Source organism: Rosa rugosa, chromosome 5 (assembly GCF_958449725.1).
Source record: "Rosa rugosa chromosome 5, drRosRugo1.1, whole genome shotgun sequence".
NCBI classification, from domain to species: Eukaryota; Viridiplantae; Streptophyta; class Magnoliopsida; order Rosales; family Rosaceae; genus Rosa; species Rosa rugosa.
In genome coordinates, this window is record NC_084824.1 from 17,578,520 (window position 1) to 17,635,570 (window position 57,051).

General features: G+C 38.1%; 4 protein-coding genes, 4 non-coding genes and 1 pseudogene across 9 annotated transcripts; 6 read left to right on the plus strand and 3 right to left on the minus strand.

Annotated features, from left to right (window-relative positions):
- The first annotated feature begins 6,839 nt into the window (after positions 1–6,839).
- LOC133708176 (uncharacterized) lies at positions 6,840–7,705 on the plus strand. Its single transcript, XM_062133632.1, has one exon. The coding sequence runs from the start codon at positions 6,920–6,922 to the stop codon at positions 7,535–7,537; it is 618 nt and encodes a 205-aa protein (XP_061989616.1). The 5' UTR covers positions 6,840–6,919; the 3' UTR covers positions 7,538–7,705.
- A 5,568-nt stretch (positions 7,706–13,273) lies between these two features.
- Positions 13,274–13,382, plus strand: LOC133713232 (U5 spliceosomal RNA; annotated as a pseudogene).
- Positions 13,383–14,819: 1,437 nt separating this feature from the next.
- Positions 14,820–15,014, plus strand: LOC133713222 (U2 spliceosomal RNA). The gene has a single exon (XR_009847894.1). It is a non-coding gene; the product is annotated as a U2 spliceosomal RNA (small nuclear RNA).
- Positions 15,015–18,756: 3,742 nt separating this feature from the next.
- Positions 18,757–18,873, plus strand: LOC133713230 (U5 spliceosomal RNA). Its single transcript, XR_009847902.1, has one exon. It is a non-coding gene; the product is annotated as a U5 spliceosomal RNA (small nuclear RNA).
- Positions 18,874–22,038: 3,165 nt separating this feature from the next.
- Positions 22,039–22,233, plus strand: LOC133713221 (U2 spliceosomal RNA). Its single transcript, XR_009847893.1, has one exon. It is a non-coding gene; the product is annotated as a U2 spliceosomal RNA (small nuclear RNA).
- Positions 22,234–24,254: 2,021 nt separating this feature from the next.
- Positions 24,255–24,370, plus strand: LOC133713236 (U5 spliceosomal RNA). The gene has a single exon (XR_009847907.1). It is a non-coding gene; the product is annotated as a U5 spliceosomal RNA (small nuclear RNA).
- Positions 24,371–30,414: 6,044 nt separating this feature from the next.
- Positions 30,415–43,485, minus strand: LOC133710476 (isoleucine--tRNA ligase, chloroplastic/mitochondrial). Its single transcript, XM_062136546.1, has 22 exons — positions 43,329–43,485; positions 42,729–42,927; positions 42,477–42,631; positions 42,301–42,402; positions 41,492–41,561; positions 41,086–41,198; positions 40,791–40,859; positions 40,323–40,430; positions 39,789–39,936; positions 38,648–38,879; positions 37,811–38,097; positions 37,583–37,719; positions 37,064–37,211; positions 36,577–36,708; positions 36,084–36,212; positions 34,625–34,752; positions 34,366–34,524; positions 34,051–34,176; positions 33,307–33,380; positions 32,280–32,529; positions 31,488–31,667; positions 30,415–30,989 (listed from the first exon to the last, which is right to left on the minus strand). Exons 1-22 carry the CDS (start codon positions 43,404–43,406, stop codon positions 30,747–30,749), a joined length of 3,267 nt encoding a protein of 1,088 aa, XP_061992530.1. The 5' UTR covers positions 43,407–43,485; the 3' UTR covers positions 30,415–30,746.
- Positions 43,486–44,265: 780 nt separating this feature from the next.
- LOC133712966 (probable histone-arginine methyltransferase 1.3) lies at positions 44,266–49,506 on the minus strand. Of its 2 annotated transcripts, XM_062139082.1 has the most exons (15): positions 49,156–49,506; positions 48,694–48,756; positions 48,385–48,487; positions 48,067–48,210; positions 47,737–47,840; positions 47,518–47,616; positions 47,361–47,430; positions 47,102–47,198; positions 46,593–46,647; positions 46,372–46,455; positions 45,345–45,526; positions 45,088–45,260; positions 44,857–45,008; positions 44,711–44,755; positions 44,481–44,619 (listed from the first exon to the last, which is right to left on the minus strand). In XM_062139082.1, the coding sequence occupies exons 1-14, from the start codon at positions 49,333–49,335 to the stop codon at positions 44,747–44,749; spliced, it is 1,515 nt and encodes a 504-aa protein (XP_061995066.1). In that variant the 5' UTR covers positions 49,336–49,506; the 3' UTR covers positions 44,481–44,619; positions 44,711–44,746. The 2 variants fall into 2 exon arrangements, with proteins under 2 accessions (XP_061995065.1, XP_061995066.1); XM_062139081.1 differs by lacking the exon at positions 44,711–44,755 and having other exon boundaries at positions 44,266–44,619.
- Positions 49,507–51,986: 2,480 nt separating this feature from the next.
- On the minus strand, positions 51,987–53,897 carry LOC133712967 (xyloglucan 6-xylosyltransferase 2-like). Its single transcript, XM_062139083.1, has one exon. The coding sequence runs from the start codon at positions 53,623–53,625 to the stop codon at positions 52,252–52,254; it is 1,374 nt and encodes a 457-aa protein (XP_061995067.1). The 5' UTR covers positions 53,626–53,897; the 3' UTR covers positions 51,987–52,251.
- Between the last annotated feature and the right edge of the window lie 3,154 nt (positions 53,898–57,051).

Consider the following 57,051-nt stretch of genomic DNA (forward strand, 5'->3'; position numbering starts at 1 on the left):
GTCAGTGATGGAGAGACTACCCTTTTGAATGGTCTGAATCCGTCGCTTCAATTGGAGGACATGAGATCTGGTTAAGGCAGAAAGTCGCCGCTCAAGAGTGAGCCAGAGAGACCTTGCAGAGGTAGAGCCGACTGTGAAAGGGAGGACAGACTCAGAGAGAGAAGCAATTAGCCAAATTCGACAGGTACGATCTTTCTTGACCCATTTAGTGTAGGCTGGATTGATCTCAGTGTTGATGAACTGGGGTGGGCAGGGTTCAGATTCATCCACCATGCCGTACATCTCGTAGTTCTGAAGCACAATGGTAGTGATGTCTTTCCACAGAAGATAGTTTTCTTTTGTGAGCTTGAGTGGTATGAAGTTACTAACATGATTGGGTGTGGAGGAGGCAGAGGCAGAGAGAAGGTGCGAAGCAATTTCTGGTGAGAGAAGCAGTTGGGTGGGAAGAGGAGGATTTTGAGAGCTGGGTGCATCAGTGGGAGCCATTGAAATTGGATTGAAGCGAAAGAAAAGTTAGTTGGATTGAGAGTGATGGATCAGATGCCTTTCGGCTGAAGCTCTGATACCATGAAGAATAATGGAATTGCTTGATTTGCTTTGTACATTAGAAAACTATTTATACAACAATAATAGAGACAAGGAGACAAAGAATCAAATGTAAAGCACGTCTTGTCCCTTGGTGGTGTGGTCTTGAGCTTCTAACCCCTTGTCGTCTTCTGCATTCTCAATGTATGGGAGATGGTGACTTTGTACTTTTGAGGACAGAGAGCATGCTTTGTCTCTTGGTGGAGAGTTACTGTTATTAAGATTGGCATTAAAATTAACAATGAAAACAAAAACACTGCCAAAAAATTATAATTGATTGATCTAAGGTAATTCATATTTCCCACATAGAACAATGATAAATGATAGGGTTAAATACTGTTTACTCCCTGAACTTTTACCCAAAAAACACTTTAGTCCCTGTCTTTCTAATTTCACACGTTTACTCCCTGTACTCTCAATTTTGGACCAATAGGTCCATTCCATTACTCTCCGTCCAAAAATTCTGTTAAATTACTGACGTGGCAGTCTTTTGGCTGTAAAATGTCTATTCTACCCTCGCTTACTGGTTTTTGTTTTTTAATTTAGTTTTTTTCTCCTTTATTTTTTCCTCACTTTTTTCTCTTCTTCTTCTTCTTCTTCTTCTTCTTCTTCTTCTTCTTCTTCTTCCACCTCTTTATCTCTTCTTCTTCCAGCACTAGCACTAACAGCAAAAATGGTCGGCCTCAAGAAAGAGCTCCTTCTACATATTGTGAATGGGTCCTCTGGCTTTCCCTCACCCTTCAGTACTTCTTCAGCTCCTACCTCATTAGTAACCACCCAAATCAGAACAAGCCCACCACATCTCTCTCCAAAACCCATTTCTTCAACTTAGCCTCCTGCGCCCTTTTCGAATCCGCCATTGACAACACCACCGCCGATGTCGTCTTCGCTCAGCCGCCACCAAAGAACATCCCCAAGCCCATCGGAGCTCGTTCGTCGTCTTCTCCCTAGATCAGATCAGTTTCTCCCTGGATTGGATCATCTTCTTTCTCGGCCTCGATTTCGGGTTCGAATATGAGCTTCGAACAGCTACTCCACCTTAGAGCACTCCGTCGCCGACTCTGTTTCGGGTTTGGCGTTGTTGGGCTTGGGCTTCTTGCAAGACAAGGCTGTTCATGGGCTGGCTTCAAAACTCGGCCTTTTCACGAAGAATTCTGCAGTTGGGTCATCTTTTGTTTACATGTACTCGAAATGTGGTCGAATGGGGGATGCGTGTGTCGTGTTCGATGAAATTACTTAGAGAAATGTGGTGTGTTGGACTGCAGTTATAATTGGGTATGTGCAGAATGGTGAGAGTGAGAAGGGTCTGGAATGTCTTTGTGAGATGCATAGGATTGGTGGAGATGGTGCGAGGCCAAATTTTAGGACACTGGAAGTTGGGTTTCAAGCTTGTGTAGATATGGGAGCTATAGGAGAAGGTAGATGTTTACATGGTTTTGTTGTGAAAAGTGGAGAGAGATATAGGGGCTGAAGCCCTCGGCATGCAAGCACAGAATAGACCTCTCTCTCTCTCTCACTCGTTCTCTTCAGCAAACACGCGGTGACAAACCAATACTACTTGGCGCGACAGATTGAAGACACGGCTCTGCAGATCGATAGGTGGCAGAGGCAATAGAGTAAAATCTTGGTCAGGCAATGGGGGCAAAAGCGGAAGCACACTGTTACTAAGGGAGTTACTGTTCATAAGCTACAATAACTCCTGCTCTGTTTTAGTATACTAGCCTTCTTCATACATGCTCTGCATGTGTAATAATTTTTCTTTAAGAAAAAAAAAAAGAAATAAAACAGTTATTGCAGAGAGAAAATAGTGGGAGAAAAAGTAAGGGTTGTGGGATCATTTCTTTTTAATTTTCTAATAAAAATTTATTTTATAATTATCCAATTTACCCTTGTGATTTAATTTATTCTTAAAGTTTTTTAATATTTCAAGGTTAAATCTGTCAAAATTTTCAATTTTGGCTAACAAAGCCTCTTCTCTTAATAATAGTATCAGGGTTCTAAAAATCGGCCTAGGCGGCCGCCTAGGCGCTGGGCGCTGGGATGCCGTTCGGATTTTAGGGTACTCGGTCGAGCTGGGCGCCGGGCTGAAAGTCGGCCGCCTAGTCGGGCTAGGCGGAGCCTAGGTGGCCTGGGCGGGTCGTCCTGGGCGCTGTGCGACTAGGCGCTGCTTCCTCTTTTTTTTTTTCTCAAACTCAAATGGGGTAAAATATCATTCGAACTCAAAGTCTCAAACATCATTCTGGGTTGAAATCGTTGAATTGCAGAATTGGTAAGTTGAATTTCTGGGTTTATTTCTTTCTGGCTTGCTGCACAGCTGTAGGAACGGATCTGGACAAAAACAATAAGGAACTGCTCCTGTGGTAGAATCAAAATCGGAGAGCGGATCTTACCGGGACTCACGGGAGAAACAGAGACAGCAGCTCTTCAAACGCATTCACCAAATCACCATTCACCTTGGCCCTTGGGCGTGTTATATTTGTGGACTGTAGAAGAAGATGAGAGAAAATAGATGAGGAAGAAGAGAGATAAGGAAGAAGACAGATGAGGATAGGAAGATGAGTCCACGTGAATCTTTTTGATTAAAGAGTCCACGTGAGGAAGAATGGAAGATAAAGTGGTTTGGGTTTTTTTTTTTTTTTTTTGTTCTATTCTCTTTGAGAAAGAAGTGGTGTAGACGTGTAGTGATAGCTGCCTATCATTATCAATTAATCTTTTTTTTTTGTGAGAAAATCATTATCAATTAATAGGTTAGAATAAGTTATGCATTATTAATAAGCATGCACAATATTAGGTAATTAATAATTCATTATTTATTAATTTTATGTCATAAAATAATTTAAAAAAAATTAAAAATAAAAACCGCCTAGGCCCCTAGGCGCTAGTCCCCGGATCACCGCCCGACTAGCGCCTAGCGTTTTTTAGAACCTTGAATAGTATAGATAATAGAATTCCCTCCTGCCATACAATTTATGGTTTCTATCCTAACTTAGGGGTGGCATGCATAATGCAGGTAAGTTTGGGCTCCAACCCACTAATCGACTCAGAGGTAGTGGGTTGAGTTGGATACGGTAAACTAGTTGGAAGTGATATACCTATGGCTTGAAAAACTTGATCACATTATCATATCTTCCTTCAAATGGTGTACTCGTCTTTTCCATCATCATCTTCATTGTCTTGTAGTGCTTCACAGGCTTATATTCATCCTCTGTTCAGAATCTAAACAGAAATGAATTATGTGCTTACTTTTGTGTTTTTGTATCGAGTTTAGATGAGAGCAATTTTGTATGGACTCGGCTTCTCTGCTATAACAGGCAGTGCTAGGATCTGCTTGGATTTCACTGCCAAGCTGACACGTCATCTAACATCAATCCAAGGGCCAGAAGTGGAAGTCTCCAAAACACAAATCATATACCACACACAGCATATCACTCTCTCTCCCTCCCTCCACTCCTTCTGCAACTCCGTCTACGATACCAGCATATCACTCACTGCCAAGCCGGGTCTGTGACTGACAAAACCAGCTGCTGTCGATATGAACAGTAGGAGCAAAAGCCTAAACTCTCAATCAAGCAAAACAGCGATGAAAGAAGAAAAAAGAAAAAGTGATTTCAGATTGGTGGGTAATTTGGGGATAGGGGTGAAACTGAGGGTTGTGAAGGATGGATTAATTGGGGGATGGAAAATGTTTAAAGGGACTGATTTTGGACGAGAAGGCGGATTAGGTATAGTGGTGGTGGAGGATGGGCGAAATCAACAGTGGATAAAGATGAAGAGAAAAATTAAGGGATGGGAGATAGCGGTGGAGATCGGTATGCGTGAGTATGGGAAGGAACGAAGATGGTTGAAAGACTGGAGGAACAGAGTATGGGGATGGATTAATTGAGAGGAGGAGACGGTTGGGGGCGGTGGAGGAAAACTGAGACAAAGCTCAGGGTGCTACTATGAACAGTAGAGAGCTCTCACTAGGAGAGAGAAGCGTTTGGAGACTTCCACTTCTGGCCCTTGGATTGATGTTAGATGACGTGTCAGCTTGGCAGTGAAATCCAAACAGATCCTAGCACTGCCTGTTATAGCAGAGAAGCCGAGTCCGTAAAAAGTAGGGGAAAATGTAATTTTCAAAATGAGCAACAAAATCAAGTTGATCCTATATCCCCCCCACCCTCACCAAAATGTGACTTTAGCTTGGAACTAGAACCTGTTATTAACATTATCCCCAGACGTCAAAACATTACCGGTTATGGATACAACCGGAGATTCTGAAGGTAATTTATCTTAGATGCTAACTGAATCTTGTCTTGATTATGTTCATGGTACTTGGAATTTAGTTTTAATCAAAACCTGTGCTCGAATTTCTTGACTTCATCTAGATTCCTAGAATGGATGAATGGTACCTATGCTAACTTCATTTTAAGGGCAATTTCATCTTACTTACTGTTAATGTTTTCTGGTGAGAAGAACAAATAAATTTGTTTATTTTATCTTTATTTATAACCAAAAAGAATTTCTCGTAGGTCGTTCATGAACAATAAACAAGGAGAATCGTGCTCAATTCAAAAATCTCCATCCTTTCCCCCAGAAAGAGAACTATGATCACAAGATCTTGGTGTTCCTGGGTTTTGATCACAAGAAAGCTAGCGAGACTTTTTATAAGGACTGAGGGATAAGGTAGCTTTAGGCCAGGAAAATCTGTTTCCAACCTTTTGGAGCAATCCTAAGCTGGCAATATTGCAGCCCAAGCTCGGCTTTAAAGCAAGTGCATAAACAAGAGTGACATAAGTACCATTTCTTAGTACAAACTGCATACGTACCATCAGTCTCATTGAAAGATATTTTACATTCACCACTGCTTTTGCTCTATCATATCGAATTTACTCAAATTTCTTTAAAAAAAATTCGCGGGGGATTATATACTCTTTTAACATTCAGTTGTAAGATTAGTCTATGACTTGACCTTTCTATGCCTTACCCTCTTGGTGGTTAATATGTCAGTTTATAAACTTGGGCCTTCTGAAATTGATTTGATAGGATGAAGAGGTTGTATGATCACTTGTATATTTCATCTTCTGATTCTAACATAAGCAAGATCAGTGCATGTGGGATTCTCACTTCTTAACGTTGCAAATCTCCTTTCTTCCAGTTGTTTTTGCTGGGATGGAGAGATGGTTAGTGACCCAAAAACCTTTGAAGAAGCAGCAGATCGGCAGTACTAAGCTAGCCGTGGACATTGTTGCATTGAATAGTTCCAATTCCCTTTTGGTGTGCTATTCTGGTGATTTGATGTTTAAGCTAAACGTGACATAGGATAAAAAATTTACTATTCAAGCTATTCTGGTAGAAGATGTTACGATTTTGGTTCCAACTAAATCTTGAATTGGTAGAAGTTGTATTACATAATCGAAAAGAGTCCTAAGGTTAATGGTATTTCGTCATATGGGATTGAAGTTCAAGTTTTTGGTTCACACAGTTCTATTACTTTAGGTGACCAGCTTTGTGATGTCTGAGATATAACTTATCGCTACTAAGAGAGGCCAAAAGGGTTAGTAATTCACTAATTTGTGAGGTGTTGGGTTAGTAACTTATCGCAATACTATTGTAAATGCTTGTTTCAGAACTGTTTATCTGATTGGTACAAAAGGAGATGTTGAGCTCCTTCCTACAACTACAAGGTAGGCAGGCCAACATCCAATTGGTACATTTGGCTCTATTTTTGAACCCTCAGTTTTCCTCATCTATAATCTTGTTCCAGACTACAGATTCGAAGTCATTTAAATGACATTTCTTTTCATAAATAAATACAAGCTCTCTTCACAATTTCTGTTTTGCGGTTTGCCAATTTGCACATGGTCGTGTTTGATATTATGACCTGCTTCACACAGGTAAGAATTGTAGCATAAAATGACCCATTTTATACAAGGAAAAAGTGTTGAGAGTATATATATCCCACATGGGAAAAATGAGATCTTACTAGTGTGTTTATAAGGGTTTGGGCCACTTTCACTATTGCCAACTGGTAAGATGTGAACTCCATCTTATGTATGGCTTGAAAATTCGCCACATGTGCGGGGCATGTTGAGATTATAGATCCCACATGGGTTTATGGGACCTTTTCTATTTGTTTTGTGAAAACCTCAATACCCCACCCACAATCCCACATCATGTTTTTGGAAAAAGCACAAAAGTGAATGGCGCAATAAAAACAACAAGTGGTTCCCTGTTTCCACAATCGCACATACTCGATCTCTAGTCGTCGTAAATTTCGTCGCTGGCCAAGATTTGAAGCCAGCAATCCGTTTACCCAATTTGCCGGAATCTCCGACCATCACAAGTACCTGAAATGGTGTTTAGAGGGCGTGGATGTGGACAAGGTGGTTTCGGAGGCTATCGCGGTATTAAAGAAGAACCCTTTGTGGTGTTCCCTGATATTAACCTACCTGATGCCACAGATGTTTTGTCCACCTCCGATCAGAAGAAAAACAAGGAAGAGATGTTGTTTATCAAAGAAAGTTTGGAGTGGCTGAAAAAAACAGGGTATTATCTTGAACAGACTGACAAAGACAAGCAGCGAAAGGGTAACAGAGAAATCCATTCTTTCTCGCAGTACTTAGTGCCGAGTATGTTTCCTGGAGAACTGACTAGAGGTTCGAATGTGAGGGGGTTAAGCAGGGACAAAGTTGAGTGGGACAGAAAGAAGAAGGAAGAGATCGACTGGAATCGGATTGAGAAGATGGAACAGGACAGTGATGCCAAGCAAAAGAAAAAACGCGAAAAGGATGAGGAAGATGTGGATAAGGAAGATGATGATGATGATGATGATGATGATGATGATGATGATGAGGACGATGAGGATTATGAAGACCCTGACTTGAATGATTATATTGTTGATGTGAAGCCAGACGATGACGAAGATGTTTATAATGATGAGGAGGAGGGTGGTGATGAACCTGAGTTGTAGTGAGATCGATGGTGATTGTTACCTCGGTCTCATGCAATCTAGCTTCCTGTGAAAAGGTATGTTGCCATTGAAGTGGTACTAGAGCTTTGATAATTGTTAATTAGGTAATAAGAGACTTTGATTTGAGTAAATTGCTGTTCTATTTCCTTTCATTGTCGAGGACCCTCTCTTTGGTAACTGCTTTGTTTGCTGTATGCATGCTATATGCTATATGCTATTCTGGTAATTATTGACATGATTATGATGATGTCCAATTACAAGAAACTACTCTCATCTAGTATAGTATGAACTTAGGTGACAACTAAAAGAAACTGCTGAAACTTATTATTTTCAAGGTCATGAACTAATAGAATGGTTAGTGTTTCATTAATTACTTGAAAGAAACCACTTTCAGCAATGAATTGAGTGCAGTGATGCCAAATTCGGGTGGCTTACATGTTGTGCATACAATTCTCTTCTCAATTTTTCTATCTTAATTTGCATCCCTAAACCAACTTCCAGGTGGGTGTACAACTGAATCACATGCAGTGGATACCGGCCTGCACGTGAGGCAACGAGCTGCTGAGTACCTCCAGCAGCAACAGGAGGGCTAGGGCTACTAGGGTGGTTGCCATTAATGTCACTGCTTATGGAGCAGTGGCTGCATAGTGAGAAAGATACAACCTTGGTTTTATCATAATAAACCTGAGCATCTACGTACCCTAGTAAAATCAATGAACATTTGGCAAAGACTCCGGAAAATTTGTTGTATGTGTCCGTTATATATAACCTTCCTTTCACAACGTGTGACTGATCCATTGTTATATAACTCACACATCCAAAAATTACTTCAAATACTGATTGCATAATTAGAACAATTGTGGACTTCAAGTTATGCATAGGGTCAGTGCTAGAAACTGCATGATTGGTAATCGATCAATGAAATCTCTGAATGGCTGAATCCATGTCGAGCAATGCTTCTAATTTGGAATTTTGTGTCTGATGGTATTTTCATGGTCAATGCCTCAAACACGATATCAATGTTTCAAGGAATTTTGTGTTGGTCCCTAAAGAGATTTTGTTGTTTGTGCTTATTAGTCATCACCACCAAAGCTGATTGGCGTTCACATGAAGAACATCGATCGGTAACAATTTATGACATCAAGTCTGCTGTAGCATTGTTGTGCAGCTCTGCAGTTCCTTGTGAGACCAAACCACTTACTGAACCGCACAACAGAACTTGAATGTGCAGCTTCCAAAGTTTGATGGCTAACTTTTTTTAATATCCCGGAAACTTCCTTCTATGCCTTTATGGCTCTAGCTATCAACATCCAAATCAATATTCAGACCTAGTCCTATGTGTAAAATTAGTCCATTGATGAATGTTAGAAATGAATTAGACTGACAAGGTGAAGCTGATCATGATATGAGCAAAAATCTCTTCATGTAAATCTGATCCACAAATGAAAGAAAGAAGAGAGAACATTAAAGTGAGCCTATACATGAGACCTGTAATGAAACGTACAGTTTGAATCGTATGAGTTGTTATCTTACTTGTATTAATTTCCTTCTACTTATATATGCGTCTGAGTAATTTGAGTTCTGTACATCGAAGATTCATTCAAGTGTAAATGTCAACTTAACTGAAAGTAAAAGCTGAGTTGCTGGAGGCCCTTGACAGAACCTTCTTAAAGAAGGAACAGGTAGAAGATGTTTTATTTTGGTATCGAATAATCGCAAGTAGAATTGCAAGACCCAAGTCTGGAAGGCAAGCTACGGGCCCTTAGTGATTGAGGTTTTTCATGAGTTGAGATTGTAGTTGATGCACTCTAAGTGTTTGAGTAAAGACGTGAATTTGAGCGTAGATGGTAATTATATGGATGACTAACTTTGCTGTTTTTTAGCTTTCTTTTCTCTTATAATCTTAATCTGTCAACCAGATATGGAGTGAGGTATGGCTTAGTATTGGCTGATTCCTGCTCTCCAAAACGATGTAAGAATTGAAGTTAAATGAAATTGTGATAATGGCTTTTGAGACACCTTGAAAATTGTAGATCCTAGAAGGAGCCTAGAGGGGGGGGGGTGAATAGGCTCACAGCCAATTTTTTCGTTCAAAAACTTTCTCAGGGATTGCAACAGGGTGATCAATCCTGAGAACTGATAATGAACAGATTGTATTGTAAATTCAACAAACCAACTAAAGCAATAAAGAACACATGTTTTGTTGACGCAGTAAAACCCTATCAAGGGAAAACATCTGCGTGGCCTTTACTCTTGAAAGACCAAAACCAAGTCACTAATGAAACAGATTACAAGTTTACAACACTTGGATTGCACTGACGCGACAATCCTCCTAGACTAACTCACTAGACTGTTGTAATCACTCCTTGCTAATTGTTTACACAAGTGAACAACTCAGAAATCTCAACTATGACACAAGCTATGAACGCAGCAAGTTCGACTTGGAGATTTCACCTTTGAAGCTTACAATTCCCAACTGAACTCATGGGATGCAAGAGATGAATATGCATGAATGTTTTGTGTTTTTCAAATTGTTTTCAACATGGAACAAGACATTTTGAAAAACAGAAAACCAAAGAGATAAACTCTTGATAAACAAAGGGACTGAAACACAAAAGTATTTTCAATACCCGAATAGGAACAGAGAACCCATATATATAGAGTATGAAGAGGAAGGTAGGTTCACTCAAAAACCCCTTAATCTCAATTTGAGTAGGTAAACCCATACCCATAATTTCAGATTGCCCATGTAAACCCATGCTCCTAATTTCAATTGGGAATACCAATTCAAGAACCCAAAACACTCAAGCTCCTTAATCAAAACTGACACAAGAATGGAACCCATGAAAAACCCATGGTTTTGTGAAAGAGATGTCATGCAAGAGCTTACCGGAGCCATGATGAAGATGGGTCTTCTTTTGATCTTCAAGATTTAAGCTTGATCTTGGACAAGACAGCAATATGAGATGGGATGACAGCACGGTAGCAAAGCAGCAAACTGATAAGGTAGCAAGTTCTAATTGAACTAGTCTTCAAACTTTGCCTTTGGCTTTTGACAGCAAGGTAGCCATACACAAGAGAAGAGGAAGTAATTAAGTTGCAATTTCTCTATCAAGCTAAGGTGGGGAAGCTGCCAGCAAACTGATCTTCAAGTCTTCACGTGGGTCTTTGAAGAAGAAGCAAGTTGCAATCATGCTAAGATGGGAAGCTGACAGCAAGGCAACCACAACAATTGTAATTAAACAATTATGGGCTTGGGCTGCAACCTTGGGCTTCTTTAATGAGTAGAGTTTTGTGAAGAAGGAATGCCAACATTTATACTAACAAAAATTATTACTTGTTCTGTAACTGAGATGCCTATACCAAAAACTCCACTTCGTGTCTTCTATGTGTGTCATAAGTGGTTCTCTCATTATCACAAATCTCCTTCTATGAGTTTTTGTTTGCAGATGGCAGAGATGGCCAATAGCCTGGATTTTCTTTTGTTTGAGAGTCTAATACGGAGTAGACTACTAGTAAATTTAATGTTGGTATTGGTGTTAATTTTGGTGTTGGTGTTAATAGGACTCATTGGTAAAGAGCCTTCAACATTCATCCCTTGTAGGCCGTAGCAGCCCCTTTTACTATTTGTAATACGTGAATTATCCCACATGGCTGCTTAAGGAACGGTGGAAGTGAGTGGCTGAATAAAAGTGTAAGAACTTGACTAGCCAAAACAGTCTGGCTTGTCATCCTTGCTATGCACTCTTAAAAACTTCAATCCCCGGATACGGCGCCAAAAGTTGTAACACTGCAATTGCATGGTTGTTAAAGCTTTTGGCACCATTGTCCAGGACTGAGGTTTTTAGCTTTATTTTTGCTTGGATCGACCCTACCCCTACCGTGAACAGGGTGCTTAACCCCTGCCAAATTTGAGTTCAAACATGTTTTGCTCCTTTCAGGTTGAGCTGTATAAGTTACTGTCAAGCATCTTTCAATTTGTTGGGGTCCTGATTTTGACTCTCTAGCCCTCTTATATTTTGGAAAAAATGTGATTAAAGACAGCGTTCAATTTTGCAAGTACTACTATGCGCACTTTATATATAACTGATTAGATTATGTTTGATTCTAGTTCTTGAACTGTAGTTTTAGCTAGCTAGATATAATAGAAAATTGTTCTAATACCTGCTCATGTTTCTGTTATTGATCTTTTATGTGCTGGGGCAATTGTCTCGTTCTTGGGTCAGATGGTTATTCAAGGTTCCATTTACTGAGGCTGGAAACCAGTAAACTGGAGTCCCTCATCACAACTGCCTTGCAGAGGCTGAGTTGGAAGTAAATCTAACTTTCATCATTTCTTCTGCCTAACCTAACACAATCCTATCACATCTAAACGAGTGGTTTAGTGAGATATGAATTCTGATCAAGCTTGATATCTTCTTGCAACTTTGTTACTGTCTCAAGAAAGCCCCCAGTCTTAAGTATTTAGTAACAAATGAGTTCTTATCTCTTAAAGGAGAAGTTGAAATGTGTTTTGGTGCTTTCTAAGTATTTAGTAACAGTTTGTTCTTATCGTCCCAAGGAAAAGGTCAAATTTGTTTCAAGACTCCATTTACTGATTCAATCTCTGGTACGGTATCTTCTTAATAATGTTTGGCTTTAGTAAACAATGAGAGAGATATGGTTGAACTAAAGTTCTGGATGAGTTGCCTGTTCACCATCTTAATAATGTTCACCAGCTTTTGTGTGGCTTTATGATATTTTTGTTTATCTGTTTCAGGTTCGTCGAAGCCAAACTATAATTTGGTAGGGTAGTCTGGTGCGCCCTACAGAATTAAGTTCAAAATTCCGCTTCAACTTTGTACTGATCAAGCATTCAAAATTTGACTGAATTGAATGGGCACGGGAACCTCTTTTGTTATTCTGAAAGTCTGAGAAGTAAATTTTCTTATATTTACTCTGACAGAAGCCATAGGGTTAGTCATTGAAGAGGTAAGTTCCTGTGAGTGTTTTTGCAAGTTAAGTTACTGTTGTAAAACAGTTGTTTCAGACTAGTTTGTTGAGTTTCCGAATATTCTTCAAGCAAGCTATGCATCTATCTTGTAAGAGACTGCTATTAGGTGTTGAAACTGGTATATTCAGGTGACTGAACTTTTTCAAGAAGGAATGCTAGAAGATGTTTGATTACAGTACCAAAAGATGTTTGGCCTATTAGCCATCTCTAGTGAAGTTGAGGGACAATTACATGAAGAACACAGAATTAAAACTTTAGAACATCAAGTCTGCGGTAATATCGCTGTGCAGCTCTGCAGTTCCTTGCGAGAACTACGGCTTATTGAATTACTATCAACCACACAGAAGCAAAAAACTCAGATGTGCAGTTTCATTGTAATTGGGGGAAGGTGTCAATGGTTTGCAAATTCTAAATGGTGTCTTTTTCAGCTCAAAATGGGAGTTTAGCTTGGCTAGTAAGTTTGATATGGCTAACGACCATTAATAATACCCGTGATTGAGCTTGACTGACTAGAGGAAATTACTGATAAATTAGCAAGATGCTTAGTGTTTTTGCTGGATTCTTTTATCAAGTCCACTTGGATCTCATATGGATATTCTGAAATTCTGGTATGTTTTAATATAAGCTGACCTTAAACTATGAGTAACAAGTGATGGGCGCTGTGAGCCCACATCAAAAGTGAGCAAGAGATGTTCAGTCTGATGGCTATAACATGGAGCATCTCAGCATTGTATGACTTACGGAGCCATGTGCTGAGCACAGAGCGAACTATTCTTTCGCCTTTTACTAAAGAATACCGTGTCCGCGGCACTTTAAGTGGCATACGCCTATTTTTGGAAGGGTTGCACCTCTGTGGGGTGCCCCTCAAATGTTAGTTTCCAAATGTTTGTTTCACTATGAAATGTTGTGATGTTGGTTTTCAAACTCTCAAATCCAGTCTAACCTGCTGTAATTCTGATTTTTGTTTCAAACAAGGTTTGTTCAAAAAGGAAAGAAAGAGTGAAGAATGGGAATAATTCTAAGCAATGGAACTCGTGCATTACCACAATACAGATATGTCCATGCATAACACACTCCACTATGACTTCATAGTAGTTAGCTGCCTACAGCTATAGTTAATGACAGTGAGTTTCATACTGTCAAAAACACCCTGCCCCTGTAAAACTGATTCACACAAGGAAAGATTAGTCGCAAACCTATAAATGGGGTAAGTGAAGCAGATTTTGATTTGAAGATTGTGATGCAACCCAAAACTGATAGAAATTTGTTACGAATTGAGATCATATTTGATACAGTGATGATTATTGCTGCAGATTTTAGATTTTCCTTTCTCGTTGGTCCCTTGAATTAGATTTATGTGTCTACCAGAAATAGATATGGAAAATGATGTAAGAAATTCGACCTGGCAGACCTACCACTTAAAAGAGAGAGAGAGAGAGAGAATTGCTGCTTTTCTGCAAACAAGAGATGTAACATTCCTGTGTCATACCAAACTGCACTGCAAGTTAACTCCATGTCTTATGAAAGTTCATGCCTTCATAGATGTGGCTTCTGGTTGTCACAAATCTCTTTTGAGTTGCTTTTGCAAATAAGAAATTCGACCTGGCAGACCTACCACTTAAAAGAGAGAGAGAGAGAGAATTGCTGCTTTTCTGCAAACAAGAGATGTAACATTCCTGTGTCATACCAAACTGCACTGCAAGTTAACTCCATGTCTTATGAAAGTTCATGCCTTCATAGATGTGGCTTCTGGTTGTCACAAATCTCTTTTGAGTTGCTTTTGCAAATGAGAGAGATGGCCTTTAAAGCCAGGACTTTCTTTTCATTATGAGTCTGAAAAGTGGTAGACAATTAGTTGACTTTAATGTCTTGGATTAGTCTTGGTGTTAATGTCTTGGATTATGTCAATGTCCCCTTCTATCATACAATGCAGAACTCCATGTATTTAATTTTTTCTTTTGAGTACGTTGTTATAGATGTCCTTCATTGGCTTCTCATTCTCATTGTCACAGATGTCCTTTTGAGTTGTTCTTTGCAGATGGCAGAGATGGCTCATAAGCTCGGATTTTAAACTTTTAATTATAAGTATAAGACGGGGAAGACCACTAGTTGAGTTTAATGTAGTATTTTGGATTTGTGTTGGTGTTAATACGAGGCACGAGTTCATTGGTAAAGACCCTGGAAGCAGCCTTGCCGTTTGTGAATGTGTCTAGAGTCCCACATTCCTCGATGAAACAAGCACGGAAGTGAATGGACGTATAAAAGGCGAAGAGCTAATCTAAACAAAGCATACCTTTCTCTGCCTTTTGGCTAAGATCAAGTGTAGTATCTGTTCTTATCAGTTTAATATCTGATACGTGGACCAATGGTCCATACGATATTAAATTAATTTTTTTAAGAGGTGTGTTCACTACAGTAGCTTGCTACTGGAACTCACATGTGTCATCTTTGCGTTGCACTACTGCAAAGCTTGGCGCACCCTACCAAATCCAGTTCAAAATTCGTCTATTAAGATTGCTAGTTATGGTTCATGTTTCGTTAGCATGCGGTACCTGAGCTGTTCATGATTATGGTGTTCAATCTACAAGAGCCAGATGCACTATTGTTCTTGCCCCTAAACGCCAGCATTGTCTAGCTCGGTATTTTTGTTGTCACAAACTACTCTGGGTCGTGAGCTATTCCAAGCAGATGATCCTTTTTATCTCATTCTTAAATCAATTTATGTAAGCTGTTCTGATAATTACTACCAACTCCAAAACAAATGTCTTCCAAGTTCTTGTTACTGTTATAAATCAGCTATCTGGACCTGGTTTGTGAAAAGGGGATGAACAGAAATCTACGTCTGCCATTGGAATAGTATCACAGCTTTGGCAATGTGATAAGTATACATGTTTGAGTTGTCTGAGAAGTTTACAGTACGCTTTTAGGTCTGTAAGTGCTTTATATGCTACTTGCATCTTGATTCACGATGTTCTTCAAGCTATGCATCTAATTTTAGGGGATGAGAAGGATAAATGTGCAAATAGGTGACATGTAAAGCTTTCTGTTAAGAGGCATGTTATGTTCAAGTGACTGGATACCTCTTTTATGTTGATTCTGGTACCAAAAAAATCTTGAAACTGGTAGGTTTAGTTAGATACAGGAGGTTGATTATTATACTCATTTCAGAAGTACCTAAAACAGATCTCCGTCAATGATCTTCAGGCTGATGATCTAATGGAAAATGTTGGAAACTCGGATATTTTGGCCTGCAGATGCCAAATTACCAGATGCATTTTTCTGGACTGCTTTTTCCCTCAGGTATATGATGTTATACAAACCAAGAAAAATATATTTATTGTTTCTTCTGCTCCAGAAAGGAAGCAACTAGCAAAAAGACTGGTGGAATATGTTGATACTGCATGGAAATCTAAGAAAAAAGGCATTCAAGTGGATGACATCATCTGCGCGCTATTTTGCCTATTCTTTCACCCAAACTCATCAGCAGCAGACCAGCCTTTTGGCCTCTGTGTTCTGGTGTGAAGAAATCTGTGTATATGCTATTTTAGTTATTGATTCAGTTACCATGTATGACAATACATATATAGATATATATGCATGCGGTTCTAGATTTCCTGTCTTGGTAAAAATGGCTTTGCCCTCTTGTGGGTTGATATATCCATTTTATCAAGTTGGTGTTCAAAGATTGATTGTATGATGTTTGATGATTGTTTGGTTAAGTAGACATTCTTACCTCCAAATGAGACAAATTTTTAATCTCACAACAGGTTTCTCATTTCTCAGTGTCAAAACTCTCCTTTGGATTATGAAGCTAGATGAGGTAGACTACTATTTATTTTCACTGCTAGGACTTGGGTTAGTGTTGGTGTTTTTACATGCCACTAACCCATGGGTTGCACCGCTGCACAGGCAGTACGGCCTTGGTGCATCCTACCAAATCCAGTTCAAATTTTGGTTCACTAATGCAGTATCTGTTATGCATTTAGCAAGCAAATATATAATACAACTTCATATAGCAAACTTTAGGAAAATGAGAAGAATGGAATGCCTATTTGTGACTACATAGGTTCTTCTAAACTCCCATTCCCTTTCAATGGTCTTATATATACCTCCCGGAATCAGGTTTACAACAAAAAGAAAGGATGAAGACATAGTTCAATAAGTCTGCTCATCGATGAGCAGAAAGGGATACTCATTGGTAAGACCACTTTATGAGAACCTACAGATATAGCACCAACTAATTTCCTCCTGCACTGCTGCAGCAACTGTAAAGACTGAGGAGCACAGTTCCTGCACTGATGAGTCACCAGAAAATTCAGATTTATCATCTTGTTCCTGTTTATCAGCTAAATCAGATTTATCATCTTGTTCCTGTGTGTATACATCATAGCACATTTGAAAGAAACACTTAATTAAAGCATGCAACCAAAACAAGCACATAAATTTATACAAAATACCCAGGATCAGAAACCAACATAAATGATAACCTCTATTCATTAGGTGTAATTTTCATTTATACAGTATAACAAACCATATTAGCCAAAATGTAAACAACATTTGTTTTTCTTTTCAAGAACATGTTTACTCTACTTCTTTGCTGACACCAAAACATGCTTACTCTTTTAGCTTTTTGGTGCATTCAGGTTAATATCTAAATTACACTTGGTTGACATGTGGGAATCCTACAGCTCAAAAATAATGAGGCCATCTATTAACTGCTAATTCCTAACCTCTGGCATTTTCCTCATCATATTGAAAAAGTGAATAACCAGAGTGAGGTCATCTTCTTCCCATTAGTTCTGATTCATCTGTGTACTGAACCAACTGATATACAACCTGCAGCAGGTTGACTACTATTTGATGTCATTGACTATAGAGTAGTTGTTGATGGCAAGAAAGAATGAAATATAGTACCTTGGCTTGTTTTCTACTTTTTCCATATCAAACCTGAACTAAAATCAAATGATAGACTAACATTCAAGTCCCAGTACTAATGGCATTTATGTTGGTCTGTCCAGAAATTAACATTACTTGTTGGACAGTAGAGTTGCTGTCGATTGTTTTTCCATTGGACAAGACAGTAACAATACCTTGATTTCTGACATCAATAGTTTTCGGCCTTTTGGGTCTTGGGCTCAGGTAGCCATTTGGCTTCATGTATGAATGAGTACTTGTTCATAGATGTTTTACATACATAATGCATGTTCTTTTGCTTGATATTTGACATGTTATTTCCTAGGCTGAAATCAGGATTACACATGGTTCCACCTGATCATTATTTTGGTTCACACTTGAACAATATACATCCAAGCCAATCAGTCGAGAGAAACTAATTTCCTGTCACATACCTTCATATATATAGCTTGAAAGGCTTAACAAAGGCCATCTTGCAGGTCTTGTTAACTGAACTCTATTGCCTTAATTTCAGAGGGGGAACCTTGAAAGAACCCTAATGAGAAGCACATAATTAGGATCAGCGTTCAAAACTCTTTAATCAATTGGACTCATAATGGTATTAGAGTAATGGTCTGGATGTATTGTCGGAAATGCTTCTAATTTGGTAAATTTGGTGACTATGTGATAAACTAAAAATAATAGAATAAGATATCATTGTCCTTCTGTTACTTGCACTAGAACAAGGATACGTAGAATGTTAATGGTTGCAAGGAATTTTCCTTTGGTCCCCTAAATTGTCATAATGTTTCATTGTGCAGCCTCAAAGTCTGCAGCAACATTGTTGTGCAGCTCGTGTTCCTTACAAAACACACAGTTTCTTTACATTAGTCTGAACGGGCAGTGTGTGTGGTCCAATTTGTAAGCTCTAGTTTCTTTCTTTTGGATTAGCTGAATGGGATTTTGGCTAAACAAAGTTTGGTATTCAACATTAATGAGGAATCATACTCGCAAGTTTTACTAATGTCAGAAAGCTTTCTCCTGTACACTCTATGGCTCTCTATCAACCTCAAATTAATTTTCCAGACCCGCTTGTCATAGCTATCTATACATGTAGACAGGTTAGGTGAAGCTGTTGTCTTCAATGAGTGGGAACTTTTGGTGGGCAATAGCGATTTGTATCTAATATGGAGGTTCTGAAATGCATGGAAAGCTTGGTAACTGAAGCTATGAGTAACAAGAAGTAATAGAAATCCCACATCGCAGGCGAAGCAAGACATATATAGCGCGAGTAACTATAAAATAAAGCAGCTTCTATCATATCAGCTCACGGAGCCATGCGTTGAGCACAGAGCGAACTATTCTTTCGCCTTTTACTAAAGAATACCGTGTGCGCGGCGCTTTAAATGGCATACGCCTATTTTTGGAAGGGCGCACCTCTGTGGGTGCCCCTCAAACTCCAGTTCTTAAATATTTTTACTACTGATATTTTAATCTTTGTGTGCCATTTTGGTCGACTGGAACGTCAAATTGAAAGTTTACATAACAAATTACTCCTATTCATTGTGATAATCGTGAATCTGAATACCGAATATATAAATACCAAAACCCTACCTTTCTGGCTTTGGAAGTACAGAAGCTGGAAATCTATGGACTCGTCAAAGCCTTATGTTCGACTCTCTGCAGCACAAGACAACTCAGGAGCTTGGAACCCACAACAGAAGCTTGCAGTTTCTAGTTCATCTTCACTTTCAGGTTCTCTTCCTATCCGAGCTCGTCTTACTCTAGATTCTGATTCTGACTCTGAAATCAACGGTGGTCATGAATTGGGTTATATTACTAGTAGTAGTAACATTAGTGTTGGTTCCGAGAGTGGGTTTGTGAGTGGGGAAGAGTTTGAAACGGCGTCAGAGAGGCCCTTTGTGGCGGTGGAGTCGGGTGAGGAAGCCCTTGAAGAGAGTGGCTCTGTTGAAAAATATGAGGTTTTTTGGCCTTCTGTGTCTGACCCAGATGAATATGAAGAAGCTGTTGTGGGTAAAGTTATGGTGGGTGGTCCAATTTCGGAGGAGGTTAGGCCCATTGCAAATTTGTCATGGGAGAGTGATGGGAGTGATGTAGTGAGTGAGGAGACTGAAGAAGTGAGTGAAGATGAAGGTGGTGGATTGTTGGGTCATGTTAAGGCTCTGGTTTATGGGTTTGTGGAGCAGGTTGGTATTCCACCTAGAGTTAAGGTTTCTGAGGTTGATGAAGGAGAAGAAGATGAGTCCTTGGTTGTTAAAGAATCAAGTTTTGTTGAAGGTGGAAATGGAGATTCTGTTCAAGTGGAATGCGGTGAGGATTGTAGTTTTGATACTGCTGAGTCCAGTGAAACGAACTCTGTTGAGTTGAATTTGAATGTATTGGAAGGTGGAGAGAAAGATGAGTATGTTGAAGAAGAGTTCTTTGTGCATGAAAGTTCCGTGAAATTGGATGTTGAGGGTAACGAGAATCTGAGTATGGGAAATAGTCATATATCTGAAGCTGAGGAAGATAAAGTTGAATATAGTGATTCCTTTAACTCAATCACACCAAGGTCTGTCTTAGGTGAGAATGTGGCCACTGAACTCGAGATTGAGGATCCGATTGCTAATGGGAAGGACTTGGTTTTTACTGGAGATGCTGGTGTGAAATATGAAGCCAAAGTGGAAGTCCCTCTCAAGGAGAAGAAGGGTTACACTATGGAACAGCACCCAACCAGCTTGGGTCTGTTTGTGGATAGTGTTGCACATGGGTTTCAGGTTTATGAGGTTGAAAAAGAAGTAGAAGAAGAACACAAGTTAGTGATGGGGAAAGGCTCCTCCGATTCCTTCATGAAGCAGTCTGAGCTGGCCACAGAATTAAAGGGTGTTCAGATTTCAGACTTGAAAGCCATTGTTAAAGGTCAAACTGGGGAATCCATTCAAGCTGAATGGACTGAAGATAATGGTCTTGGTGGTGTGGAAACCAAGGAACCAGATATTTTGGAGAAAGCCAAGAGTATGGCAGAAGAGTCTATAATGCCTTCCCCAAAAAGCAAAACGAGTGATGTTGATATTAGCGAAAGTAATGGGGCATTGGATAGAGGAGTCCATTCAGAATGTGATTTTGATGTTGAGGGGAGTGGAAATCAGATAACGGACTCCAATTCATATTCACAGCCAAATCCAATTCTGAAGATCGTATATGTGAGTAAGCGCAATTTGTCTGAAGCTGCTGGGGGTGATGGATATGTACTGTGTTCTGATTTCCTTGAATCAATCACACCAAGTTCCAGTGTGACCCATGAACACATTTTTGGTGGTGAAACTAAGGTAAAAAATTGTAAAATAGGCAGAAGATTCACTGGAGTAACCGTAACTCACTTGGGTGAGGATGCCACCACCGGACTCAAGATTGAGGATCAGATTGCTATTGGGAAGGGCTTGGTGATGGCTGGAAGTGCTGGAGCTGTGCAATGCCAAGGTGATACAGCATGTGGAGCCAAACTGGAATTGTGCCTCAAGAAGAAGAATTTCCCTATAAAGCAGGACCAAACTAGCTTGGGTCTGTCTTTGATGAAGTGGGGTGGTGGTCTTCTTGTAACAACGGATATACTGTCTCGGTTCTCTGTTGGGAGTTCTAAAATAGCTGTTCATGTTGTATTGGACAACAAGCAGAGGGGAAAGATTGCTATAAGAACCAGAAACTCCGATAAAATCCCAAGTGCAGGGATTATTGGGATTCTCTCAATTGCAGTTTCAGTCTTCGGGTTCTTCCGTTCAAGATTCGGTGTTCAGAACTCAAGATAATAGTTGTTCTTTTACTGTTGTTGTTGGTTGTTAGTCCAGTTCTGATGATGCTGTAAAGATTAGTATAGGCCTGTCACTGTGGGTTGTTAATTTGTAGTACCTTGATGTTTATCACTGTAATATGTATGAAACCAAGTCTCTTATGAGTTTGTTCTTCAGGTCTTTGTTCAGTTGTCTCATAATGAGTATATCATGATGCATGATCTAATTTCATTCATGTGATGGAGAGACTAATTTCAGAAAAGAATGGCACTGTACTTTTGTATAACAAACATCCCAGTACAAGCTTGAGTTAAATTATTTGAGATTAATGTTCCAAGTAAATCTGGAGCCACATATGTTTGGTCATCCACCGCAATGTTTACTAGTGAGTCAACGGCTGCACCATATCATCTCTGAGAAAAAATCTTCAATTTACTACTAGTCACTCTATTGATTGTTTCTGTTCAATGAATATGCAGGACCAATACTTCAACAAACCATGAGGATTGCTTTGGTCTCTAAACCTGGTATGTTTCTAGCAGCGTATCATAGCATGCGTGGGGTCTCTCATTGCCCGAAATATCATGTTTCCAGTTGTTTTTTGAGATGAAAGAGGTGGCGAATGGTCATGGATTTTCTATCTACTATCAGGATAAGAGCTGGCGTTAGTGTTGGTGTTAGTACGAGTCGCAGACTCATGGGTAAGATACTAAAACCTAACAAAGAATGAAACAATACACTAAGCTCTCTTTATCCCATATCGAAGACAGAGGAAAGCACGGAAGTGAATGGGGGTATAAAAAGCGAAGCATGAGACTAGGATAAGCATACCTTTCTCGGCCTTTTGGCTAAGATCAAGTGTAGTATCTGTTCTTATCAGTTTAATATCTGATACGTGGACCAATGGTCCACACGATATTAAATTAATTTTTTTAAGGGGTGGGTTCACTGCAGTAGCTTGCTACTGGAACCTACACGTGTCATCTTTGCGTTGCACTACAGCAAAGCTTGGCGCACCCTACCAAATCTAGTTCAAAATTCCTTTGTTGAGATTGCAGACTAACATTGTTTCGTTAGCATGACCTTGGCTGTTCTGTTAGTTGATCATAATACGACTTGGTGTCCAATCTACCAGCGCCAGATGCACTACTGTTCTTGGCTCTGTGCCTAAGGTAACAAGAAAAATATCACATATTTATGTTGGTCTCCTCCTAAGGAAATCAGAGATGTCTGCCGAAGTTTGAATTAACTGAACAAAATTATTCATGATTGGTATTCTCAGAAGTTTGAATTTCTTTTGGCATACTCATAAAATTTTGCTGTTCTTGTCTGGTACGGAATGTTATCAACAACCGAGAAGCTATACAAATTGTTTCTTCCACCACGAATAGGAACAAAGCAGCATAAATACTGGTAGAATGTGCTGGTCTTGCATTGAAATTTTAAGGAGGCAGAGGCCGCAGAGCAATGCGTAACAGTGCTTCTGTTTGCCTCTCCTTTCTTCCTAATCACCATCAGAACATACCAGGTTTCTTCTGGTGTGGAGATCTGGGGATATGCAGATTTAGTTGTCACCATTGGTTACATACTTGCATATATGTAGAGAATTATGCCCTCCTAGTTTTCATATCTTGGTAGTAGTGAAGTCTTTGCCCTCATTTTTGTTTATTAGTATATTAAGTTAACTTGAAACATCGATTTGATAGGATGAAGGGGTGGTGTGATCACTTAGCCAGTATATTTTATCTTCTGATCAAACATGAGCAGCAAGATCTATTTGTGCATGTGGGATTCTCGCTTCTCAAAGTTATAAATCTCGTTTCTTCCGATTGTTCTTGCTGAGATAGAGAGATGGTTAATGACCCAGAAACCAATGAAGCAGCAGCAGATTGGCAGTACTTAGCTAGCAGTGGACATCGTTGCATCCAAAACAGTGCCCAAGTTGACAATGCTGCCAAACACTAGTTAAGCAAGCGTCAATATCAGGATCGGTATTGTGAACAGAAGCAGTTTTGAGTTACCTAGAAGTAGAAATGAGCAAGGTTGTAAGAATGGTTAATGATTAGTTACCAAACACTCAGCAATGATTTAAATGCAGTGATGGAACATTCAGGTTGACTTATAGGAGCTGTTTATATAGTTTTTTTTTTTTCCTTTTTGTTCTCTCAATTTCTGCGGAGGCAAAACTTAAGGAAATTTTTGTATGTGTTGGTTACAGATAACCTTGCTTCCACAAATGCATTTAAGACTCATTGTTATATTTAGCTTGGTTCCTATAAAAATTTCTTAAAATGCTGACTGTAGAGAAGAATTCTGGATTGAGTTATGCATGTGAAAGGGATCTGTGCTAGAAAATGCCGATTAATGGCACTTGTATGGTAGTCATCGATCAAGGACACGGGGTTTGGATCTATAGCAAACAATGATACTATAGGATTTGGTGTTTGACAACATTTTAATGGTCAATGTCTCAAACACCATACTAATGGATCAACATTATTGTCCATCTGGCCATTAATCTATTCGATCAAATTAATGGTTGCCAAAATTATGTTCTGGCCTAAATACTACTGATGCTTTGTTGTTTGTGTTCGTTAGCCATCTCTAGCGAAGCTACATGAAGAACATGACTACAAGAGTGACACTATATAGCATCAACTCTGCTCAGCAGTTCCCTGCAGAACTTGGATGTGCAGCTTCATTGTAATGGGCCGCCTCTATGCTTTTGACGTTCTAAATTCCCTGTTGAGCTGGAAATTAGAGTTTGATGGTAAACCATACTACCAAATTTTATCCAGGAAACTTCCTTCTGTGCCTTTAGCTCTCAACAACTCAATCAGAAACCTCCTATGTGTAAGATAAGTCATAGATCTGTTTCGTTAATGGACCAATGTACTTTTAGATAAGACTAATTAGGTGAAGCTGATCACTTCAATAGATGAAAATATTGAAACTATTCGTAATAATTACATGATAGGTGCTACGAGTCCAACGTCAGAGTGAGAGCAACGATATCTAAATGTGAGGGTGATAAACCTCACGGAGCCATGTGTTGGGCACAAAGAGAACTATTCTTTTGCTTTTTTACTAAAGAATACCGTGTGCACGGCACTTTTAGTGGCATACGCCTATTTTGAAAGGGTGTTCTCTATGGGTGCTCCTCAAATTTTAGTTGCCAAATGATTCCATGGTTATTAGATTGAGAAACCAACAATTAGCACCCATATTAGTGTGAATGAGAATCGTACACTAACCACCTACTAATTCATCATAAGTTTGTGTCATCCACACATTTGATAAACATCCATAAGTTTCTCAAATTCCGACTGTAACGGCCTGAGTTTGTTTGCCATGCATTACACATGAACCCTGGATTTGGTTGACGTCCAACTTAAATTGCTTAACATTTACTATGAATTTTAAATTTCCATTATATAATCATATATAACTAGCCTAACTTTCAATTTGAACTTAACCGGTGACATATAGTATGATTGTTGTGGATTTGATACTTACACACTTACACGTTGGTTGTTGGACTGTTTGGACACCATACCAGATTACCAGCAAACAATGAACTAAACGCTAAAATTAAGTAGAACAAGGTTAAAAAAAAAAACTGCTTAGGTCAGTTACTGGAACCCAATTGTGGTTGGTTTGAGTTATTAATATGCAGAAAACCTAGTGTCATGGTTCAGTGCGCGGTAATAGTAAAAGGAACCAAATTAGTGAGACCCTTACCTCGAAGTTGGAGGACCAAGGCAGAAGGAGTATGGTAGTTTCGGAGAAATGATCCTTGAGATGTGTGGAATACCTCTAATTTTTCAAAATATTTGGAGCTCTTTTGGTCAGACTGCTACTATTCTCTCCATACCAAGCTCAGCTTCTCCTAGCCTTGGTGGGAAATTGTGCATGATCATCCAAGTAGTGCATTTCCAAGGTTTCACTCACTTTCCTAACATAAATAGGAAACGTAATAAGTAAAGATAAATAAACACAAGAATTAAGCAAAAGTAGGTAATTATGGACCTAACACCTGCTATGTCATTTGTTGATATTTCACAACGTGCATCAAGATGAACCAAACTTTTCTCCCCATATATGACATTTAGCGGCTCGTCCAATGATTTCATCTGATAGGCAACAGATTTCAGTATCAAGTCAGTAAAAAAAAAAAAAATGTAATGCCACTATATGCCAAAAATGAAACATCATCATCTCTAATGACTGTAATTTGAAAACTAGTCATTATTGTTTTTTTTTTTTTTTAAATAAAGTCATTATTGTTTATCTAGTACTCTTTTTGCCAGCTCAGATATATATCTCTGATTATGGTTTTAATGAGGCTATTAATAAAACTAGTCTATTTGCTTGAATTAAAACAGGTATATTATAAAACTAAATTATTACAAATCTATTTTAAAAACTTTAAACATATCAAATATTTGGCTCATATTGAAGATCACAACAAGATCTTTACAATGGTATAATTTTAATATTTAGTAACATTATAAATAACACTCTTATATAAGAAAATTGTTCTTGCTTATAAGTATAAAGGTAATATATGAAGAAACAATAATAAAAAAAAGTGCCCACCGATTTGGCTTACCACAAGGGAGGCCAGATTTAGCCTTCAAAATTTTGCTAGGCTAAATTTTTTTTCTTGGACTTTGTGTAATGGCTTGTGGTGGGAGAGGGCTGTAAGCTAATACGAGTATTTGGTTTACGGTGGAAGATGCTCTAACAGTGCGTTTGGATGAGAAAATTATGAAATCCGTATGAATTTATAAATGATGGAATCTTTTTAACTCCATCAATCTAAAATTCCATTAATTGCAATTTCTATTGTTTGGTTGTATCTATTTAGGATTTGAAATGTGTAATAAATTAAGAAAGTTTAAAACAAATAAAAAAATAAAATAGAAAAAAGCCTTGTTTTAGAAATGAAACTTGAATATTGTAAAAGAATTCGTAAATGACGTCTATTTTGGTGGAAATTGAAGTGGGGAATTTAAATAATGAATTCCTTCGTTTTTTTTCATAGAGAAATTTAAAATTTCCAATCGGATAATGCCAAACGAGGGAATTAGCTTGTAGGAATTATGAAATCCTTAATTGAATTCCATCATTTTTTCCCTCATTCAAACACACTCTAAGAGAGTATTCATTCAAAACATTTATCAACTTAGTTTTCCTCACCCATCGTCCTCTTTTAGCCACCACTTTTTCAAAGATTTTGCAATTGTATTATGCAACCACGACTTCTCTGCCCCAGGCTTATCCTCAGCCGCCTTTGGCCCCTACTTCTCCACACTTTGGCCACCATTTTTTTCCAGAGATTTTATACTTTTGTTATGCAACCACGGCTTCTCCACAGTTGGCTTATCCTCAGTTGCCTTCAACACCTTTTGCAATTCGGTCCATGGCTTTCTCTAGAACATCTTGAGCTTGTAGTTCTGATTTGACAAAGCATCATTTACTATCTAATTTCCGTGAGTTGTTGAACTCATTGATATAGCTGAAACATATTCAAGTATTTGCTTCGGACATACTCCCTTACAGCCGGCTCATAGTTCTGATTTGACAAAGTATCATTTACTATCTCATTTCCGTGGGTTGCTAGACTCGTTGATAACTTAAGCATATTCAACTATTTACTTCGGACATAGTCTCTTATAGCCAGCTCACAACTTGTCTCCATAACTACCTGGAACAAGATATAATATAACATCACACAACTTGCAACCAAAAATTATGCTAAAACAATCAATACTATGACAAGACATGCTCATGCTAAACCCAACATCGTTATGAACTACACAACAATCAAGGCATATCATTCTCCTTGCCTCTTCGAGGGCATCAAGATTGAAAAGTCCTTCATTAGGAAATTTTTAGGCCATCCCCTCAAGTGTTTCATCAACATCCTCCCACGAACCCTACAATGTTTCATTTATTTAAAATGTCATTAATCAAGTGTGAATCACATCTGCATTAAGTATATAAAAGTGACGGTGGAAAAAAAAATCAACTTCCATTTTCTTCTAAAAATGGAAATTTAAATTGCTTGAAGCTACAACCAAACTGGTGTGCAAGCTCGCCAAGATCAGTGTTCACAAAATGGCAATTCAAATCAGATTCTTGCTGCTTCTGAAAAAGCAGTCATTCTTTGTACAAGTCCTGAATGACCCAAAATACGGAAGTAGAAAAACGAAAATAACAAAGTCCTTCATTAGGAAATTTTTAGGCCATCCCCTCAGGTGTTTCATCAACATCCTCCCACGAACCCTATAATGTATCATTTATTTAAAATTTCATTAATTAAGTGCGAATCACATTTGCATTAAGCATATAAAAGTGACGGTGGAAAAAAAAAATCAATTTACGTTTTCTTCTAAAAATGGAAATTTAAATTGCTTGAAGCTGCAACCAAACTAGTGTGCAAGCTCGCCAAGATCAGTGTTTACAAAATGGCAATTCAAATCAGATTCTTGTTGCTTCTGAAAAAGCAGTCATTCTTTTAGTGCATTAAACTGGAACTATAAGACCAGAACCACTAACCTCAATGCACAATATAGCGTCCCTTACACCGGGATTTGAATCACTTAACATATGCAGAATCTGCTATAAAAAAAATACATAATTAAATTAGTCCTGAATGACCCAAAATACTGAAGTAGGAAAAACAAAAATAACATCAATATTGAAAAGTCCTTCATTAGGGAATTTTTAGGCCATCCCCTTGGGTGTTTCATCAACATCCTCCCACGAACCCTACAATGTATCATTAATTTAAAATTTCATTAATAAAGTGTGAATCACATATGCATTAAGCATATAAAAGTGACGGTGGAAAAAAAATCAACTTACGTTTTCTTCTAAAAGTGGAAATTTAAATTGCTGGAAGCTGCAACCAAACTGCTGTACAAGCTCGCCAAGATTAGTGTTCACAAAATGGCAATTCAAATCAGATTCTTGTTGCTTCTGAAGAACCCGTCATTCTTTGTACAAGTCCTGAATAGCCCAAAATACGGAATTGGAAAAACGAAAATAACATATTAAAAGGGCATGTTCAGTAACGTTTTTAAAATGATTTTCAAAAAACAATTTTAAAAAACAAAAACGAGAAAGTGGGATTCTATTTTTCAAATTTGAGTATGTGTTTGATAGTTTTGTGCAAAAAGATATTCTCCATAGTTTCCAGACTGAGGGAAGGAAAAAGTGAAAATGTCAAATTATTGTTTTCAGTTTCTCTGAGTAAAAGTTAAAAATATTTTCATTTTTTATTTTTCACGTTTTGAGAAATAGGTCACTAAACGCATTTTCACCATATTTTCATTTTCTAAAATGAAAAGAAACCGTTATCGAACGCGGGCTGAAACATTTTCAACATTTAACTCTTCTTCTTTAATCTTAATGGCAACTTCACACAATTAAAGTACCTTGTGCCACATTACCCGACAGCCTTTGTTGTACATTGTAATAAACTACACACTGCTCTTTCTTATAAATAACATTGAACGGTATTTGAAACCAAAAAAATAGAATCAGACCAAAAGATGCAATACATAAGATCGATAAATTATACCAAAACATTTATAAGGCTACTTATTTCCAACTTCTCCATGTGATGCAACCATAAAAATCTTTTTATCACATCCGGCCCGCTCTGGTTTCGATTATGGGTGGTGTTGTTGTTGCCTGCCTCCGCACAACTGCTTCATGGGTCATTAGTGGTTCGGTTGCCTTGCTCGCCACTCTGCTTCTAATTGGGAGACACTCCGCGAGCGCCGTTAGACCGGGCGGAGCCGTCGTGGCCAGAGGAGTCTTCCTGCTGGCAAAGCTTTTTTGCCATATTCGCAAATCACATCAAATCACAGAGTAATATTTTATCTACATAAATACCTACAAAATAAAGCTAGAAGCATGTGCATGTAGAATGCTTATTGTATCAAGCAACCTATGTGAGTTGCACCGATAGGTTTAGGGTTTGTAAATGTATGAGGTGCACGATACATAATGATATATGTAAGTGAATGATGTTAGAGTGTGTTCAACCGATATGTGACGCATGGGTAAAAAAATGCACATAGTTGTGTGATATTATGAAGTGCACACAATGCATAAATTTGTGATGTGCATGATAATGCATATATATGTAGGAACCAAAAGTGTTTTTGCTCCACCAAGCCCTCGAAGTCTTTAGTTAGTAAAGAATGAGGTGTAGGTTGCATAAGTGCCGAGAAGGCAAGAGTTTTGTAACTCGTGGGACACGAGTATGCAAAGGTTTATGTTAGTTTGATGTTCAGTCGTTTTGATGGAATGTGAAAATGAATTTAATTGTTGGAATCAACATTGGTAGAAAAATTCAGTGTTCTATTAATGTAAGTTATGTCGAGAAGGCATGAGTGTAAAGATCGGGAATGCTAGGAAAGGATGGGCATAACACTTGGGATGTCGGGAAGGCGCGAGGTGATGGTGACTTTGAAAAAGCTCTACGAAGAGAGTTCCAAACCTAGGTTCTCAGGCTGCAGACTTGTAGGAACTAGGGCAAGGCTGTGTTTGGCCCGATTTCCCTCTTCCTTCTGACAACGCACACCAGTAATCTGGGAAGGAGCCCAAGTCCCTTCTATCGTAGGCGCCGCTACCATCTCCGACAAAGGCTGGATCTGCACACTTCGTTTCTTCAGCAAGTTCGATAGCCAAAAAGCAGGAAAGAAAGATGAAGAAAGAGTCGGCTAGACATTTGCCCTAAAGACTAGGGCAGGAATGACAAAACCACAGCCCGACCCGCCCTAAATTTGCTCCGCCTCCGTCTCTCTAAGAGAGGAACTAATTCATATAGTGAAACATCATTCGATATAGTGCCACAATATGGACTACGACAAATCCAAACGTGTAACAGAATACTGTGGCAACCCAGACGGAATGCCTTGCGCCCCCCACCCAAAAAAAAAAAAAAAAAAACAGAATCTAATCCTCCACATCATGAAATGAACTTTGCTCCTTAAAACAGATCTCATTTTGGTTTGGATTCCTCCATTTTTCTGAAAACATTAAGGGGGAAAAGATCAAAACTGAAAATATGAATTCGTAAAAAAAAACAGGTCAACAAAAATGGGCAGCGAAGCTTCAATTGGAATTTACAACATACCTTGGTTATTCTTAAACAAACAGATGATGTGTGTAGAGTAGGGGGGTAAAATGAAAAGAATGAATTCATAAGGAAGTACGTCAACAAAAATGAAATCGCAATGCAGAAAACATTTACATCTGCAATTGGAGATCTACGAGGTGCCTTGGCCGCTCTCCCTATGGAGAAGTTCGGAAGGTTCAATCACACTAGAGTAAACTATGGTACAAATTATACATTAAATCCTTCAATTGGTTGTAATTTTCATCAAAATTCAAACTGATCTGTACAAATTATGCTCTCTGCAAAAACTCTGCTTCTGCTTAAACCCAAGAATGAATGGATTTGGACTAATACCATACCAGAATACTAGAGGCAATGATGGCTCTGCCTGCCTGATCAAACGACAACAGCTTCAGCTGCAGCTTGTTGAATATCAACCACATCATAGCAGCGGCTGCAAAGAGTGCTGTGGTCCGGAAAGGAACCAACCTGAGGTGAATAGTTCCAGCATCTTTCACACTTCAGGCCCTCAGCACGAGACACACCAATCCAAACTTTAATGCTTTCGTCAACTTGACATTCTCCTTTATGTGGTATATTCGCAATCCAGTCATCTTCTAAGGATGGAAGAACCTCTGCCTGCACAATTGTAAACCAATAAAAATAGCATCAATATATACTACCTACACCCATACTTCTTTAAGAGGATGATTTGTATTCAAATTTTCCCAACAATTACATAAGCAAATATTTAAGAAGCCGTGTCAAACTTTGACTATTTAAATCCTGAGATGAATCAATGTCACACTGTGAGGAGGTAAAATGCCAGACTCTACCGATACAAAAGAAGTTCTCAAAATACAGAAACTCCAGATAACCCTATTCACCATTAGAAAAATCAACCCACTGATATCTCTTTTCCCACCAGTTAAAGAGTTATGACAAGGATGTAAACAGCATAAATGAAACCTGAAATTTACTAAATAGATTAATAAAAGCATTTAATCAGGGAAAAAATATGATTATTTTCTTGACCACAAGGAGATAAAGCAATCCACTTTAGGCCTTAAATCCAGATATACTCATATGGCTTACTTAAATATAGTCAGCATTAACTGATGTCGAATATGAACTTACCTGGGAAGTTATGAATATCCGATTCAATGTGTCTGCATCGTTGTTGGCTGCAGACATTTGAACCAATCTTGAGGCCAGACCAGAATCCGATGTATGGAGGTAGACCTTGGCATCTAAGCTAGAGCCAATTAACTTTGTTGTACGAGCAATCTCCAACACTTTATTCACCTCGGTTCTCAGCTGCTCAAAAGCAAGTATATATTAGAAACAAGTAAAATACCTAGAGTCATCGATCTGACGAATTGTTTTTCAATATCGTAAGTGCTTTCATTACCAAGATTAATTAAAAACAACTCCTAGCACAAGAATCAGATTTATCTGCATGGTTTCACAGGTATATATATGCTGATCAATAAGATTTTGCCACTAAAGGAAATAAACAAAATGATCCCGAAGTCAGACACCAAAGTTTCAATTAATTTCAGGCTACAGATTCTCTAGCCTATGAATGCCACACTTCAATTTCTTTTCCACTAAAGTACACCTCAAGCTAACAAAAACATGCATGAGGAGAAACATATTTACACAAGCTGTGTTAATTATCTGAAATTTCACACTATAGTTTTGGACTAGAATGAAAAAGAACGGCAGTGAGATTCAAGAGCATAAAGTTCATAATATCAATTATGCTTTTGGAAACAAACTGATATATTACAGGTCCAGATTTTGTAGTTTCAGATTTCCATGAAGATTTCCCCTCACAGTACCATTTGTAATATAACAAGAGCATGCATTTGAACTGCAGAAATCAGTTTCCACTAAAGGGAAACTATTAGATGGAATGGCTATTACCTCAAGAATTTTAGTCCAGAAATCAGTTTCCTCTTTAGAAAGAGAGAGCCATGTTTCGTTCGAAGCTGGCCATCTTGATTCAAAAACAAATTCCGCAACAGAGCCATTTTTGTCAGTGTACTGGAATGGAAGATTTTGCCATACATCCTCAGCCAAATGAGGCAATATTGGAGCAATCACTCTCACAATAGAAAGGAGCAGTTCTGCAAGAACCGTCTGACAACTTCTCCTAGTAAAACTTGTCGTGCCCCTGAAAAAGATAATTATGCTCAATCACTGCTTCTGAAACTAAATACAATATCACAAACCAACACTATATGTTAAGAAATGAAGCCTGATGAGCACTTAAAAATCCGCGGAAGGTATTTGTGAAGGAGTCATTTACAATGAAAGGTGTCAAATCATGTACACCGTGTATCTTGATGAGCCTCTATAGTCATTGTAAAACATGAATTCTTTTTTCCAATGTAAATCCATTTAATTTAAATCTTTCACCATATTGCAACAATAGATCCAGAAATTGCCAACACCAAATAGTCAACTCCTCACCTCCATTTTACACTATAAATGATTTGGCTTCTAAGTTCAGATGTAGGTTGTTAAAAAATGTGCATGGCATTTGACCAAGAAAAGAGAAGACATCTGGCATGAGAAGTCTATCTGCCCGGAACTCTTTATCACACTTCTCAAATTCAGAATATGCACACAAAGAATAAAAGGATGGACTGAGTGGCGGTTTAACAATGGGTTTGAGTTGGTGATTGGAAAACTTCCAAGAATGAAACATTCCAAATCTCACTGTATCTAAAAGAAAGCAATGATTCACAAGTAGCTATATTGTTCACAAATTGAGCACCCAATTAATGTCTTTTTGGAAATGTAATCTAGAATTGCATGACATGAGTAACCGTACACAAAATGTGAACTTGCATCATAAGAGCATATATGTGTCCTGGGAATAATAGAATAAGGGCACAAGAATCATGCACTTGATTAGAAACTTGTAGGTAGAGCAGAAAAGAATTACCCAACGTATAAACGATCTTTGGCAATATCAAAGTAGAAATTTGATAGGTCAACAATGACAAACCGCTGTATGATCTGAAAAAGAGAACAAAGCTAATCAGGTAGTTGCATAGAAAAATTGCCAGACAAATTAAGAGCTAAGTGAACACGAGAACAGGCTTTACTAGCAACAACCATTGAGAAATTACTCATCAGCAACTGCCACAATTTGTTCAATTGTTTTTCAATGCTTAGGTTGATATCTGAGCTAGGACTGATAAAACTTGTTTAATCTGCTGTGTTTCTTTCAAAGGGATCAACCCCCATTACAGTTATGGTCCTTTCTTGAACATATTTGGTCTATAGACCACATACATAAACTTCTATATGCTTTCTGTTGTAATGGCTCTATGACTTGGCATTGACACCACATTTATCATGAACTTAATAAAAAATAATGTAGCATAATCAAACCCAAATATGAATCAAAACAGATATTTATCCTTCTCCCTCCCAGTTCAAATGGCTAGGGAATCTAATTTTTTGTGAATTGTATGAATAAATAATCTCAATTTCACAAAAATTGAGATCTATCTTCTTTTCTATTCTTTTTTTAAAGAAAAATATTTAAAAAGTTCATACATCTCAAGAGCTCGGAGAAAAAAAAAAAGGTCTCTTTTACAATGTGATCACCAAATTGAGCATAAGTTAAGAGTTCAAACAGAATATATAAAAAGAAAATAAAAAATACCAGGACAACATTTACCTGAAATATCTTAAAGAACTGATAACTTTCATAGCACTCTCTGCTGTTGTTTACAAAATTTTCAAGTTGAAACAGTGCATGCTGATCAATCATGGGAAGATCGTGGTATGAAATAGCATTATCAGCCTGCCAACAGGATGTAGTAATATATAAGTAAAACAACAAAGTGAGACATAATGCAAGATGGTATGGTCATAATATTTGTATGAAATAGTTTTATCCTGGCAGTAAAGATGGGAAGCTTAAGAAGAGTAAACAACATCATTGATTGAAGAAGTTGAACTGAAAAGTACTAATTGGGAATGTCAAACATACATGCCAATCATGCAGATTTCCCAAAAGGTATCTCAATGTTCCTCGTAGCTTCCTATATATATCTGACATTTGACGGAGAACTTGAGCACCTATCATAACATCGCCTGTATAATCTATGCTGGAAACCCAGAGACGCAGAACATCAGCTCCATAGCCATCCTGCAAACAGAGAACTTTAAGTATCCAGATGTTATTGGAACTTGGTTCATGTAGTAATTGGTAGTTTAATTTCACTTTATAAGTTACAAGAATGATTGACCTTTTGGTTCTTCCCTCCTTCAATCACAGTTCTTGGGTCTACAACGTTACCCTGAGATTTGCTCATCTTTAAACCCTTCTCATCCAATACAAATCCATGTGTTATGACACTGGAATATGGAGCCTTTCCTGTATCAAAGAAAAGTGGCCGAGCATGTAGTCATTAAACAAATATTCAGTTTAAGAAAAGTACTCCTTGCTTAATAAACACCTGCTGGCATACAAGTATATGGTACTAGCATAGTAGAAGCTAAATGAAAGTCCATAACATGGCCATCTCATTTCACCTTCTGTATAGTAAGTGGCTAAAGACTGCAATGCAGCAGTCTTGACAGTTCTTAAATATCTAACCTAGCAACACAATTTATCCTACGAACTTGGTTTTATTCGCAAAGTACCATTATTTTCAGCTATAATGTCAAAACTCAAAGTGTATCGGGCATCCGAGATTAGGCCGAAAGAAACCCCAGAAGTATTTTGTTCTTGGGAGAAATGAGTAACATGCTAGCTAAGCATGTGTCAGATAAAAACGAACTTAACGCAAGAGTACGAATACCTCCCCTGTAGTTATTCCTTTACATGAATGACCTTGGGGTTTATTTTGCGACGATTAAACCTAGTGGGTTTGCTTAATGGTATTTTGATGAATAAACTGAACCCAAAAAAGTAAAATTACTAATCAACCCTTTTCTTTTACCATCTCTGCGACCCTATCTCAGCTACGCTAGCCCCTGTGGAAAGGCACTTCAGACATCAACTCATGGTGCACATGTCTGACTTGCGAGGGCAACAACTTCATTCAAGTGACGGTGAGTGGTGAAAAGTTCACTATAGCTCTAAATCGATGGTTTACTGGTATTGTATGTAGGTTTGAAGTGCGGATATTAAGGAGATTTAGATTTGGCTCTGTGTTTCTTAGTAACTGCTACTGGAGCTTCAGAGTTCAGATGAGATGACGTGCGGGTTTAGAGATGAAGATGAAGAAATGGAAGGATCAAAGTCTATTGACCACTTTTTTTTTTCTTAGATATATCATGTAGGGGAGAAAAAAGAATGCCACCAACATCTGTGATCCTTTTTCTGTCACTCGAACAGATCAGACAAAATAATAAATAAAAAAAACAGATAAAACCTTCAAGCTGACAGCTTCTTACACTCTATGGTAGAACAAACCACATTGGGCATATAGGTATAAGTATCATAACAGACCACAGGTTCTCCTGTGAATATGTGGTAATTAAAAGGGGTATTGTCATGCCATAAACCGCAGGTCCCCAATAAAACTGTGGTAGACATATGGGATATATGTACTTTTTCCTAAAGCTAATTACACGTACAAATGTCAATCTGTGAAAAGACCATTAACTTTTATATTGTGAACTACAAAACTGATTCAAAGAATATTGCATAGCATACTAGATAATAGATATGAACATGTTACATGTCCAAGTGCTCATTACCTTTTGTAGCAACACTTGTTAACAAAGAACTCTGGAACCACCCACGATGCTGATCCATACCTTCAAGGTACAAGTCTGCAGGGAGACTAAGGCCTTTTCTTTTTCCTAAAACTGCAGCCCAAGAAGAGCCTGAAATGGAATGTAACTATTTAGATCCATGTAAACCCATATGACATTGAACCATGAAATCAATTAGCAGTAACAGAACAGAAAAGCCAGATACATTTATAAACAAGGATCAATTGTGTATTGAGATCCAAGGCTATTACAATAGAACCATCAATCAACCATTATATGAAGCAGATATCAAAAAACAATCAATTATGTTTCATCAAACTGGTAAATTAATGTCAATAGAAATAAGGATTGAAGACTCCCTGCTGTGGGAAACTATAATCATCGATAATGAAATTACCATGTTACTATCAAGCTACAATGGATATGAGATGACTTCTTTTTTAGCAAGCTTAAACAATTTTGATAACTATAATACCTGAGTCGAACCATACATCCATTGTGTCAGTTCCCTTTTCATATTCGGATGCTTTATCACGATATTTACTAGGGAGAAGATCCTCTACCTTCATGTACCACCATGCATCGCTACCCTTTTCAGAAATTATAGCTGCAAAAATAGATTAGTGAAAGCATCAAAATTTAATACATACAATAAACCATTATCCATCCAACAGTCTAAGAATATGATCTCAGTTACGGACTCCTTGCATACAAGGATACCGAAGCATTGGCCTATCTACATAGCTTCTTATATGCACTACATGCAAATACAAGCGCGTGCATGCACATACAGACAAGACATGCGTGTGTACAACAAATGAATAGTAGCAGAACTGAAGAAAAGTAACTCTGCATATGCAGGGAGAAAACATTGAAGCATTGACTCAAGGGAATATTAGATACAGTGCCATTAGGAAATAACTGAACAGAGAGAGGACGACGTGTAATCTAAACGTTCTTACACTTGATATGATCAATAGTCTCCTCATTCATTAGAGGTTCCTTTGACTGGAGGTGATAAAAGACTGGAATTGGAACACCCCACGTCCTCTGCCGCGATATACACCAATCAGAGCGGCTAGAAGTCATTGCAGATATTCTGTTTTCTGCCTGAAAAGAAGAATGGCCATGCAAACTACTGTTAAATACAAATATTTAACTCATCAGAAATTCTAGAATCGCTAATTGAACTGTTTTCAAAAGCTACTAGGAGGACTTAATCTATATACTTAGAATAGCGCGTAGGGAAGGAACATTTTTCTTTTTTGTATATTCTAAGGTAATGCAGTCACTGAAAATTGAAAATAAAATTCTGCTATACTATGAAACCATTGTGGAATACCAAAAAATGGCTTTCAAAAGGATTCAACCAAAATCACACACACTTAAGCAAAATAATGGAGTGTGAGAAAACATGAACTGCAATTAGCAGGGCATATTAGTCAGCAAAACAAATCAATAATGCAGTCTAGAACCAATACCTTAGCTGGAATCCATTTTACATTGCCAATTGCATCCATAACAGCCTCACGAAAGCCTTCCACTGATGCAAACCATTGCTCAGTTGCCCTAAATATAGTGGGCTTTTTTGTTCGCCAATCATATGGATACTTATGTTCTGCATTAAGAGAATGTAGATTTTTGTCTATAACCCTGTAAAGAGGAAACATCCCTGAATATCCCTTCAAGGGCTGGGAAAAACAACTTACTGTAGGATTCTTCCATGATCAGTGACGAATGCTCATCCAAGTATTTCACAACAGCAATATTACCATCAGCAAGTACATCAAGCCCACAAAATTTTCCAGCTTCTTCTGTGAACTTTCCATCATCATCTACTGGAGAGAGAATAGGCAGTCCATACTTAAGGCCAGTGACATAATCTTCCTGACCATGTCCAGGAGCTGTATGGACCAGTCCAGTTCCCGACTCTGTTGTGATATAATCTCCTCCAATCACAACTGAACATTCCCTATTAAATACTGGATGGATATACCTGAAGCAAAAGTTAGAAACAATACTTAGTGGATAGCACTGATAGTCTTGACCTTCATCTTATATATTAAGCCAAAAGCCAGGTTTTGGTTAAATCTTCAGTATCCTCAAAACCCATTTGGTAATTAATATGCTGAGAGAGAAGTACTTCATCAAAAGAGGGTGACATGGTGAAATACTAATCTCATGAAATTAAAAAATAAATAAATGAATAACACAAGTTGACAAGAGACAAAACAAGAGACAAAACACCTCGAAGAACTGCCCAAACAATATCCATATCCTAAGGAAAAAGCCTGCCCAGTTCTTTCCTTTTCTGTGAGACAAGCCGCTCACTTCACTTTTCCAATTTAAATGTTATCTTTCAATTCCATTAAAAATAAATAATTTTAAATAAATTATTAAAAAAATTAAAAAAAGAAAGAAAGAAAAAGCCAATTGGCACACAGAGTGTGAGTCAAGAGGCTAGTTCTTTGTGAAAAGAAAAAGATGGTTATCTTGGATATAATTATAAGCATTCCTCATATGTAGGTTTCTTTTAAAATCTGTACCTGCAGTTCTCAAGATCTGAACCTGACACCCTTTTCCTAACAACAAGCTTCAGGCCCCATTTTGCTTCTAAAGTTGGTACAAGATCTGAAGCTACAATGAGGAAAGGCTTCTTTTCTTCCTTGAGAAAATTAGCAGGCGTTTGCTTGCTATTTCCGGCAGATGAAGAAACATCTTCGGAGACTGACTGTACTTCAACAATGGCATATATAAGCTTGGCATTCACTGCAACCGCTGTGAGTATAATACACGGAGAAGAAATGATTACTTAAATAGTTAAATCATCTAAGATGTTGCTCCTGCAACGCAATGAATATAACTTTAGCAATGATGAATCATTGGCCTCATAGAGTATGAAAAGTAGAAGGAGAACATAGATGAATATGATACTAATTACCAATAAGATGAGCATGCATAAATGTAACAAGATTACAGCCTCTCTTCCATTCTGTTAGATTAGAGAGCTACTGTATTCTAGGGTCCTTGATCTCGTAGGGAGGTTGTGTTTTGTCCTAGTCCAGTTGTTGCCGTTGGTTGAGGGTCTGTTCTGTAGTTCTGCCATCTGTAGGCATCTTGTCCACTATGTGTCTTTCTTTTTTCTTTAATATTTTTGTTTCTATCCTAAAGAAAAAGTTCAGCCAATCTTCCACTAAAGCTAAACAGCACTGGATTATAGAAATGGATCATCAACTAATACTCAACCAGAAAACAGTCGATACTTGTTCCCATCCAGAACAAAAAGAGAATACACCAAGTACAAAGCTGACTGATTAATAAAGACTCCCAGTCAAGACAGCCATAGTTGCAAAATGTCTAGGCCAGAGTAAATTTTGATGACTGGCATAACTAAAGGCAGCTTCATAAAATAGTTATGTTTATGTATATATACACATATAGGAAGAACTCCCCACCCATCGAATTGCCTCATTCACACAGTAATATTTTCTATTGAGGTTTAGAAAGTCCACAGAAAGTGTGCATAATATCCTGTTATCACCATGAGATCCATGACTATGAAAAGGAACTGCCATACTGAGTAAAAAAAGCGCAGACACTATATGCTGCAACATAATTAGGATCTTATTTTAAAATAATAATAAAATAAAAAAAGGGAATTTGGGAAAAGCAGCAAATATGTCTCACCGGCATTTGCTGGAATAGTCCAGGGAGTAGTTGTCCAAATGGCCAAGCAAACATCTGGATACTCATTCAATAAGCCACCTGAAGTTGGAGGTGCACTCACTAATTTGAAAGCGGTATAGATGCTCCTTGAAACATGACTCTCCGGATACTGCACATATAATTTCCAGTCAAAAAATAAGAACCATTACCGGTTTGAGCTTCGTCCGCAAAATAACACGAGATTTTGGTTATGAACTCCTACTTCCAGATATCTAATATTTAAACAATAAAAAAATATTATAAATGGAAAATCTTGAAAGATTTGAACTTTTCCTTTGGATAAGAGAGCACATTTATAACCAAATGCTTAGAAAAGTGCTTTTGTGAGGGCAACATAAAATTTCAAGAGAATGAGCATGCTAAATCATTTTCAAATCTTCAGCAGAAGCTCCTCAGTTTCAAACATTATTCCCATACTTTACACATGTCCTGGCAATAATATTTTCTAGATTTGGTTAAGCAGGAGACATTTGACATCTTGAAAGTGAGATTTACCTCCAACTCAGCCTCTGCAAGGGCAGTTCGTGATGAGGGACTCCAGTGAACTGGTTTCCTGCCTCTGTAGATAAAACCTTGAAGGACCATCTGACCAAACACTTCTATCTAGCAGATGGTGTGACACAGGTAAGACAATCGCATACTGACTCAACTACAGATAATATCAGTACTCAACTACAGATAATATCAATACTCAACCAAAGATAATATCAATACTCAACTACAGATAAGATCTATATAGTCAACTAGAAACATGAGCTAATATAGGAATCTTTTCGATTTATTAATTTCTGACTCTGCAAAACATTAACAGCCATCTTCATGAATGGTAATTCTTTTTCTTTTTTGAATAAAAATAGTAAACTTCTTTGTGTGTGGTATAGTACAGAAATTTTGACCACTTTTTAGAAGTAACATTCAATTTTAAAATTCTTAACAAAGTAGCATGAGGGAAATTATAACTACCTGAGCAGCTTCATATTCTGGATCAAGAGTCAGGTAGGGATTATTCCAGTCTGCCCATATTCCATAACGCTGCAAAGAGATGGCATAATTAATGTTCATTAATATTGAAGCAGAGGATTACCATCTATTTACAGCTAAATTGTTTTTTTTTTTTCCAAAATAGAGACAAGTAGAAAACTAAACATCCAGGGTTCCCGACCTACAAACAACTTGCCAACTATACTTGAAAGGAATTCACCTAGAAAGACATTCTGATATAACAGCAAAAAACAAACAATAAATACTAGATATTTACCTTAAATGATTCCATCTGATTTTTAACTGTTTGCTTGGCAAACTTAGCTGCCTTCGCTCTCAACTTTATTGGTGTGAGATCCTTTCGAGCAGCTTGATCAAGGGATTGCAGGACTATGTAGTTCAAATGATGCAAGTTAGTCTTAGGATTCAACTAAGTGGAAAGCAAAACCTAGTCTACCTAATCTTGATCTCGAGTAATTACGGCCACTCTAGGAGAAATAAGATAAGATTTTATAGACCACTACAAGTTCGTGATTTTCAGATTTGTTTAAGTCAAATTTTGGGCATGTGAATTGGTCTAAACATTAGGCTTTATATGATGATACAATACCTGTTCAATTTATTTTCTATCTGAAAGTATTTTTCATGGTAGACACAATGAATATGATCAAAAAAATACTTGCCTTTCAATTCAATTGGTAAGCCATGACAATCCCAACCAGGCACATAATGAACTTTATAATTTTGAAGAAGCTGCCCACAGAAAAAGAGTAACTAGATGAACCTTATTTTCTCAATGTGAAGAGCATAAAGTTTTGACAGTCAATTAAATAAATAACTTAACTCACATGTATGAAGAGAATTAAATGAAGCTGTTTCATTTACTGTATTATGAACACAGTTTGTTGAAACATTTGTTGAATAGTTAATATTAAAAGAGCAAAAAATTCTCACACTTTCTGTTCCACAGACCAGCACCTAGAGTTGTAGTCTATACTATTTAATTGAACAGTATATAAGAATAGACATCCAATCACCATGTTCTTCAAAATAAAGCGAAAATTCTGGTGCAAACATCAACTCATTTTGGAAATATAAGAGATGACCGAAAGATTAACTTTCACTGACGGTATGATATATTAGGAAAGATACCGAGGCAACTGGTGAACTACAAACAACTTTGACAGATGAACAGAATTTACTATTCAGGAAAAGGTCCAGAAATTCAATCCCAATGGAACTAGCAAATCAATAAAAAAATGCACATTGAACAATCCATTTCATATTTTTTCTTTCATACTGAAATTGATAGTTGTTGTTAAATGTAGTACCTCAAACCATTTTGAGGGGGCTCTACTTTTGTGTTAACAAGGAGGAGACCTTATTGAACTCATTGTTTGAAAGGATTGGTTCAAATCATATGAAAGCCATACTAAGCAAAAATGGTGTGAGGTTAACATAGTGAATGGCTGAGTAGGGGATTCATATGTACCTTATAACGATTAATCATATCCTTCAAAATCTTATTTAGAGCATGGCCGATGTGCAGATCACCGTTGGCGTACGGAGGACCATCATGAAGAATGAAATTTTCCTGACCAAGTAAGTAAAAGTCAGCTAATAAGTCATGTCACTCAACAGATACACAAGACATGGTACGAAACCCACCCCTGTATTTTTACTAACTACTCTCTTGAACACTTGATTGTCCTCCCATATTTTCTGAAGTTCAGGCTCTCGTTTTGAAGAATTCGCTCTCATGCCAAATGATGTCTTTGGCAGATCGACCGTGTGCTTGTATTTTCCATCCTGCTGCTTTCCCCCTAAACATAAACAAACAACCAAACAAAAAAGATGAGCTTCAGTTTTTTCAGACAAAACGTAACATCACCCGAAAGAATGATAACGCAGAAAAAACACCTTCAGCCGCTTTCTTTGCAGCCATAACAGGTCCTCGAGACCTTCGCTTTGAGGAAGAAGCAAACTCATCACTGGAATGCGTAGAATAGTGTGTGATATTAAAGAGGGAGAATTCTTTCGCAGAAGACCTTCCTCGGAAATAAAACAAGCCAACAGAAGCTGTGCCCCGAAAAGTTGAGCGAGTTCTTTGCGACAGAACCTGATCATGCACAACAGAGTCCGTCAGTTCTCTCCACCAAAATTACCATCAACACTCGCATTGGACTCATACAAACCAATACTCGTATGAGAACTCGAACCCAATCATGAAGCGAAGCATTTATTTTAAACAAAACTCAGAAGAGGAAAATGAAATCCGTGAGTGGCATTTTATCGAGCAGTTGGTGTGCAACGAGCAAGAGCCTACCAACGCTCCTCAATTTCATTATGTAGATAACAGTATCGATGACTGATTAAAAAACTGACAAAGTCAGCTGAAAATCTCAAGCAGAAACTGGAGCAAGAAGAGCTCAAAATTTTCCCAAGTCTTTTGGCTGATACTTCGTTGGAAACCCAATGGAGAGTGAAGCAGTGAACTGGGGAGTAAGAATGTGTGAATACCTTGTATGGAGTGGTTTGAATCATGGCCATTGTGGCGGCTTCTCTGGATGAGCTTGAAGCCAAGGATTTGAAATTCATTGGAACAGCTTCTTCATTCCAGTGTTAACAACAAGAGGGAAATGCTCCTTCTATGCGGATAAAATGGCCCAAATGGTTTAAAACCTCACACCCTTTTGTTTTCCGACCCGGTAAAACAGGTGGGTCATGGTTCAACCCGTTCTAAATTTTGCTTCATAAACGGTTTTTTTTTTTTTAATCAAATTAACAACTCATATGCACTTTATTGTGAGTCCAACTCACAACCTCTCACTTACAAAAAAAATTTGTGTCATTAGATCAAATGGTATTGGCCGCTTCATAAACGGTTTTGGAGACCAATTTTTTTTTTTTTTCCTTGATAAATTTGAACACTAGAACCTAGTAATGATGGACTATTAATTTGGCACTCTCAGAAATCGGTGATTGTGAATTAGACTAGTGTTCTTTCCAGCTAAAACCAAGTGCTACTTCTTTCACCCTTGATTTTGATTCCAGTGGCCGCATTCTTATCTCATTGAGTTACGATTACCATATGCGATGAAACTTCAGCTTACAATGTGTTTATGGATTGGAACATCCATAAAACGATCATGCTTAGATCAACAAATAACAACCACCGAGTAAATTGTGTGGCAGGTGAAGAGAAGATGAGAGAAGTTGAGAACAAGAAAAACAACTCCAGGTCGAACAGACCCGAGGTAGATTGGTCCTGCTGCATAGGAAAAGATTACATTATCAATTAGAGCCACTGTGCTGCTGGAGACTCAGATGCAACATGAGAGAGCTGTCTCTCCAGAGAGAGTCGAGGGCCTGACAAATGACAAGTGCAACAGCCACGCCACGGTGATTCCGAAGCATTGCAGGGGAAGAAGACAGAAAATGTAAGGGCAAAACCCTATTGACTTTAAAATATTTTTGCCAGAAAGTTTTATTAATGACTTGGTTAAATCAATAACATTGCACAAATCTGCTACAGGCACTCAAATAATTAACTAATTTACAGGGGGCAAACCCTAACTAAGAAAGTAGGAAGACACTAATGAACAGAAAAGTAGCAGATTGACTTCAAAACCTAGAACATAGGAGTAAAGCAGTTCTATGTTACAAACACATGGGCATATCAGAAGTTTCTTCAAAGACCACTAGATTTGTATTTGGCAAATTCTGCCAGTGTAATCTTAGGCCCTGAACTTGGTGATGGTTGTGGAATGAAGTCGGGATCTTCAAAATCCTGAGTGTCAATGGGTACATCCTGTAACAACATGAACCAGGTTAGTCTACTGTAGTCTACTGTGATAGTCACGACAATGGGGAAAAGAGTGTAGACAAATGCACTACAAAACCTGGCATTTATGCTTCTTTTTATTTTTTGTTTGCTTCTAGAGATCCTGGTTGATTTAATTAAAACCGTTAATACTTCTGACAAAGAAATTCTAATTCAATTACTATGAAAAAGTCCCTATGAGACTGGTAGCACTGGCAGTGATACCTGTGAGTGTAATTGCTGATGTGGTTGTTGATCTTGGGCCATTACATAAGGTTGTGGCTGCGACATCCTATAGTAGGGCTCTTTAAGATCAAGTTTGCATGATGATGACTGAATTATACCCCCTTGTTCAGCACCGGGGCCCCACATTTTAGCTGAAGAGGGAAACCCACAACTTGGTTAGAAACCAGGGAAAGAAATCCTCAACATTGAACATAAGTAGATAAAACTGACCTGATAATGTGAGATAAATTGTATAACTTTGAGCATTGTGGGCAATCATGTGGAGTCGCCCAGTTATTTCTTGTCCTGCCATCACATAAATTGGCTGCGAGAGAACGCAGCGTAACTGGTACCAATGGGTTGTTGGTGAGCCAGGAGCAGTGGTAAGCCACCTTTGTACAGTGCTGTGACACAGCAGTTTGAAAACAGTTATGATAGAGAGAATGAGAAATATCAAGCCCACTGCAAATGCACAAAAAATAGGTTACCTCCCACCAAACAAGACATCGAACCAGCATGCTAACCCATGCACTCTAGTGCCTACAGAAGCTACAAACCGTAATGGTATATCAAACTCATACAAGTCCTCTTCCTTTATTTTACTGAAGTCTATCACGTGAGACAAAGAAGGAGCCACTAATAATCTTGGATCAAAAGCATCAACGACAGGCTGTACAAGAAATAGAGCAGGCAAATTTTAGTACATCACCAAGTTCTACCAACCAAATTCATAGTCAGATCCACACAATAGCCAATCAAATTTTAAACACAAAATTACTAAGTTCAACCAACCAAATACATAGTTAGATCCATACAATAGCCAAGAAAATGTTAAAAATGAATCTAGAACCTGAAGGTGTTAATGATCAACTCACCGAGATACTTCTGCCTAGAAATCTAAGGGGTTTGAAAGAGCACTAGCAAAGAAAAATCTTGGATGATATCAGTCCAAGATTCCTTTCCCTTTTTAATTTAGAGTGACTCCATCTTTTACAGAAGTTAAACTAATAGGAATTGAATATATACTTTAGTATTTGCTGCAAGTCTGAGACAAACTAGCCAAGAAGGACAAGTTTGATATCTCGCGAAATCAGTAACAACACACTAGTTTGAGTTGGGGGTAAATTCATGTTATGGTAGAGAATGTAGCTAGTTTAACCTGATGAGGAAGAATGTGAGTTGCAAAGGTGACATTTCAAATTTGATTTGGCTTGAACCGATTTTGATTTTCACTCAGAATACAATGAGGCAAAATGCCATTGAAAGTTCCTCTTTGCTTAAAGATTCAAATCTCATAGTATAGAAGAATCAACAACAGCTACAGAACAATTTTGTAATAAAAATAAAATCTTAATTACTTGACACTCTAGACCAATGAAGGTTACAATGCCAGATCAATAGCCTAAAGAACCATTCAGCAATGCACATCCAATACATTCTACGCTTGTGAACATTCAGCAATGCATGTACAATAAAATCTAAAGACTTTACAAATAAGCAAAAGAAAAAAAAGACCTGTGAAAAATATCCTTCGAATGCAGATCCATACAAGGGCGTCAAATCAACACCATAATAATTTTGTTGCTGCCAGAAGAGAGCCTGTAGATACACAAACCAGGTACATTAATATTTGTTTTTCTCAAAAGAAAAGGACAGATGGAGAGAGGAATTATCAGACTACAGAAACAATCTAATGAACTTCAAAGAATAGATGAGACAAGTGAAGACAGACGCACCTTATTTGCAATGTCAACAAACAAATATTCATCACTGAAAGGTGCCATGTGTATCCTGCAGAAGAAATCAACTTGCATTGATGAGGAAAAAGTGAGGGTAACAAAAGTAGTCGATGTAGAAAACCATAAAGTATTGGCTGCGAAAAAAAAAAAGTATGCCTATATAGTTATCTTATATATAGGCATATTGTCATGACTATTAACTAAGTTTCACAAGAATTACCTACGGTGCTCATGGTCCGACACAGTTTATTGCTTGCCAACCACTTGTTAGTTGTTATAGAAAGGTGTTGAATATTCCAAGGTTGATATTGGATGACAATTGATTAAAATACAAAAATATATATGCATATATACCACCTTAATTAAGGGTACGGTCAGTCAAAAGTAGCATTAGAAGCCTAGTATATAAGGTGCCAACTTTGTTCACAGGGTCCAAGAATACAAGTTGAACAGTATCGACCTACAAGATATAACAAACCATAGAAGGCATCAAAAGTTCATACTACCTTCCAACTCCAGGAAACATTTTTCCATTTGGCTGAAGAAACCGATCTCTTGCAATCACATAGGTCTCCAGCATTCTTTCATTAATTAACAATGTGCCTAAAGCCAAAGAAAAAATTATATTAGAACAATAAAGGAAAGGGAAAGAGAGAACCATGGAACTTTGAAAATCTAAGTATTCCAAATAGTTTTTAAGATTTACTGCTCATAATAGACCCCTTAGGGGGGGATCCAATCAACTGGCTGAAGCAAAAGGCTTACCCATTGGCTCCGAGATAAGTATATCTGCTTTCTCAGGTAATTCAACCTCCTCAACTTTACCTTTGATTACCTATTTTGCATGAAAGTATCCAAAAAGAGAATAAGAAAAATGAGTGATAAGGGCATTAACAGTTAAAATGACAGATAAAGATCTCACAGTTATCCTTTGACCCAGTGAAGGGTTCCCAGCAATTAGTTTGCGTGCATATTCTGCCATTTCAGATGCTTCCACAGCATAAACATGCTTTGCACCAGCCTATATGTTGGTACAAAGAAAACACTATAATTAAAAATAAATAAGGATATATGCCAAAACCAAATCAGAAAGATGGAGATCCACAGTTCTGAACTTGTTTCATTGAAGAGCAAAGTGTACCTGAGCAGCAAATAATGACAGAATACCACTACCGGCACCAACATCAACTACCACACGGCCAGTGAAATCTGCACGGTTTTCAATCACTGCTGCATAATAGGTTCCTGTAGAAAGATAAATAGCACATGATTAACATATTCGCCAAGCAACTCTGGTATAAATCAAACTTTCCTGACATACAGAATTATAAGAACAACCCATAACACCGATAACTAGGAAATGATAAAAGTTTGCATTATGTTTACAATATTTAACTCAACTTCTCAACAAAAAATCACAATAAACATAATGTTGAAGAGGAGCAAGAAAATTATGGATCAGTAATCTCACCTGTCCTCACATAATCTTGTAACATGTTTTGTTGATGTAGCAATTGTCCATAGTAATGGAAGTACATTTTGGCAGAAGATGGCTCTATTTTGTCATCAAACTTGCTTTTGGAAGATGTTAGCTCTCCATTTGGTAAACATTTTCCTGCAGAAGCAAACAACAGCAATGTAAGAAGAAGACTAGTAAAATTCAACTTACTAGGATCAAACACGTTGTCATAGACTCATAGTAGAGTTAATATTTGGCATATAGTGACCAAAACAAATTATAACAAACTAACGACCGTTCAGAATCATAAGTAATCTTTTGAAACAGCACCTTCAACAACAAGCTCTGTCTTCCATTGCTCAAATGCATGATGGAAAGCTCCACTCTCCTCCTCATTTTTAAATTGGATTGTGAGGCCCCTTGAATACAATTTCTGGTTCAAAAGGATTAATGTCAAAAGAACATCCGGCAGCAATTTAACAAATCATACAATCAAACAACCATACAGTAAACGAAAACACCAATTCAACTTGCAAAACTGCAAATTTACTAAAGAAATAAACATGTAAACTCGGTACCAAAGCAGTTTGCAAAGTAGATCTTTAAAACGCAAATGCACATAGTAAGTATTATTATTACCTCTTTGCCGGTATCAGAACCTTCAGATATGCAAGCAGACTGCAAGGGGCCCAACTTGTACAGCTGAAGAACACAAAAACACACACCGAAATCATATTTTAACTGTTCATCATCATATCCAACATTCTCCAAGACATTAATAATCCAACCGATAATCCGAAGGATAAAGTAATTATTAAAGTCTATTTGATCGCCGAGAAGTATCAAAAGAATGAATACATACATAATTGAATCCAACTGTTCTCTTCTATTCAATTTCTACATCAATTACATAATAACAGAGCTATATTATTTTTTTCCCTCTGCTTTTCTTTTTCATCAACTAAACGAGCAACGAAAGCCAAATACTCAAACTCCAAATCTAAACAGTTCAATTTCCAGTTCGTTACTTTTACTTACTTCCATATCAGCCAATCCTACAATAAGATCAAAACAACACTCCCAAGTAAAAGAGAACCAAACCTTAGCAGCTTGAAGATCGACATTGACGGGAGCGGCCGACTCAGACTCCGGCTGAAATCGAAGCTCCGCAACACCATTCTCGGCGGCGCTAAACCTAGCAACGGCCGGCGACGAAGGAGAAGACGAACCGAGCTCGGAGATGGAGACCAAAGCAAACTCCTGCGCTTTCGAATTCTCCATTACTATCGTCTCCTCCGGACCTCACTCCCAGAGTCCTTATTCGATTTATTTAATTATTTACAGAAACCAAACCGCCGAGTTTTTATTTTTTGAAATACAATTAGGGTTTCGGAAGCTTTGGAGAATTTAGGGAGCCGCCAAAGGATGAGTAGTAGTAAAAGACCCATCGGACGATTTTAGCTTTGGGCTTTTATAGTGTGCGCCAAATGTGCAGTGAGTTAATGCTTCACTACCTCTTCAGTGAAACACAAGGTGGTGACGTGTCCCCTGAGGTGAGGTACTGTTTGTTGTTTTAGGGACGCTGACAACGCAGCTAGGGTACAAGTGATGACGTGGTGGATTTGTGAGGGTTGGATTTGGGGGGGTAGGCCCAATGGAATTGGTTCCTTGCTTGCTTGAGGCTGGTCTGGACCAGGTATCTTTACTTTGCTTTAGCTTTGTCTGGCCCAAATTGACAATGCGGGGAATGAATCTCATTAATTAACGAATATACGACTATCATTTCCTAATTAAAAGTCCACTTAATCTTTAACTAGCCCTTTAAAATGTGCTCCGCACATGTCAATTGGCTTTTATTTTTATTTTTTTAAATTAAAAAAAAAGTTACAGCAGTTTCTCTCCTGATTTTGAGGAAGTTTCTCATTTTTTCATGGGAGGTATTGATGTAGTCAATTGACTATCTTATCCTCATATATAATAATTTATTTATTAATATCTATATTATGTGAGGGCATATATGGTAGTTCAAAAATTTAACCATTCCCTAAAAAATTGGCTTAATTATATATATATATATATATATATATATATATATATATATATATATATATAATATATATATAAGATTTTAAATATATATATATATATATATATATATATGAAAAATTAAGGGTCTTTCTAAATGTACCCATCAAATTTCTATGTAGACCCAGCAAATTTATTTATTTATAAATATTTTTAATTAAACCACCTAAATTCCCATACTAACCTTTTCTTGTACCCAGCTAAAGAAACAAGCCAACGAGGCAATGAAAATTTCCCAGCTTCATACCAATTTTCTTCGGCAGTTTCTGGGTTCTTTCAAGATGAGGTTTCGATTGTACTATAGCTTAGTAATAATTCTTGTTTTTCTAAATGAGATCCAAGGTTCTCAACTCTTGGTATGACTGATTGAATTGAAAAGCAATACCACTCAATCCTGAGTAGAGAAACCGTAGATGAATAAGATCACAGACGTCAGCAGGCATTTCCACCAAGTCATTGCAATAGTCAATGCTAATTTCCTCTAGATTTGAAAATGCGTACAAAATTTGGATGGAACCGTCGTTGAAAGCTTTCCCAATGGTACACCGTACACATGAATAGAGATATCTTTTTTAGACCCACCAATTGTATGAGGTTCTTGGTCATTGAAGGTATTGAGACACACTCCAATCTAATTCTCTTTAGATGAGATAACGAACCCAGTAGTGGGATATTACTTGGTTCAGCAGGCGAGAAACCATAATTCTCCATCAAGCCCTTCTTCGCAAACCAACCGGTCCCTTCCTCAACCCTCTCTCTTCCTCTTTAATCAAAATGAGGTTGAAATTTATGTATCTAAATTCTATATGCTGGAGCAGATAAGCAATCTGCAATTGGGGTTAGGCGAATCACTAAGACGACGCGAAGTTTCCATCACTATAGTTTCTTTGCTGGGTACAAGATAAGGGTAGTTTGGAAAATTAGGTGGTTTAATTAAAAATATTTATAAACAAATAAATTTGCTGGGTCAACATAGAAATTTGTTGGGTACATTTAGAAAGACCCAAAAAGGTTGACAGTGTTTGTAGTGGTATTAAGATCAATTCGCACATGGCAGGTGTAGAATCTATTGAACCTAAATCCTATGATTTGAAAACAGTAAAGAAAGTTGTCTTGAAAAAGACTCTCATCTCTGATATGAGTGAGGCTTCTCATTCATAAATTGTTAGTTGGTCACACTATTCGCACAAATTATTAGAGTATTGGGGTATTGATTTCTTTATTCTGCTCAATTATTGATTTGTTTGGAACTGCTTCTTAACAGCCTAAAATGCTTTTAAATTTCCTAAAAAGTGCTTCTATACGAGAAAGTACTAGTCAAGTTAAGTGATTTTAGAACTCACATGAGATACATTTTCTATTCTTTTTGCAAATTTTTTATATTTATAATTAACTTTTTGTTTAAGCTCTTGGAGTTAGCTGAAATAGTGAGGGAGGGTCGGAAATTCAATAAGACTAGACTAGATCAGTTCCCTCTAATCTATTAAAAAAAATATATATATCGTAATACAAAAGCGTTTTTGTGTCTTCAAAAAACAATCTCAAATAATGTCACATGTTATGTTTATTACACCTAGGGGCCACTAAACGTGATGTTGAAATAAGTCTATAGCAGTTTTTAGAATCTCACACAAAAAATTGGAAAGAATCATCCCTAAATTGTAAGAAATTGAAGCCGCCTAACACTAGCGGTATGTCGAGGCTTTTTACAGAAAACCTCATAATTTCGTTGGTAGTATAACGATGAGTATAGTGCATATTTAACCCACACCTTGTTGTCTTCCATTTGTACTCGAGCAATTGAATACAAAAAAAAACTTTCTGCTATTTGTTTTCACACATATGACTAAATCCAAATCTAAAATATATACACCACTGGCACTCGTAACATTTACATATCCTTGTTTCCAAGAAACCAAAGATAAATCCAATCTTTAGTCCAAAGTTCACAGTGACCACTAACACAATCCCATAAAGCAACAACACCAATTGAATTAGAAATAGCAAAAATATTACAAAATTAACCTGTGTTATTACCTTAAATAAATAAATGAAAATAACAAAAGAAAAGTTACACAGAAGTGCAGAACATCAAGAAGAAGAAGATGAAGATCATGATGATAGCTTGATAGCCTTGAAAGGAGGGTGAAGCAACCCAAGCTCATCTTTCAATTCAAGCGGAGTACTACTCTCATTCCTAATCCTCTTCACTCTCCTACTCGCCAACGACTTATGAGTAAAACCATACATCTGCAACACTTGATTATCACCAAAATTGTAAGCCCTGTCCATTTGCTTCAGGCACCTCTCCACCGGATAATCCCCGAACTTCCCGCACGGCTTGCACCCCACGAAATGCGTCACCAGCGGCCACCGGTGGTCGCCGAGCCCAGGATGGTAATTTTCTATAAACTCCTCATACCTGTCCACCAAAATGCCCCAGTAACCGTGCAAGTAGTAATGATTTTCCAAGTACACTTTCTCCCCCCACCTCTCTCTCCCCGTAGCAAGTAAATAAACCATGGCGGACTGATCGTCGGCTTCGAAAACCGGCCGGCCCTTCAGCGCATTGGTCAAAACCTTACCCGCCTCGTCCCTTATCTTCCCCTTCGGGCCCATCGGAGCCCACGCATCCAACAGATCCAGCGACCACTGGCAATTCCTTAGCAAGAAACTTCCGGTATTCAACCCGATCCAGTTTTTATCATCGTACACCATTTCGTTCCATCCGTGCATCACGAAATTGTGGTCCTTGTATCTCTCCCACGGCACCTCAAACGCCATGTCGGTGAACATAGCGTCACTGTCCATCCACCATAGAAACTCGACTTCCGGGTGGGACAGCAGTAGCTTCCGGATCAACGGCAGCTTGGCCCAAAACCCGGCCATTTCCGCGTCCAACAGAGCAAAATTGTAGAAGATCTCGATTCCGTGGATCCTGCAGTAGTCGATTTTGTTCTTGATCGATTTCAGCAGGTAGTGGTCGCCGACCGGATTCTCGCACGGCTTCGGCGACGACCCGGTTACTAACAAGACTCTGGGCTTAGTGGGCCCGACGAAGTTCCGGAAATTCGGGTTCTGCTTCAACCACCCGGCCCGCTGCTCGTCCCAGTCCGAGATTTTCGGACCCAGCGAATACGGCGCGTTCGGATCCCTCTTCTCGTCGGCGCCGCCTTCCTCGTCCTTGAGGATTTTCGATATGTCGAAAGTGGCGTAGTTGTTGGAGTCGGCGTTGTCGTTCTGGGCCGCCGCCGCCGTCGTCTCCACCTCCTCGAGGACACGGTGGGGCTCCACGCGCCGGTTGTGCGAGTAGAAACGCTCGCGGATGTCGTTGAAGTCCTGCTCGGGAGTCCCGAACTTCCCGGCGCCGATTGTGCCGCGGAGAACCACGACGGTCATGAAGAGGCACAGAAACGTCACCGTTCCGTGGCGCGCCGCCCTCTGGATCTGGCGGACCCGCCGCACTCCGAAGCACCGCTCCAGCATTCTCAACTGTAGCGGAGATTTCACTGTTAACAACTTTACAATGGCGTTTGATACTAAGATCTCATTAAGAAAGTGATGGAGGGAGGGACACAATTGTAAATAGGAAGAAGAGTAAGGGCGAATGGGGAAGGAGAATGGGGAGAGTCGGTGGAGCTGGAGAGAAGAAGGGAGACTGGTTCGAAGTCTCTACTGTGGAAAGTGAGCGATAATGGGAATACAGAAAATCAGGAAATGTATCCCGACAAGTTTATTATTATTAAATAATTTTCGTGATATCTATATTAAGGTTCTTCTCGCACGTCAGCACGATGTGGGGTTTTAATAGGGTGCGGTTCATTCGGTGAAGGAGTACGTAGAGGCGTGGATCCCACGGACGGGTGACGCCTGTCGCCTGAGTGATTGATGGCCTGGAAGTCCGGTATGGGATCCAACCAATTTCCTTAAAAAAGAAAAGAGTGAATAAATATTTTTTTTGTTTCTTTGGTACAAAAAGAGTGAATAAATATTTGAATCACGCCATTAACATTTTTTTTTTCATTTTTTGACGAGGGTCATTAACATTTGAATAAACCGTGATTTGTTTGCCTTTTTGACAAGGTAACTCGTTTGACTGAATATTTGTGAAAATTATTGCTCCCAAACAGAGTAATTATCCTACCATATTTCTAGAGGTTGAAAATATTTAAATTTTGCTTAATATGTTTACTGTTAATTGAAATTTTACTGTTCTCTTGAACTATCACGTGATTGTGTATTATCAAATTTACCATATAGAAATATACGGAGAAACCTGCTTAAGCTATTCAAATTTTTTTTTTTTTTTTGTCGAATTGGATTCACACACTTTATTTATTTATTTATTTATTTTTATTTTTATTTTTTAAAACCCCACCCCATTCCCACCCTTGATGGGGCTCGAACTCCTGACCTCTTATATATGAGACCAAAGCCTTACCACCCCACCAAACACACACACCCAATTGGATTCACACACTTCATAACGGCAGCATAACGGTTCAAAACGTGGCATTTTTTCCTTATTTTTTGGCTATTATTTCTTGGGAAAATAACTGATTTGATTTATTTACTATTTTAGCCTCATAATATAATTTTTATTTACTAAACAATTCAATTAACAAAGGGCATAATAGGATTTTCAAAAATTTAACCATGGGAAGTAAGAATTTGCTTAAAATTTGTTGTCATCTAACTTGTAATGTTAGATGACAACAAATTTGCTTAATATGTAATGTTCATAAGTATAAATTTGTTGTCATCTAACTTGTTAACCTTTTTTCTAAATTTGTTATAGTTAATGCCAATTATGTTCAGACAAGTTCTTTCCCTCATGTACCAACCGAAATTATTGAGACTATCATTTTGTGATCCCCCCCCCAACAATTTACACGTTAACCGTTTCTGAGAAGCACCATAAAACTTTCACTTCTATTATTGCACAACTCATAAACAACCCATCACAACAACAGGAACGTACGTAGAGGGAAATTAAGAAATACCAAAACAACGAAAACAAGCTAGAACTGCAGGTAGCTTTCAAGCACAGTGAGATGAGATCATGAGAGGCTTCACAAACCACGCAATCACAATAGCATCCAACTCCCAGCGAAGAAGAAAAACCGAGGCATGTGTCGCTGGGTGCCACTTGACGCGAGCAGCGTCGGCATTTAATCGAGCACATGGCGTGCATGACTGTGACGTTAACAGCTAATATCATCTTTAGCTACGATCGAGTTAACAGCTAATCATGTTTCATGGTGGAGGGAAAGAAAAGAATGGCCAATACGAACAGAACGGGGGAAGACAAAAACGGAGTTTGACTTCACCCGGCTTAGCTACACGTGGCAAACAGAGCACGGCTCCGGTCATTTTCTAGCCTATTTTTCTTAGATACGAACTGCAATGGAAGCTTCTTGTTACTTGTTAGATCGATGGATTTTATTATGCAAGTTGGTCGAGGGGTTTAATCCCCCAAATGGTGAAACTTGATTTCTCTTTTAATTATTAATTTTCTCAATGTGCTGATCCGCGGGTTTCCATTGCTGGCTGGATGATGAACTGGGACAAGACGATCTCCACTTCTTGATAGAGTACTGTTCATATATATAGTGTGGTTTAAGACAATCTCCACTTTATGTTACTACCCTAAATGGTGACCAGAATCATTAAGTTATGTCAATTATTCAGTGATGTAACTATGTTAGACTAATTAGGTTAAGGACTCGATTCCTTCTCATGTAACTTTTTTTTTTTTAATTAAGAATAAGAAAGTCTACTTGTGCAATTGGTTATCATTAAGCTAGATAAATGATTCAATCACTTTGGATGTAACTAAGTTAGACAAATTCGGTCAAGAATGCTCTTCTTATGCAACTAAATTGTCCTCAGTCGTAGAAGAAAAAATGTAAATAAAAAACAATAATTATGGAAGGATTGAAAAGTTCATGCGTGATGTTCATCACGTAATGCTTTAATAATCTCCAATGCTCCATCCAAACATCACAAAGTCGCAATGTCAACAACTCCATGGAAATTCAATATTTCCGTTGCAATTAACCAAAATTTCAGACTATAAAAAGTTAAAAACCGAAAAACCTATCTATCGCAACCTCCCCAGGTGTATCTGTTCGCTAGTTTGATGTCATGTCTCTATTGCTAGCTGCTACAACCATGAAATCCATGGTACATGTACAATCAAATTCCAATACATACAAGCGTACTATTAACAATGGTGAGATATCCCGCCCAAGCCAAGCATGGTTTTACCAGATCTTTGGCAAACGGATTCACATCTCGAAAGCTCATATAACAAGCGATTAGAGTTCCGAAATGCACCAAACAAAGAAGCAATCCCATCCAAGCCGCCCCAAACACAAGAACAATGGGACCCCAAATGATGCTTAACGAAATCTGAGCAATGTAGAAGAACAACGAATTGGAAGTGGATTGCGAATGAAACCCACCATCCGCCCAAACAAGCCAGGCAGCGAGTCCCATGAGGATGGAGGAACCCAATGACGACATGTGTATGATCCAAACCGGTGGGAACCAAAACGGTTTGGACATGGCTCGGTACTTGATGCCCGAGCCAAATATGAGAATGACGGTCACGGACAAGAAGAAGGGGACCGCAATGCCAATGGCTAGGGACCTTAGGGCTCTATGTGCCTTGGCCTTGTTGGCTTGTTTGGTGATGGTGGTGCTTATTGGTTTGGTGGGAATGGGGGGAATGTTCAAGGGTGGTTGGTCGCCATTGGTGACTCGGTGCTGGAGGGTGTTGGAAGCCATGAAAGAAAAAACTCGGGGGAGAAAGGATGGGGATTGTTCAAAATGAATGTGCATGGGATTTTACCAAAACAGAAAGGAACAAATGGTGATGGGAGATATTATAGGGCCAAAAGGAAAATG

What these genes read in the sequence shown, in the direction of transcription:
- LOC133708176 (XM_062133632.1), top strand. Translation starts at nt 6,920, where the DNA reads ATGGTGTTTAGAGGGCGTGGATGTGGACAAGGTGGTTTCGGAGGCTAT.
- LOC133710476 (XM_062136546.1), bottom strand. Translation starts at nt 43,406, where the DNA reads ATGAATTTCAAATCCTTGGCTTCAAGCTCATCCAGAGAAGCCGCCACA. An exon ending in AACAAGTGTTGCTACAAAAG is followed by an intron (nt 34,753 to 36,083) that starts GTAATGAGCACT and finishes TCTTTGATACAG; the next exon opens with GAAAGGCTCCATATTCCAGT. An exon ending in GAAATCTGCATGATTGGCAT is followed by an intron (nt 34,177 to 34,365) that starts GTATGTTTGACA and finishes TCCTGTTGGCAG; the next exon opens with GCTGATAATGCTATTTCATA.
- LOC133712966 (XM_062139081.1), bottom strand. Translation starts at nt 49,335, where the DNA reads ATGGAGAATTCGAAAGCGCAGGAGTTTGCTTTGGTCTCCATCTCCGAG. An exon ending in TGTCATTATTTGCTGCTCAG is followed by an intron (nt 47,617 to 47,736) that starts GTACACTTTGCT and finishes ACCAACATATAG; the next exon opens with GCTGGTGCAAAGCATGTTTA. An exon ending in CACTGGGTCAAAGGATAACT is followed by an intron (nt 47,431 to 47,517) that starts GTGAGATCTTTA and finishes CATGCAAAATAG; the next exon opens with GTAATCAAAGGTAAAGTTGA.
- LOC133712967 (XM_062139083.1), bottom strand. Translation starts at nt 53,625, where the DNA reads ATGCTGGAGCGGTGCTTCGGAGTGCGGCGGGTCCGCCAGATCCAGAGG.